Source organism: Salmo salar, chromosome ssa10 (assembly GCF_905237065.1).
Source record: "Salmo salar chromosome ssa10, Ssal_v3.1, whole genome shotgun sequence".
Classification (NCBI taxonomy): domain Eukaryota; kingdom Metazoa; phylum Chordata; class Actinopteri; order Salmoniformes; family Salmonidae; genus Salmo; species Salmo salar.
In genome coordinates, this window is record NC_059451.1 from 13,358,741 (window position 1) to 13,430,077 (window position 71,337).

At 42.7% G+C, this 71,337-nt stretch overlaps 4 protein-coding genes and 1 long non-coding RNA gene across 8 annotated transcripts in view; 4 read left to right on the forward strand and 1 right to left on the reverse strand.

The window, feature by feature from the left end:
• The first annotated feature begins 8,079 nt into the window (after nt 1-8,079).
• On the forward strand, nt 8,080-13,880 carry LOC106613544 (transcription factor BTF3 homolog 4). The gene is made up of 6 exons (XM_014215918.2): nt 8,080-8,362; nt 9,061-9,122; nt 10,043-10,156; nt 11,714-11,915; nt 13,344-13,403; nt 13,505-13,880. The coding sequence occupies exons 2-6, from the start codon at nt 9,069-9,071 to the stop codon at nt 13,549-13,551; spliced, it is 477 nt and encodes a 158-aa protein (XP_014071393.1). The 5' UTR covers nt 8,080-8,362; nt 9,061-9,068; the 3' UTR covers nt 13,552-13,880.
• A 511-nt stretch (nt 13,881-14,391) lies between these two features.
• Nucleotides 14,392-30,342, forward strand: LOC106613545 (zinc finger FYVE domain-containing protein 9). Of its 2 annotated transcripts, XM_014215919.2 has the most exons (16): nt 14,392-14,546; nt 15,902-16,767; nt 16,925-17,024; nt 22,191-22,402; nt 22,881-23,013; nt 23,559-23,681; nt 23,873-24,028; nt 24,243-24,467; nt 24,709-24,791; nt 24,960-25,064; nt 25,272-25,422; nt 25,892-25,972; nt 26,342-26,504; nt 28,829-28,934; nt 29,048-29,227; nt 29,487-30,342. In XM_014215919.2, exons 1-16 carry the CDS (start codon nt 14,483-14,485, stop codon nt 29,646-29,648), a joined length of 2,910 nt encoding a protein of 969 aa, XP_014071394.2. In that variant the 5' UTR covers nt 14,392-14,482; the 3' UTR covers nt 29,649-30,342. The 2 variants fall into 2 exon arrangements, with proteins under 2 accessions (XP_014071394.2, XP_045543309.1); XM_045687353.1 differs by lacking the exons at nt 26,342-26,504; nt 28,829-28,934; nt 29,048-29,227; nt 29,487-30,342 and adding an exon at nt 26,148-26,212.
• Nucleotides 30,343-41,942: 11,600 nt separating this feature from the next.
• On the reverse strand, nt 41,943-56,559 carry elov7 (Elongation of very long chain fatty acids protein 7). 2 transcript variants are annotated; one of them, XM_014215721.2, is made up of 8 exons: nt 56,265-56,559; nt 44,918-45,017; nt 44,591-44,781; nt 44,118-44,198; nt 43,868-43,924; nt 43,665-43,770; nt 43,085-43,221; nt 41,943-42,805 (listed from the first exon to the last, which is right to left on the reverse strand). In XM_014215721.2, exons 2-8 carry the CDS (start codon nt 44,976-44,978, stop codon nt 42,479-42,481), a joined length of 960 nt encoding a protein of 319 aa, XP_014071196.1. In that variant the 5' UTR covers nt 44,979-45,017; nt 56,265-56,559; the 3' UTR covers nt 41,943-42,478. The 2 variants fall into 2 exon arrangements, with proteins under 2 accessions (XP_014071196.1, NP_001133862.1); NM_001140390.1 differs by having other exon boundaries at nt 43,085-43,924; nt 56,265-56,526.
• Nucleotides 53,131-55,440, forward strand: LOC106613546 (uncharacterized). Its single transcript, XR_001330516.2, has 2 exons — nt 53,131-54,104; nt 54,465-55,440. It is a non-coding gene; the product is annotated as an uncharacterized lncRNA (long non-coding RNA).
• Nucleotides 56,560-66,708: 10,149 nt separating the features above from the next.
• LOC106613547 (MOB kinase activator 3C) overlaps nt 66,709-71,337 on the forward strand; it is a 7,195-nt gene continuing 2,566 nt past the window's right edge. Inside the window, exons 1-2 of one of the 2 annotated variants that reach the window (XR_001330517.2) lie at nt 66,709-67,023; nt 69,918-70,520. Coding sequence is in view for 1 of the 2 variants with exons in the window: in XM_014215920.2 (XP_014071395.1) it covers nt 70,107-70,524 (418 nt within the window). In the remaining variant the exon portion in view is untranslated. Of the gene's footprint in view, nt 67,024-69,917; nt 70,525-71,337 lie in introns of both variants that reach the window. The other variant, XM_014215920.2, reaches the window with a different exon arrangement.

Consider the following 71,337-nt stretch of genomic DNA (forward strand, 5'->3'; position numbering starts at 1 on the left):
GACAGCAGAGGCCCTGCCCATCTTTCGAAAACATCTGAAACCCTACCACTTCAAACAGTATCTTAAATAATCCTCCTATGCCTGTGTTATGTGGATGTCCCACCTAGCTATCTTAAGACGAATACATTAACTGTAAGTCGCCTGGATAAGAGCGTCTGCTAAATTACTAAAATGTATATATATTTTTGAATAAAATGTTGTACTTTTTGTACAACAAATATTCTGTATTAAGACATTTTTAGAAGTGATTCTCTCACCATGGGTGCTCAGCCTGCTTACCACTTACAGCCCAGTCAGTTTAGCTCATCTGATGATGAGTTGATCACCTCTCTCCTTTCCGTAGTTTTAAAAGGATTTAAGAGGATCATTTTAATTTTAAAGTGTTTACTTAAACCGTGTTGACGTCACATTATGTATATTTATGGACTATGTATACAGCTGAAACAGAATGCACAAAAGTTTCCAATGAAAGTCACATCAGTGCAGTGTGACATATATCAAGTCACTGCAGTATAACTTGACTGTAAATGCCTCATCTGTGTTGAAACATGGCCTGGAATTGTTTTCCGATCCCAAGGCTCAAGTGGTTTGAGATTTGTGATTAATAAATTAATGATGTGTTCTTGAGTAAAAAATAAAATGTGCAGATCTTGTGTTTGTGTTAACCATCATGCCAACAATAAGCATGCCAAAGATCGGCATTGGTGAAAAACGTACGTAAATGAAAACACATTCATTGTATTGTTGAAACTTTGTATTGCTATATCTACTCTTTCCTACTTGAAAAACAATATAGGCTACAAGTTCAATGATCCCTTTAGTATAAACTAAATTATATACATTTTTCTACAAATTGCCTTTTATGTTCAAACTGTGAATTTGAAGTCTTTTGGAAGTAGGCCTAGACTATGTTGACAGGTAATAAAAATTAAGTTCAAATTAATTTGCAGTTATGAGGAAGTGATTTATAGAGACTTGTTAGAATAGTTCTGTTTGATTGCGTTTTAACACACAAAGCTTTTCAAAATGTTTTTTCTGACAGACCCCCCCCCCCTGTATATCACTCCCATACGGTAGGAGGGTTCATGACTTTCCCCATTTCTCTTTTCCCTTTTTTTGTGAACATATGTGAAATGCACTTTTCAAACTGTGAAAGGCAGCAATACCAAAAAATAGTATAAAGATAGGCTAAAACTGCTTTTCCAATAGAAATCCCCGATCACACTTGTAGGCAATGTCTTGGAGACATTGGCTGCATTCCAAACTCAAAGTTGACAGACCTTGGCCCTAAACCCTCAGCCCTTGGGGGAATCCCCGCAGCCGTCGGTCCAAATGATTAGGCAAGCAAGGGAAGTTTGCAACGTAAGCCCTCAGTCCTCGTTTTTAATGGAGTTTGTGAGTGTACAATTACGTTCACTTCGGGGCCTGAAACGCCCCATAATTCAATTCGCGGCTTTTGTGGAGCGATGGGTAACGATGCTTCGAGGGTGGCTGTTGTCAATGTGTGCAGAGGGTCCCTGGTTCGAGCCCAGGTAGGGGCGAGGAGAGGGACGGAAGCTAAACTGTTACATTGATGCTGTTGACCCGGATCACTGGTTGCTGCGGAAAAGGAGGTCAAAGGTGGGGGGTGAGTGTAACCAATGTGAAATGGCTAGCTAGTTAGCGGGGTGCGCGCTAATAGCGTTTCAATCGGTGACGTCACTTACTCTGAGCGAGAGAGAGCAGAGAGCCTGCAGGGAGAGAGCAGGAAGACTTGTCCATTGGAGAGACTGAGAGTGAAGGCATAGTACAGCAGGAAAGTGAGACAGATGGGGAGACTGAGAGTGAGACACCAACGGAGGAGCCTCGTGCGTCCACAAGCAGTGGACCATTGGGTTTGTGATGTTGAATAAATCTGTGGTTACTTGTAAAGCAGTGCAATTAGTCAGTTTATATGGTGTATAGAAATGAGTCGGTTTGTGATTGAAATGAATTCTTATTCAACATGCTATTCGGCTTGTGATATAGACATCAGATGGATTTCAGAAGTTGCCTGATGGCAATGGTATATCTAAAATTACCCAAATAGATACTTTTAATTATAGATTTTTTTCTTTGGCAGATATCAGCAAATCCCGGGAGGAACTACCAGTGCAGCCAATGATGATCATATACCCAAGAACTCTGATGGGGGACCGGAGGAGGAGCTTCAAGGCGGCCTGGTACCATATCCACCCCTGGCTTGAATATTCAAAAAAATCTGTCTCTGTGTTTTGTTACGCCTGCAGGCATTTTAGCCCTCCCAAAGTCTCAGAGTCTGTATTTGATTCACAATTGGGTTTTAACAACTGGAAGAAGGCAACTTACATACAGGGGATGATTTGCAATTCATGCAAGGTCTGAGCGACACAAACAAGCAATGATTACATGGAGAGTCTATCAGAAAGCTGTAAAAAGTAATGCAGCACTGGTAAATGCCCTAAACAAGGAACACAACAAACAGGTTCAAGAAAATCAGGACTATATTAAAACAATAGGAGAAGTACTACTACTTACAGCCACACAAAATATTGCACAAAGAGGACACGATGAGTCTGCAGAGTCAGATAATAAAGGGAACTTCATGGCAATCCTAGAAACAATAGCTAAGCATGACACAACTGTGAAAAAAAGGTTGACTTCCATTCATAATGCAAAATATGCAAGCTAAGAGATTCAGAATGAGGTTCTGAGTTGTTTGGCAGACATGGTTCGAATAAAAATTATAGAAGTGAAAGACAGTGAGGTCTTTAGCATGATGGCAGACGAAACAAAATATGTAAAAATAAAGGAGCAGATATCTCTAGTACTCAGGTACTATTTCAGAGGAGCTGTCCATGAGAGCTTTCTCCACTTTGAATCGGCTGATCGACTAGATGCAGCAGGGCTTACTGACAAAATCATACACATATTAGAAAGTCATGGTCTTGAACACAAAAACAACCTAGTAGGCCAAGCATATGACGGCGCTTCCGTTATGAGTGGCAAGCATTCAGGCATCCAGGCACGCATTAAAGAACAAGCAAAGCATGCCTTTTACATCCACTGCAGTGCACACTGTCTAAACTTAGTTTTAGTGGATACATTCAAAGCTGTCCCTGAGGTAGGACAGTTCTTCTCCTTACTAGAAAGACTTTACGTCTTCACATCTGGGTCATATGTGCATCAAAAATGGCTTAGCATACAAAAAGAGATGTACCCAGGTGCACCTAGAGAGCTTCAGAGACTAAGTGACACTCGCTGGGCATGTCGATATATGGCTCTACATACTATTATGGATAGATTACCTGCCATTAAGCGAGTCCTGCAAGACATAGTCCAAGAACACATTGGGGACAGATCTGTTGAGGCACGAGGTCTGCTTGCACAGATAGATTCACAATTCATTGTGTGCCTTGTTACACTCCATAAAGTGTTCGGAGAAGCAAAATTCCTATCAGATATGCTACAGTCTTCATCACTTGACCTGTCAAAGGCTGTTGATTTAGTTGAAGCTTTAGTTCAAACTTTGAATGACTACAGGGATGAGTCATTTTTTGGTGACCTATGGAATGAAGTGTTGAACACAGCTGAGCAATGTGATACTGCAATACACCCCCCTGCAAAACAACCAAAAAAAACTAAGCTCTCAATTTAATGGAGACTGTGTACTCAGTACAGTGTGTCAGAGGTCCGATTCAGAACAAGAAAAAGGCAGTTTTCGTACAACCCTTTTCTATCCTGTTTTAGATCATATGCTCAATGAGCTTAACAGAAGGTTCCCTAGCAAAAACTGTGACATAATGAATGGCATCCAAACTCTAAACCCTACAAGTGTTGTGTTTCTCAAAGAGAAGTCCCTGTTTCCATTTGCTAGAATGTATGAATCAAATATTGAGGACTTGGGGCATGAACTACATCAGTTCAGAAGAATTTTAGAAAGGAAAATACAGAGTGGCATGCAGAGACCCTCCAGTGTAGTAGAGCTGGCATTATTCATTGAGTCTTATAAAGAAGTTTTCTTTGAGCTCTTTAAACTGTGCAAGATGGCTGTTTCAATCCCTGTTAGTACTGCTTCTTGTGAACGGAGTTTTTCTGCACTAAAGCTGGTGAAAATGCATCTCAGGTCCACAATGTCAGATGACAGATTAAGAAATTTAGGTGTATTAAGTATTGAGTCAAGGAGGGCAAAGTCCTTGAGTCTAGATGAATTTGCTGAAAACCGGAGAATACAGTTGATGCGCCGACACAATGATGAAAATAATCATGGCCTCTAAACCTTCAAGCTGCATACTGGACCTTATTCCAACTAAACTACTGAAAGAGCTGCTTTCTGTGCTTGGCCCTCCTATGTTGAACATAATAAACGGCTCTCTATCCACCGGATGTGTACCAAACTCACTAAAAGTGGCAGTAATAAAGCCTCTCTTGAAAAAGCCAAATCTTGACCCAGAAATTATAAAAAACTATTGGCCTATATCGAATCTTCCATTCCTCTCAAAAAAATTTGAAAAAGCTGTTGCGCATCAACTCACTGCCTTCCTGAAGACAAACAATGTACACGAAACGCTTCAGTCTGGTTTTAGACCCCATCATAGCACTGAGACTGCACTTGTGAAGGTGGTAAATGACCTTTTAATGACGTCAGACCGAGGTTCTGCGTCTGTCCTCGTGCTCCTAGATCTTAGTGCTGCTTTTGATACCATCGATCACCACATTCTTTTGGAGAGATTGGAAACCCACATTGGTCTACATGGACAAGTTCTGGCCTGGTTTAGGTCTTATCTGTCGGAAAGATATCAGTTTGTCTCTGTGAATGGTTTGTCCTCTGACAAATCAACTGTAAATTTCGGTGTTCCTCAAGGTTCCGTTTTAGGACCACTATTGTTTTCACTATATATTTTACCTCTTGGGGATGTCATTCAAAAACATAATGTTAAATGTCACTGCTATGCGGATGACACACAGCTGTACATTTCAATGAAACATGGTGAAGCCCCAAAATTGCCCTAGCTAGAAGCCTGTGTCTCAGACATAAGGAAGTGGATGGCTGCAAACTTTCTACTCTCAAACTCGGACAAAACAGAGATGCTTGTTCTAGGTCCCAAGAAACAAAGAGATCTTCTGTTGAATCTGACAATTAATCTGGATGGTTGTACAGTCGTCTCAAATAAAACTGTGAAGGACCTCGGCGTTACTCTGGACCCTGATCTCTCTTTTGAAGAACATATCAAGACTGTTTCAAGGACAGCTTTTTTCCATCTACGTAACATTGCAAAAATCAGAAACTTTCTGTCCAAAAATGACGCAGAAAAATTAATCCATGCCTTTGTTACTTCTAGGTTGGACTACTGCAATGCTCTACTTTCCGGCTACCCGGATAAAGCACTAAATAAACTTCAGTTAGTGCTAAACACGGCTACTAGAATCCTGACTAGAACCAACAAATTTGATCATATTACTTCAGTGCTAGCCTCCCTACACTGGCTTCCTGTTAAGGCAAGGGCTGGTTTCAAGGTTTTACTGCTAACCTACAAAGCATTACATGGGCTTGCTCCTACCTATCTTTCCGATTTGGTCCTGCCGTACATACCTACACGTACGCTACGGTCACAAGACGCGGGCCTCCTAATTGTTCCTAGAATTTCTAAGCAAACAGCTGGAGGCTTTCTCCTATAGAGCTCCGTTTTTATGGAATAGTCTGCCTACCCATGTGAGAGACGCAGACTCAGTCTCAACCTTTAAGTCTTTACTGAAGACACATCTCTTCAGTAGGTCCTATGATTAAGTGTAGTCTGGCCCAGGAGGGTGAAGGTGAACGGAAAGGCTGGAGCAACGAACCGCCCTTGCTGTCTCTGCCTGGCCGGTTTCCCCTCTTTCCACTGGGATTCTCTGCCTCTACCCCTATTACGGGGGCTGAGTCACTGGCTTACTGGTGTTCTTCCATGCCGTCCCTGGGAGGGGTGCGTCACTTGAGTGGGTTGAGTCACTGACGTGGTCTTCCTGTCTGGGTTGGCGCCCCCCCCTTGGGCTGTGCCGTGGCAGAGATCTTTGTGGGCTATACTCGGCCTTGTCCCGGGATGGTATGTTGGTGGTTGGAGATATCCCTCCAGTGGTGTGGAGGCTGTGCTTTGGCAAAGTGGGTGGGGTTATATCCTACCTGTTTGGCCCTGTCCGGGTGTTTCATCGGATGGGGCCACAGTGTCTCCTGACCCCTCCTGTCTCAGCCTCCAGTATTTATGCTGCAGTAGTTTATGTGTCAGCGGGCTAGGGTCAGTCTGTCACATCTGGAGTATTTCTCTTGTCTTTTCCGGTGTCCTGTGTGAATTTAAATATGCTCTCTCTAATTCTCTCTTTCTCTTTCTTTCTTTCTCTCTCTCGGAGGACCTGAGCCCTAGGACCATGCCTCAGGACTACCTGGCTTGATGACTCCTTGCTGTCCCCAGTTCACCTGGCCGTGCTGCTGCTCCAGTTCCAACTGTTCTGCCTGCAGCAATGGAACCCTGACCTGTTCACCGGACGTGCTACCTGTCCCAGACCTGTTGTCCCAGACCTGCTGGAACCCTGACCTATTCACCTGTCCCAGACCTGCTGTTTTCAACTCTCTAGAGACAGCAGGAGCGGTAGAGATACTCTCAAAGATCGGCTATGAAAAAGCCAACTGACACTTACTCTTGTGTTACTGACTTGTTGCATCCTCGACAACTACTATGATTATTATTATTTGACAATGCTGGACATTTATGAACATTTGAACATCTAGGCCATGTGCTGTTATAATCTCCACCCGGCACAGCCAGAAGAGGACTGGCCAACCCTCATAGCCTGGTTCCACTCTAGGTTTCTTCCTAGGTTTTGGCCTTTCTAGGCTTTCTCTGCATTTCTTGCTGTTTGGGGTTTTAGGCTGGGTTTCTGTACAGCACTTTGAGATATCAGCTGATGTAAGAAGGGCTATATAAATAAATTTGATTTGATGTGACCTGATACTGAATATGTAATGCAAATGATTATTATAATGGAAATGCAAATAAATTGTTGAATGATTATGAACATGGTCTTTTGCCTGCTAATGCCTGCTATGCAGTGAAGAAAACGATATGACAACAATAACGTCTAATGTAACTGGCCCCTCTAACAGTACAACTGGCCCCAGCTTGGCCCCCGCAGTTGAAATGGTCTAGAACTGCCACTGGCTCTGAGACCTTGAAGTAATTGTTCCCCTTGCTCTGCAAGGGCCGCGGCTTTTGTGGAGCGATGGGTAACAATGCTAGTAGGCGTATATTAATAATTATATAGTTAATGTAAGTAGACATGCAATCATAATTGACTGTAGCGCATATAAAGCACCCACAAGCTACCGATGGCTGAAAACACAATCGTCGCGGGATTAACGAATTTCTGCCCTGCAAGCTAAACTCGTCAGAAGTGTCCACTTAATTTGAGGGGAGAGGGTGTGTCTTTTCAGTGTTTGGAATGCAGCCATTGGCTAGCTAAACTGTTGCGTAGCAACATGTCATCGGCTCTAACGGTCGTCCTGCCCCGAATTGCGCATTTGCAAGCCGTCCAACCAAAGGCACTCTTTCAATATAAAGTTATTTTTGAGGAAAATGAAAACGTGTCAGTTTGTCAATTTCACAAGGTTGGAGTAATAACATGTTCAATTACTTAAGCCGTTTGCTCGAATCTAGGTTGTGCCTTCAGATTTCGAGAAAAATATTTGTTCACTTCTCTCATTTACTTCTTAAACCCCAAACACCGGCTTGGATGTTTGGTCTGTTTTCGCAAGCTTTTTCCCTGAAGTCTTGCAATGTTGCGCATCTGGGTTTAGAAACTCTATGGCAATACGCAACAAAACGTCCAGACGGCTGAAAAACCACTCGAAGAAGAAGAAATGGGTTTGTCGAAGACGGAGGATTGGATGATGATTTCGAATCAAGCAGCGCGTCGGACAAAATTTGTGAAGATGAATGTTATGAATGGACAACAGTAGTATCGAAAACTGGAACAAAAAAAGAACAAATTATTGCGCCGGAAGACTCGCCCTGCTAGGTTCCCCTTGAGCCTGTGTAGGGATCCGATATGTAAAAAAATTTTACAGAAAAGTTTTTGGATTTAGTTCAGTTTATTTATTTATTTTAGTTTGCTCGTTTATTTTTGTATTTTGTTACATTTTGGGGAATCCTGTTTCCATCCCGCACAGTAGGTGGCGGAATGCACATTCAATTGTGCGATCCCCAATATACCATAGAAGAAGAAGATCAGGTTTCACCACCGAATAATATGTCAGTCACATGGTGACGTAGTTTCTTCGTCATATCCTCCCATCGTTCGTTGCCGCATGTTTCCTCGGATATTTGTGGATCAGGTCTGGTATATTGTTTTTACGTCAATTTTAGAGTGGTTTTATGGTAAACAATTACGTTTGTGTTTGATATTTGACTGGGATCGATGTACCTTAGATGAAAAGAGGCAATGACACTTCATAGGATACCCAGCAAATCCACTGTTTTAATTTTGTTCACTGGCTAGCGTTAGCGTGCTAGTCTGTCTGGTTAGCCTGGCTATATCTGGCTATTTGTTTGCGTCTTCAACAGACCGCATCCCTTTTGTGAAAGATGTCGCATGTCGATTAGGCTCGTTTTTGAAATTGTAACTATGTTCTTGTTTCACTGTTCTCCGTAGGTAGTTATAGTTAGATGGCTAGTAACAATGCCCCCTTGTCAAATGTGGTTAGTTAGCTCGCTTATTGAGGTTCACATAATAAGTTCCCTAGTGTGTACAGTTGTTAGCTGGCTATCATAGCTAGCAGCTAGTTAAGTGAGGAATGCTGAACTCCATTCTCTGAGCGTTTCTCGGATAGTTAGCTTGGCAGCAGATGTATGTTGATGCAATCCCTAATACTTCCAGTCAAATTATGGATGAAACTGGTCATCTGGACCAAATTGTTCTGATACTAGTGTAGATAATTGACAAGATAAAAACCCATATGCCTCCACTTGAAAACAGTTCAGTTGCTAGTTTAAATGTTAAACTATAACTCCTACTCATCTGTCATTTTTCCAGGTAGAAACATGAACCAAGAAAAATTAGCAAAACTTCAAGCCCAGGTCCGGATAGGAGGAAAGGTAAGCTAATTTCCATATTTAGAGATTCAGCTCAGCAGGACAGAATGGTGTGCAATGTTTAAAGGTAGTCAGTGATATGACGTAGATGCGCTAAGTAAACAGCATAGTGGGTCAATTTCCGCAACAACTAAGTGCATTGGAGCGCAAGGATAAAGTTCTCCACTGTTTTGGTCCCGTGCCTACCTATAGAAGTTTGACTCTACCTTTATTTCAATAGAAACTACTGTTTTGAATGAAAAGTTGAAAAACGTTGTGATTATAGGGTGTGCTGCACAATTCTCTCATGGTCTCAACTTACTCTTGGGTTCAATTTCGAGGTTTGGTTATGCATCAGCAGTTTTTCTCTTGTCAGTCACAACCAGTCACTCAATTAGCCCAAGGCGGCAACTCAATTTAGCTTAGTGCCCCCAAAAGGCTAGAGCCGGCTCTGCCTGCATGTGTGGGTATGGATGTGGGTACACAGACACATGAGCCACTCTGGCCCCTCATGATATGTTCTGATTTTTTTAATTTTTTTATTGTCCCCCATCAAAGTTGCCCATCCCTTTTTTACATGTTTGAGGCATGTTTGTTATACATTAACGTGTCTATCTGAACATTCCAAAACATTGCGTCCTGTTGAACGTGCCTCTGTTGAAATGTGTATTAAATCAAGTCAATCTTGATGAGTTAGACCTATATAATCATTTTTATCAAATGACAAGTCTCAAATTTGTTTAAAATATAACATTATTTGTCATTTAAGGTGACTTGTTTAAATGAAATATAGGCCTACTACTTATATTTTCAAATGTTTTATTTTTAATCATCAGCCTTATGGTTTCGGATACTCCTGATAGGTTGGTAGAGCACTGGGCACACCACTGCTTTATTTAACCTCTATTGATGTACATTCTTAAATCTCCCTGTGTTGTTTTCAGGGCTCGGCACGTAGGAAGAAGAAGGTCGTACACAGAACGGCAACAGCCGACGACAAAAAACTTCAGAGTTCGTTAAAGAAATTAGCTGTCAACAACATTGCTGGTATTGAAGAGGTAAACACAGCTACCATTATACATTTTGTGTAATCTTAAGTTCTTGAATGTTGTATTTTGTTTGTTTAATGCCGCCCTTATACGTTGCCGTCAGAAAGTATTCATACCCCTTATTCCACATTTTGATGTTACAACCTGAATTCAGTATGGATTGAATTAGGGGGGGTTCTCACCCATCTACACACAATGGCCCATAATGACAAAGTGAAAACCATGCTTTTTGTAATGTATTGAAAATGAAGTAAAAAAATATTTAATTTACATAAGTATTCACACCCCTGAGTCAATACTTTGTAGAAGCACCTTTTGCAGTAAGTCTAAGAGCTTTCCACTCCTGGATTGAGTAACATTTGCATACTATTATTTTCAAAATTCTTAAAGCTCTGTCAAATTGGTTGTTGATCATTGCTAGACAACCATTTTCAGGTCTTGCCATATGTTTTCATGTAGAGTTAAGTCAACTGTAACTTGGCCACTCATGAACATTCACTGTCTTCTTGGTAAGCAACTACAGTGTAGATTTAGCCTTGTGATTTAGGTTATTGTCCTGTGGAAAGCAGACTGAACCAGGTTTTCCTCTAGGATTTTGTCTGTGCTTAGCGCTATTGTTTTTTGTGGGGTTTCTTCGTCCTGAACGATCATACCCATAACATGATGCAGTCACCACTATATGGAGAGTGGTACTCAGTAATCTATTGGAATACTTTATATTCAGGATAAAAAGTGAATTGCTTTGCCATGTTCTTTTAAGTATTACTTTAGTGTTTCGGAATATAAAAAAAAAAAAATCTGTACAGGCTTCCTTTTCACGCTGTCAATTAGGTTAGTATTGTGGAGTAACTACAATGTTGATCCATCCTCAGTTCTCCCCTATCACAGCCATTAAACTCTGTAACTGTTTTAAAGACACCATTGTCCTCATAGTGAAATCCCTGAACGCTTTTCTTCCTTGCCGGCAACCGAGTTAGGAAGGACGCCTGTATCTTTGTAGTGACTGGGTGTATTGATACATCCTCCAAAGTGAACTTCACCATGCTCAAAGGGATAGTCAATGTCTTTGTGATTGAATCTGTGTTTGAAACTCACTGCTCGACTGAGGGACCTTACAGATAATTGTATGTGTGGGGTACAGAGATGAAGTAGTAATTCAGAAATCATGTTTAACACTTTTATTGCACACAGTGAGTCCATGCAACTTATGTGATTTGTTAAGCAAATCGTTACACCTTAACCTATTTAGGCTTGCTATAACAGAGGTTGAATACTTATTGACTCAAGACATTTCAGCTTTTCGTTTTTAATACATTTGTAAACGTTTCTAAAAACACAGTTCCACTTTGACATTATGCCGTATTGTGTGTAGACCAGTGACGCAGTCTCAATTGAATCCAAACTATAACACCCCAAAATCTGGAGAAGGTCAAGGGGTGTGAATACTTTTTGAAGGCACTGTAGATGTTGAAGTCTCTTGCGTGGACTGCAGCCTACTATGGCTTTGTGGACCAAACTTGGAGTAGAATGTTGAAGTGAGCAAACCCCCCCCCTTACTGTCGCCAGGTAAACATGATCAAGGATGACGGCTCAGTGATCCACTTCAACAACCCCAAAGTGCAGGCATCTCTGTCGGCCAACACTTTCGCTATCACTGGCCATGCTGAGACCAAGCAGCTCACGGAGATGCTGCCGGGCATCCTCAGCCAGCTGGGCGCCGACAGCCTCACCAGCCTGCGCAAACTAGCAGAGCAGTTCCCTCGACAAGGTGGGTTGGCCCTCATGTAAAATCATTAGGTTAGAGCTGAGGTATAATCACAAGGAACCAAACGTTCTCCGTTGCAAAGGGAGATTCTGTTACGGTATGCACTGGGGATTATTTTGAGGCCTGTACAATTTAAGTCGGAAGTTTACATACACTTAGGTTGGAGTCATTAAAACTCATTTTTCAACCACTCCACAAATTTCTTGTTAACAAACTATAGTTTTGGCAAGTCGGTTAAGACATTTACTTTGTGCGTGACACAAGTAAGCTTTCTAGCAACTGTTTACAGACAGATTATTTCACTTATAATTCACTGTCACAATTCCAGTGGGTTAGAATTTTACATACACTAAATTGACTGTGCATTTAAACAGCTTGGAAAATTCCAGAACATGATCTCATGGCTTTAGAAGCTTCTGTTAGGCTAATTGACATCATTTGGATCAATTGGAGGTGTACCTGTGGATGTATTTCAAGGCCTACCTTCAAACTCAGTTCCTCTTTGCTTGACATCATGGGAAAATCAAAAGAAATCAGCCAAGACCTCAAATGTATCTATATCTACAGTAAAACGAGGAAGAAGTCACTGCTCCAAAACCACCATTAAAAACACAGACTACGGTTTGCAACTGCACATGGGGACAAAGATTGTACTTTTTGGAGAAATATCCTCTGGTCTGATGAAACAAAAATGACCATAATGTTTGGAGGAAAAAGGTGGAGGCTTGCATGCCGAAGAACACCATCCCAACTGTGAAGTACGGGGGTGGCAGCATCATGTTGTGGGGGTGCACGTCACAAAATGGATGGCATCATGAGGAATTAAATTTGGTGGATATATTGAAGCAACATCTCAAGACATCAGTCAGGAAGTTAAAGCTTGGTCGCAAATGGGTCTTCCAAATGGACAATGACCCCAAGCATACTTCCAAAGTTGTGGCAAAATGGCTTAAGGACAACAAAGTCAAGGTATTGGAGTGGCCATCACAAAGCCCTGACCTCAATCCCATAGACAATTTGTGGGCAGAACTGAAAATGCATGTGTGAGCAAGGAGGCCTACAAACCTGACTCAGTTACACCAGCTCTGTCAGGAGGAATGGGCCAAAATTCACCCAACTTATTGTGGAAGGCTACCAGAAACGTTTGATCCAAGATAAACAATTTAAAGGCAATGCTACCAAATACTAATTGAGTGTATGTGGACTTCTGACCCACTGGAAATGTGATGAAAGAAATAAAAGCTGGAATAAATCATTATCTACTATTATTCTGACATTTCACATTCTTAAAATAAAGTGATCCTAAACTGACCTAAGGCAGGGAATTCTTACTAGGATTAAATGTCAGGAATTGTGAAAAACTGAGTTTAAATGTATTTGGCTAAGGTGTATGTAAACTTCCGACTTCAACTGTATATTTTTTTATTGCAGTGCTTGACAGCAAAACCCCTAAAGCAGAAGATATTGAAGAAGAAGACGATGATGTCCCAGGTAAGGATTCGTTTGCCAGGGGAAGTATATCAGACGCTTCAGAGGAAACATTACATCATTTCAACCTGTGAAACCATCCTTTGTTTTCCTCTTCTCTTCAGACCTGGTGGAGAATTTTGACGAAGCATCAAAAAATGAGGCAAACTGATTGATCTTCCCCTTGAGACCCCATACAAGGATTGGAACTGCAATTAAGAAACTACGGCGGCTTCTCCACTGTTTTAACCTCTAGCTACGAAGACATATCATTTCAAACACTATCCCGTCAACCAGAGACTTGTGTATTTTGAGATGTCCCGAGGATGCAGTCCTTATCAGACTTGCTTGCTCACTTAAACTCCCAACACATTGGTCGACGGTTCAGTACTTTTCACCACATTGTTAGTCTCGATCAGGATTGCGGTGGTCATTAATTAAAGCTAGTCTTAATAATTTTGTTTGTTTTTTTACAAATCAAAATAAAGGTGATTAACGTTTTCTACATGGTGCTGTGGTCTTTCTGGCTGTTGAAAGGGGGCATTTTCGTTTTTGAAGACTGTTGTCACAATGGCTGCCACCCTGGCCATCATTTGTATCAAGATGCATAACTATTTAGTCACTATTTAATTTCAAGGCACTGTAGCCTCATGCTCAAAAGTAATCAGGCCTTGCAGAGATTACATCCAATGTGATATTAGACTGACTTGGATGATATCGAAGATGGTTGTAAGGCCTTTTGTGGTATTTTTAGACCCATGTTTTCTGAGGTTTCATGTACACATGACTTGGGTATTATGACCTAACACTTAAACCACAAAGACATGAAAATGTCATATGCCCTATGTGCAGTAGACACATTTCTGGCAAGAAATAAGAGCACATTTTCTGTAATAGAATGATCTCATTAGGTAAACATATTCTAATACAGTGTACACTGCTTTAGAAAAGGACATTTAAGGACATCCTTGAGTTTACTTAAGACCTGCAGTGGGGGGGGGGGCTGGGGACGCAGAAGGAGAGGGGAATAGTGGGAGGGAAATCGTCCCTTTGCTAGTGAGCAGGACTGCTTTTCTTGTCTTCTTCGCCACTAATGTTGCAATATGTTGAAGTTCTTCAGTGCCCGGGACGATGAGAATGAAAGCCTATTGGGTTCATTGACAGAAGGTACGTTTTTAATTCTATTCCAAAATAAAATCATACAGATAGTGCGAGATGATGTAGTTCTATCATAGGGGAAATTGTAGCTGGTCTGTGCAATCATGCGTCCTGCCGCGTGCGACACATTCATAGAAAGGCAGAAGCACACGAGAATATTCCTTCAGCCTTTATGAATTAATGGGAAAATACGACTTGAATTATATGGAAATAACGTGATAAAGGGAATAATGCTGCGATATTAACCTGCAACGATCAATGAATCGGGATGGGGAGCAAATGTCGCATTGCCGTGTTCACTGGTTGAGAGGGGATTTAAACTGTTGCACGTGTGCTGGATGCGTCACCGTCCCGCGAAACAAACGCTCAGTCAGCTGTACTGGTTGAGCCCTATTGTAGTTTATATGCGCCGTTAAAAAGCTGATATATTTACTGGTAATCTGTAATCGTCAGCATGAATGGTTGGATTGGGGTGCAATAACCGGGGGGGGGTTAAAGCTGCAATGCAGTTTTACCCCGACAAGAATTCACCAACGCTAAAGGGTAGGCCTACCTGAAATTGTGCAATGGGCAATAACCATTGTGCAATCACAGCACAATGTAACCCCAAATCTGAATTATGAATTTTTCTTCCTCACAGTCATAACATTTTGTCTTATTTCAGTCGATAGGGAAGTAGTATATTTCAACAAAATAGAATGACATTTATATTATCTTTATTTGTGTTATTGACATTATCCATCCATTCTCGAAAATGTCAAACTAATTGTATGCACCTTTATTAATAATGTAACGTTATAATAATAATGTACATAATCTAACATCCAATTTTGCCACTGTAGCCTGTATTTTTTTTTATGCTGGTGTTTCACTACAGCCCTATTCCCCAGAGAATGAGTCAGCTTTACCTGGCTCTCTGGATCTGTCTCCCTCTGAAATGGCACCCTATTTCCAAAATAGAGCATTACTTTTGACCAGACCACTATGGGCCTGTAGTGCACTAAATAAGGAATAGGCTGCCAAAAGAAGTGCACTACATAGGGAAAAGGCTACCATTTGGGACGTATCCTAGCTCTCTCAAGGATGACAGTGCACATATGTTGGCCTCAGTGGATGATTTAACTTACTCAAAGCAATGAGATAAATGGCCTCCCATTTATTGGACCCATTACCACCTAGGAACACAGACTGTCCCATCTGGGATCATGGGCATGAGTGAGTGCTTAGGTGCTCTTGTGGACTAAATGTTATGTTCTTCATATATGCCTGTTTGTTCTCTTTGTGAAGTAGAATGTCTGTGTCAGGTTCATTTGACATATACCTTCACATAGTTTTGATCTGTTCCCGCGTCCTTGTATGAACAGATGAATCGGATGCTCCGTCTCTGATGGATGCTAAGCACCACTGGCTCCACAGACCCTGTCTGCTGATGCTCAAAGATGGGGATGTCACAAAGCCAGGACAGCTGGGCTGTGGACACATCGGATCAGATTCCCCTGCAAAACCCAAAGTCCATTCAGAGGGGGTCCTGAGCCCAGGGGTGGCTCCTGTTTCCCAACTGGAGACCCCCGCTCAGAGACTGATGAGACAGCTGGAGGAGGGAAACTGCACTGTGACCACTCTTTCAACATGGGGAGAGAGGAATTTTGGGGAGGCTTCTACCCCCCTAATGCTCAGCCCCTCCAAAGCTGCTGGGCCAGAAGTGGAGGTGGAGGTAGAAGAGGAAGTGAAGAACAGGCCCCAGCCATCCTCCTCCAAGGAGGACTCTGTGGTTGAGGAAAAGGAGCTGGAGGAGAGTGGACTTGAGCTGCAGGACCACCCCAGTGGCTCAGATGCCCTAGGCCCTTACATTGACGACCCGTCTGGTCCCCCTGTGGAGGAGCCCTATGGAGGTGGCCATGATGCCCAGATCCAAGGGCCTAGACTGGGGCTTCAGAGCCAGACCAAAGCCAACGGACTAGCTAATGATGAGACCAACGCCAACGGAGTTCAAGCAGATAGTGAAGAAGGAGCTGTGGGGGACTGCACACCTTCCCCTATGTCTCCATTAGTGGATCCAGACAATGAGCTACAGGCCGGCCCCGCGGGCATTCTGTCCAGGGAGCGAGGCACTATCCTGGGGGAGGTGGCCCCCGTGTGGGTCCCTGACGCCCAGGCGCTGGTCTGTATGATGTGTGAAGTCAGGTTCACCTTCACCAAGAGAAGGCACCACTGTCGCGCCTGTGGCAAGGTGAGGGTCTTGCACCACTATTTTGCGTGTGTGTGTGTGTGTGTGTGTGTGTGTGTGTAGGTTGTATTTAAAGTAAGAAGGGATTGGATGTTTGTCTCTGGTATGTTATCCCTGAGAAATTAGGCTGACCATTAGTGATCGTGTGTCTGTGCTACAGGTATTCTGTTCAGTGTGCTCCGGTCTGAAGTTCCGACTAACACACCTGGATGGGAAGGAGGGGCGTGTCTGTGTCTCCTGTCACTCAACTCTAGTGAAACGTGAGTATCACATGACAACACTGTTACCATGACACTACAGGGTAAATCCATTTAAATTCAATAACTTTTTGACAGGACCCCTTTTGATTTAAATGAAACCTTCCATACGTATTTACCCATTGTAGAAGTGCTCATAAAGTGATTATTTGGAGCCGAATGCCAAAACATGAGATTGATATAATTTAAAAGCTTACAAGCAGGGTTGTCAAACTATTTAATAATTTCTGTGAATAAAAAATAAGTAATAAGATGTCGCTTTTTAACCTTTAACGTAAATGACCTAAAAAAAAAAACTGAACTCCGATTTTTTTCATATTTGCATATGTTGTTGCTTATACCCTATTTTACATTGTCTGAGGTTTTTCTGTTGTTCCCGCTATCGGTTGAGACACATGTTCCTGAATACAGGGTAGGTGTCATGTTCTGCTGATGAATGCACTAAATGGGAATAAAATACAGATTTCTACTTTCAAATGGTACCACAAACATGGTTGGAGATCCAAACATCAGAGAATGTTGACTTGAATGATCTGTTGTTTGAAATTACAGTGCGTTTGGAAAGTATTCAGACCCCTTTACTTTTTCCACATTTTGTTACGTTACAGCCATATTCTAAAATTGATTAAATCGGTTTTTTTCCTTCATCAATCTACACATAATACCCCATAATGACAAAGCAAAAATATGTTTTTAGACATTTTAGAAAAAACTGAAATATCACATTTACATAAGTATTCAGACCCTTTACTCGGTACTTTGTTGAAACAATTTTGGCAGCGATTACAGCCTTGAGTGTTCTTGGGTGTGATGCTACAAGCTTGGCACACCTGTATTTGGGGAGTTTCTCCCATTCTTCGCTGCAGATCCTCTCAAGCTCTGTCAGGTTGGATGGGGAGTGTCGCTTCACAGCTATTTTCAGGTCTCTCCAGAGATGTTTGATCGGGTTCAAGTCTGGGCTCTGGCTGGGCCACTCAAGGACATTCAGAGACTTGTCCCGAAGCCACTCTTGCGTTGTCTTGACTGTGTGCTTAGGGTCATATTCCTGTTGGAAGGTGAACCTTCGCCCCAGTCTGAGGTCCTGAGCGCTCTGGAGCAGATTTTCATCAAGGATCTCTCTGTACTTTGCTCCCTTCATCTTTCCCTCGATCCTGACTAGTCTCCCAGTCCCTGCCTCTGAAAAACATCCCCACGGCACAATGCTGCCACCACCATGCTTCACCGTAGGGATGGTGCCAGGTTTCTTCCAGATGTGACGCTTGGCATTCAGGCCAATGTGTTCAATCTTTGTTTCATCAGACCAGAGAATCTTGTTTCTCATGGTCTGAGAGTCCTTTAGGTGCATTTTGGCAAACTCCAAGCGGGCTGTCATGTGCCTTTTATTGAGGAGTGGCTTCCGGATCTCTACGGACAATTCCTTCGACCGCATGGCTTGGTTTTTGCTCTGACATGCACTGTCAACTGTGGGACCTTATATAGGCAGGTGTGTTCCTTTCCAAATCATGTCCAATCAATTGAATTTACCACAGGTGGAGTCCAATCAAGTTGTAGAAACGTCTCAAGGATGATCAATGGAAACCGGATTGATCTGAGCTCAATTTCGTATCTCATAGCAAAAAGTCTGAATACTTATTTAAATAAGGTATTTCTGTCTTCTATTTTGTATGCATTTGCAAAAAAAATTAGAATAACAAGATGTGGAAAACGTCAATGAGTCTGAAAACTTTCCGAATGCTCTGTACCTATGGAAATCTTATAAATATAGATAATAGAATAAACATGTCAATTTAAGTTGATAGTCGACAGTGGGTGTACCGGCGGTAATCTTTGTAGTAGTAATTAGAAGTTACAATTTCAATTCAAATTTCAGTGGTGTACCAGCTAATTTACAGTCTTCTGAAGGAATAGGTCCATTCTATGAGTTATATTTCTATGATTGAAATGATGCCCACCCTGTATTCAAGAGCATGTTGCAGAGGTGGGACCAAGTCATTGTTTTACAAGTCTTAGCAGTCAAGTCCCAAGTCAAGTCCCATGTCAAGACAGGCAAGTCCGAGTCAAGTCTCAAGTCAAGACCGTCAAGTATCAAGTCAAGTCTCAAGTCCTAAACTTTGAGTTTCGAGTCCTAAACAAGTCATAATGTGCTCTTCACCAAATGTACTACCCTTTCATATTTTTAACAAGAGTAATAGTATAGTTACATTTACACAAATCATGAATGCTTTTGAAAAATATCTATATATTTATTACTTTCCAAATAAACGTTATATTTCCATGGAAATACACTGCTCAAAAAAATAAAGGGAACACTAAAATAACACATCCTAGATCTGAATGAATGAAATAATCTTATTAAATACTTTTTTCTTTACATAGTTGAATGTGCTGACAACAAAATCAGACAAAAATAATCAATGGAAATCCAATTTATCAACCCATGGAGGTTCTGGATTTGGAGTCACACTCAAAATTAAAGTGGAAAACCACACTACAGGCTGATCCAACTTTGATGTAATGTCCTTAAAACAAGTCAAAATGAGGCTCAGTAGTGTGTGTGGCCTCCACGTCCCTGTATGACCTCCCTACAACGCCTGGGCATGCTCCTGATGAGGTGGCGGATGGTCTCCTGAGGGATGTCCTGGACTAAAGCATCCGCCAACTCCTGGACAGTCTGTGGTGCAACGTGGCGTTGGTGGATGGAGTGAGACATGATGTCCCAGATGTGCTCAATTGGATTCAGGTCTGGGGAACGGGCAGGTCAGTCCATAGCATCAATGCCTTCCTCTTGCAGGAACTGCTGACACACTCCAGCCACATGAGGTCTAGCATTGTCTTGCATTAGGAGGAACCCAGGGCCAACCGCACCAGCATATGGTCTCACAAGGGGTCTGAGGATCTCATCTCGGTACCTAATGGCAGTCAGGCTACCTCTGGCGAGCACATGGAGGGCAGTGCGGCCCCCCAAAGAAATGCCACCCCACACCATGACTGACCCACCTCCAAACCGGTCATGCTGGAGGATGTTGCAGGCAGCAGAACGTTCTCCACGGCATCTCCAGACTCTGTCACATCTGTCACATGTGCTCAGTGTGAACCTGCTTTCATCTGTGAAGAGCACAGGGCGCCAGTGGCGAATTTGCCAATCTTGGTGTTCTCTGGCAAATGCCAAACGTCCTGCACGGTGTTGGGCTGTAAGCACAACCCCCACCTGTGGACGTCGGGCCCTCATACCACCCTCATGGAGTCTGTTTCTGACCGTTTGAGCAGACACATGCACATTTGTGGCCTGCTGGAGGTCATTTTGCAGGGCTCTGGCAGTGCTCCTCCTGCTCCTCCTTGCACAAAGGCGGAGGTAGCGGTCCTGCTGCTGGGTTGTTGCCCTCCTACGGCCTCCTCCATGTCTCCTGATGTATTGGCCTGTCTCCTGGTAGCGCCTCCATGCTCTGGACACTACGCTGACAGACACAGCAAACCTTCTTGCCACAGCTCGCATTGATGTGCCATCCTGGATGAGCTGCATTACCTGAGCCACTTGTGTGGGTTGTAGACTCCGTCTCATGCTACCACTAGAGTGAAAGCACCGCCAGCATTCAAAAGTGACCAAAACATCAGCCAGGAAGCATAGGAACTGAGAAGTGGTCTGTGGTCACCACCTGCAGAACCACTCCTTTATTGGGGGTGTCTTGCTAATTGCCTATAATTTCCACCTGTTGTCTATTCCATTTGCACAACAGCATGTGAAATTTGTTGTCAATCAGTGTTGCTTCCTAAGTGGACAGTTTGATTTCACAGAAGTGTGATTGACTTGGAGTTACATTGTGTTGTTTAAGTGTTCCCTTTATTTTTTTGAGCAGTGTACATGGGTAGCCATGAGAAAGACACAACCCCCCCAATAGTGATCGACTATTGAGGATCGCTATGGGGCGTAATCGGGCAATGTAGGCTTGTACAGACACACACACACACACACACACTCTCTCTGTGTGGTTACAATAGGCTAACGTATGTCAATGGTTTTAGGAACAGCAGTAACATCAGGCAGGATTTAGGCTACCACCTGCCTAGCCAGTTTAGCTCAATCTTGTGTGCAATGATCACGTTCCCTCACTGACTGACTGTGTGGAGGCTCATTGATTTAACGTTACGTTAGCCTACATGATACACTAGTAAAGTAATCAAATATATAGCTGTCGGCTATATTAGCCACGACTTACCGTTCTTTGTGCAGCTTCAAATGTCGAACTTGTTGCGCCTCCGTCTGTAATTTTCTTCCCGCATGATTTTCAAGTTGCAATCCGTTTTTTTTATTGATACAGCGTCGTCTTTATATCCGAAAATAATAATTTGGGGTATCATCTTTCCAAGGCCTCCATCTGAATTCACCTGCCGACGTTCCTCTGCACTGCCACGCACAACTTTTTCTCAGCTGACACAATTTAATTGGCTGCTGTCCGATTCAAACTGTAATCCGTTAAATGAAGAGTTGATGCGCTGCACACTTTTTTTAATAGCATCATTTTTAATATTTGGGCTTGGGGAGTGTATCACGTCAGGTTGAGTCATAAGGCTCAAGACCAAGTCAAGTCACGAGTCATTGGTGTTAAAGTCAAAGTCGTGTTGCAAGTCATCATATTTGTTACTCTTGTCTGACTCGAGTCCAAGTCATGTGACTCGAGTCCACACCTCTGGCATGTTGTGTCTCAACCAATGGTGGGTACAACACAAAAACCTCAAATTATGTTAAATAGGTTCTAAGCTTCAACATATGCAAATATGAGTTTACACATTTTTCTATAATTGATGTTAAAGGTTTAATAAGGACGAGAATTCAAAGAACATTTATTTGACAACACTGTTTGTAAGTTTTTAAATTGATCAAACTCAACCGTTAATCTTTTCCAGTGATGAAGACATGGATGTCTCATGGTGGTGTATGCAAAACGTTTAGCACATTTATCTCCTGAATGTTTGGCATTCATTGTCCAAAAAATACATTTCTGACCACTTCTTCCATGGGCGAACATGTATGGAAAGTTTTGTTTAAATCAAAAGGGATGCTGTCAAAAAGTGATTGAGGCCATAAATGTCTTATAAAGTTAATTGGTGCAATATGTAGACATTTCTTCCTGTCTATATTATTGACTTTCTCTCATGTATGTTTTTCTTCAGGAACCCCTCCAAGGGGGAGGAGGAAGGTGTGGTTTGCTGATGAGATCCTATCCAATGAGAAATCAGACTCTGCACCTTGTACCCCAATCAGAGGCCCCACCTTTTCACCGCTATTATTGAGGAGAAGTATAGCTGCTACGATCAGAAACGCCACTGGCTCACCACAGACCAGCAGGAGGGCCCCAATAGCACAGGAGATGCCCCTGCTCAATGTATGTAAAAAAATAATAATAATAATTATCAAACCAGACTGATTTGCTACAATTTCTACAATTCAAATAAAGTAAAAGTTCCAAGGATGTGGTAACATGCTTTCTGTTGGTATCTTTGATATCCATAACCCCACAGTATTCCATAAGCTCTCTCTTTTTGACTATCTTTCTGCCTCACTATCTCCCCTCCTCCTTCTCCTTCCCCTCCTCCCTCCACCTAGGGGCAGTAGGTAGCAGAGAGGCTAGAGAAGCAGGTCAGCAACCGGAAGGTTGCTGGTTGGAATCCCATGTCTGGTGGGAAAATCTGTCTGGGACTATCCTCGATGCTATCACCTGCCGTTGGGCCCTTGAGCAAGGCACTTAACCCCTAAACTGCTCACCCGGCGGCCTGTGTGTGTGTCAGAGCGGGCCAATTTATGTCTTGTATGGATTAACAAAGTATTCTATTTCTCATCCTTCTTCTCCCTTCTCTGTACAGCCTCTGCAGGAGGCGTGTGGACCCTGTGGCTGGGGTACAGCAGCCTTGGTCAGCAGCCACATCAGCAGCTCTGCCAACCTCATCCCGCTGGAGGGCCTCCCTCCCATCCTCACCTCCACCGGAGTCAAAGGAGGTACGACCAGGCTACTATCACTGGACATGCTAACGGCTAGCTTACTGCAAAGCCAAGTTTGGGGAAACCCTGGCTTACTGTACTGGGATTGTCATACAGTTAGGTAGATAGCTGCTGGAGATTCTAAAGGCTATCTCACTGTACTGATTGTCATAGGGTTATCTACTGGAGATGCTAAATGCTAGCCCACTGGTCATAGGCTTAGACATTTACATTTTAGTCATTTAGCAGACGCTCTTATCCAGAGCGACTTACAGTAGTGAATGCATACATTTTCATAGATTTCATGAAAAAAAATGTGTTTTGTACTTAGTTGCTTAGCTACTTAATGATCAGAGGGTTAGCGTTAGAGGTGTTACTCTGATTGATTATCAGGCTTTATGTCTTCATGTTGGGCAATTTAATAGGATGTAAACACTAGAGTCCAGCTTACAAATCTTATTTAGTCATATTTAGACACAGAAGTTAAACTGTGGCTGACCGTTTTTAAAGGCGGTATTTGCGTCTAGGGATGTCTAGCTCACAGTTTCCTCTGTCTCGCCCAGACTACACAGTCGAGGAGAGGCCCTCTGAGATGGTTCTCATCCAGGAACTGGAGAGCGGCAGGCCCAACTCCCTGGTCTTTGTCCTCAATGCCAACCTACTGGCCATGGTCAAGCTGGTCAACTGTATGTGACCTTTCCTCTCAACCTTCAACCTTTTTCAGTCATTGACAGTGTGTATACACACGGACACACTGTTTACATGTATTCTTAGCTCACCATTGACTCAAGTCACATGTATATTTTCTAAGAGTGTCAGACCGTGTCACCGACAGTGACCTCATATTGAAGCGCTGCCTCTCATTGGCTCTCCCCAGATGTAAACAGGAAGTGCTGGTGTGTGACGTCCAAGGGCATGCATGCGGTAGGCCAGGTGGAGGTGGTGGTGCTTCTGCAGTGTCTGCCTGAGGAGAAGAGCTTCCCCAAGGACATCTTCAGCCACTTCATACAGCTCTACAGGGATGCCCTCACAGGTGAGACTGGTGTTGACGTGGTCTGGCAACTTAGCTGCCGTTGATCAGCACTGGATAAAGCTCTGAAGCAGGTCTTGAAAAGACTTCCAAGTCTGTTTAATGGTGTACTAGTCCCTCTATATATATCTCTCATTATCTCCCTCCCTCTGTCTCTCTTTCCTTTTCCCTCCATCTCACTCTCTCTCCTTCCATCCTCTTTCCCTCCATCTACCAGGCAAGGTGCTAAGCCACCTGGGTCTCTCCCAGTTCTCCAGTAGTTTCCTGAGCAGTGAGGAGCATGCAGGGTTCCTCTGGGTACGCTCCACTCTCCAGTCCCTGCAGGGCCTGCCTATGCCCAACCAGCCCTTCCTCTTTGGCCTACTCGTCCACCGGGCTGAAGTGCCCTGGGCCAAGGCCTTCCCCCTGCGCCTCATGCTCAGACTGGGGGCTGAGTACAGATGTGAGTCAGGGCTGTGGAAGCGGGAGAGAGATGTAACTGGGTAGAGAGATAGTGTGTGTACGAGTGCATGTGCATGCAAGCAATACCCACATGAAGGCAGCGTAGCAGTTGGTTTGTGGTATCTGTTACATGTGTTGCATTGGAGACGCACTGTGTGGCTTTTCTCTTCTCTGTATGCGTTTCACTACCACATCCACTCAGTGTCATCCCCATTAAGGCATTCCTCTCCCTTCCTTTCCAGTTTACCCCTGTCCTCTGTACAGTGTGCGCTTCAGAAAGGCTCTTTTTGGGGAAACTGGCCACACCATCATGAGGCTGCTAGTGGTAAGTAGCTTGCCTCTCATTACAATAACAGCAATCAACACCAAGGTTGTATTCATTCGGGCACAACGTACCAAAATGATTCTTACTGGACAAATTCCGATAGTCCCTGCCTGTTGTTTCCATTTGGTGCCTAATGAATCACACATTTTTTCCCTCATTGCTTCCCAGGACTTCAGGAATTACCGGTACACTCTGCCAGTGGTGCCTGGGCTCACTGTAGATCTGGAGGCTCAGAGGACCTGCATTAAAATCCCCACCAATGGCTATGAGGAGGTACAGCTAAACCATGAAACAACATGGTTGGTTAACTGTAACCAATAAGCTGTTATAAATGCTTATAAATACTTTATAAATGATTAAAAACACTCCTTTATAAACAACTCTTTCATCAATAGATCAAGGGTTGACATCAATACATTCTCTCTCTCTCTCTCTCTCTCTCTCTCTCTCTCTCTCTCTCTCTCTCTCCCTCTCCCTCAGCTGATGAGGGCTTTGAATAAGTCCAATGAGCATGTGCTGGCCATGGGGGCATGCTTCAACGTGGCGGCAGACTCCCACCTCATCTGTGTTCAGGGGGACGATGGCCAGTACCAGACCCAGGCCATCAGCATCCACAATCAGCCTCGCAAAGGTGAGAAGCCCCTGGAATCAACAGAGGGTGATGGGGACTATGGGAGACTGCAGACTGCCTGTCCTGTAATCAAAGATAAATACAAGTAGAGGGGAATGCTACACGGGTGTAAGTAGCACATCACCTACCATCAGAGAGAGGGAGAGGGAGGGAGAGACATTACAGTACAGAGAGGTAATATTTACTGCCACATAACACAGCCAGTGTATCTGGATTTTGGCAGCCTAGGGAAAATCGTAGGCATGATTTGTCATGTTTTTATATGCTCACTGCCATAACTGTGCCTTTGCTGTCACTTTTTCACCACTGGAGGGCAATGTCGTGTCATGTGAGAGGGTGAACCATCCTGAGAAAGTTACTGGTGTAGAAAGCGTACCTCTGTCATTAGTTTTGGTTAGTCCAAGTGTAATGTTTAGATGTTTATATCTACAAGTCAAGTGGTTATATATGGTGCTGTGTTTTGTTTCAGTCACCGGTTCCTGCTTTTTTGTGTTCAGTGGAGCTCTGAAAGCAGCATCAGGATATCTTGCCAAATCCAGCATCGTGGAAGGTAGTATCATACTTGTGTATCTTCACTTAAAACTGGAGAGTTACCTTACTAATCATATTTAAATAAAATACAGAAATATTATGATTACTTGACTACTAACTTTCATCCTAAATAAGATTTCCTTATTTAGTCTGTCAATGTTTGTCTGTATGTGTGTGTCCATGTGTACTCAAAGTTGTGTGTGTGGCTGTATGTATGTGCATGTGAGTGTGTGTGTGTCCTTGTTGGTGTCTGTCTCTCTCTCTCTCTGTGTGTGTGTGTGTGTGTGTGTGTGTGTGTGTGTGTGTGTGTGTGTGTGTGTGTGTGTGTGTGTGTGTGTGTGTGTGCGTGTGCGTGTGTGTTTTTTGCTTTTGCTGTCCCCCTCTCCAGATGGGCTGATGGTGCAGATCACCGTGGAGACCATGGTGGAGCTTCGCCGATCGCTACGGGAGATGAAAGACTACACTATCACCTGTGGGTGGATTGACCAGTCAGACAGCCAGGAGCAGGTCCAGGTCCAATGGCTGGATAAGGAATGCACTTTGAATAAGGGGTGAGTGTTAGGTCATTAAACTTCTGATCAGTGTCCCATGATTCGTTTTTTTAGCCTATCATTATCCTACATTTATTCTACAACGTTGTTGAGTACTTGTTTCTGATTGGCTAGAAGGGCATTCTAGAATAGACATTAAAACCAGATAACGGGCCGGTTGGAAAAGATATCGAGACGTTGGAATAGATATCAGAACACCTTGCGATCATGACTCAATAAGCACCTACACATGCAGACCGTACTTGCTACAAAGTTACAGAAAGCTAAACCAGCAACCACACAAACTGAACTTGGATACATTGTAAATGCAGGTCCAACAAGAACCTGATGGTCACTCTGAAAGAGCTCCAGAGTTCCTCTGTGGAGATGGGAGAACCTTTCAGAAGGACAACCATCCCTGCAACACTCCACCAATCAGCCCTTTATGGTAGTGTGGCCAGATGGAAGCCACTCCTCAATAAAAATCACATGACAGCCCGCTTGGAGTTTGCCAAAAGGCACCTGAAGGACTCTCAGACCATGAGAAACAAAATTCTCTGGTCTGATGAAACCAAGATTGAACTCTTTGCTCTGTATGCCAAGCGTCACGTCTGGAGGAAACCCGGCACCATCCCTACAGTGAAGCATGGTAGGGGCAGCATCATGCTGTGGGGATGTTTTTCAGCTGCAGGGACTGGGAGACTAGTCAGGATCGAGGGAAAGATGAAGGGAGCAAAGTACAGAGATCCTTGATGAAAACCTGCTCCAAAGCGCACAGGACCTCAGTCTGGTGCGAAGGTTCACCTTCCAACAGGACAGTGACCCTAAGCACACAGCCAAGACAACGCAGGATTGGCTTTGGGACAAGTCTCTGAATGTCCTTGAGTGGTCTAGCCAGAGCCCAGAATAAAACCCGATCGAACATCTCTGGAGAGACCTGAAAATAGCTGTGCAGCGACGCTCCCCATCCAACCTGACAGAGCTTGAGAGGATCTGCAGAGAAGAATGGAAGAAACTCCCCACATAAAGGTGTGCCAAGCTTGTAGCGTCATACCCAAGAAGACTCGACGCTGTAATTGCTGCCAAAGGTGCTTCAACAAAGTACTAAGTAAAGGGTCTGAATACTTATATAAATGTGATATTTACCGTTTTTTTTTGGTTTTTAATACATTTGCAAAAATGTTGATAAACCTGTTTTTGTTTTTTCGTTATGAGGTATTATGTGTAGATTGATGAGTGGAAAAAAACAATTACCGTAAATTCCGGACTATAAGCCGCAACTTTTTTCCCAGGCTTTGAACCTCGCGGCTTAAATATATGGATTTTTCCCGCTTTCAAATTTTTTATCTTCAAAAAAACACATTCTGTGACATATGGTTTTTGGCGGCATGAAGCTTTCATTAGACCAATGAAATTGCCGAACGGGTTAAGGTCAAACAACTTTTTTGTTTACTGTTTAGATTAAATCGAGCGCTCTCAAACTTCCCATCATTCTGATTACTGTAGTCATTTTGTCCCCCTCATCATGGCAAAGACACGGAGAAATGCATATGATGCAGTTTTCAAGTTGAAGGCGATTGATCTGGCTGTTGGAAAAGGAAATAGAGCTGCTGCACGGGAGCTTGGTCTTAATGAGTCGATGATAAGACGTTGGAAACAGCAGCGTGAGGAATTGACTCACTGCAAAAAGACAACTAAAGCTTACTGCAAATTTTGTATTTTTTGTTACAAGCCGTGTTTCGTTAAAGCCTATTTATTTTTGTTACAAGCCGTGTTTCGTTAAAGCCTGTGTAAAGTTCATTTGTTTCAATGTACCGGTAGGCACCTGCGGCTTATAGACATGTGCGGCTTATTTATGTTCTAAATAAATAAAAAAATTAAATCCAGTGGGTGCGGCTTATATTCAGGTGCGCTTAATAGTCCGGAAATTACGGTAAATGAATTATAGAATAATGCTGTAACATAACAAAATGTGGAAAAAGTCAAGAGGTCTGAATACTTTCCAAATGGACTGTATTGGCACGGTTTGCCGGCCCTCGACGTGCCAATATATCCTCCAAACACCGGCTTTCGGGCATTATCACTTCAGTCTCAACGAGTGTCCCAACACCGCGTCGTCAATTATTTCCAAGGTAATGTAAAGAACGTTGGCGTTTTATATCTTACTTAAGGGATGGGGTTCTCTCTCACGAACCCCATCCCATTGTCGCTTCATCCATTTTTCAAGTCTGCCTCAGACTGTCGGACCCTCTTGTCCATTGCTGTAGAATACCCTTTATCGTCGCTTGCCTTCTTTGTATGGCTGTGTGTGTGTGTGCGTGCGTGCGTGCATGTGTGTCTTGCAGTGTTATCAGCCCCATTGATGGAAAGTCCATGGAGTCCGTCAATAGTGTGAAGATGTTCCAAAAGTCAGAATACAAGTCCAATGGAAAGGTCATCCGCTGGACAGAGGTACGCACATCCAACTTTGCACCACTAGTCTTGACTCTTGTGTACCATTTATCTCTGTATTGTATTCCCTAAGTACATGCTTATGTCTTGTGAGTCTCTTGTGTGTTTCCCAGGTGTTCTTTGTACAGAGTGGGGATCATCCTAAGAGCCAGAGTGACCACCATACAGAACACAGCCGGCTGACAGAGAGAATGGCCCGGGCATTCTGCCTGGCACTGTGCCCACACCTCAAGCTGCTGAAGGAAGATGGCATGGCCAAGCTGGGGCTGCGTGTCACACTGGACTCCCAACAGGTGACGGTGCCATTGAATGAACATACTGGACTTGAACCATTTAAATGTCAAGAAATAAAACCTTCTGGAAGCGGAATCTTTCAAATTGTGCATCATCTTACTTTAATAGTTGTAGTAATTCTTGAATGCCTAAAATGTGAGTTATTAGAAGAAGTTATTAGTCATGTAAACAGTGACAGGATATAGGCCTTCGTGATGTTACCAAAGCTATAAAAGCTATAGATGTGTGGCGGGTTAACATCGCTGTTTCATGTTCCAGGTGGGGTTTGTGGCCGGCAGTAATGGCCTGCCACTCCCAGCCCCGTACCTCAACACCCTGGACACCGTGCTGACGCCCATCATCCACAGCAGGGGGCGCAAGAGGAGCGAGGGACCCGTAGTCATAGAGCTCATCTTCTATATCCTGGAAAACATCTCCTAGGGGAGGGGGTCAAAGTGCACACACTCATCTCCACATCGCGCCATCCACTCACCCTCCTCTCTCCTGGCTCTCCATCTGTGCTGCTGTGAGTTCGAAAGAGCTACAAAACAGCATTGGTTGAAGGAGTAAGCTCATTCAATGGACATAAAAGCTCACCTCCAGGCTCTATATGTCTCAGCCAGCCTGTGGCAAGGGGTGGCTGGGTGGTAAGTGGTCTGACTCACCAAAGCTGTTCCATAGGTCACCCTGCCTTGGCCTCTAACTCAGCAGCAGAAAGAAATGCCAACCTCATGTTGTTTTTCCACTGTCAGGCTTTGTACCAGGGTTACTGTGGAATAACACCAAAACACACACATGAAACCCAAAAGTGGCCATGAGATCAGGGTATAGTAATCTGCTTCATTTTGTGGCTTGAGACCAGTACGTCTGTATATTTTCAATAGAAATGCCCATATTTTGAGAATGCCTTTAAACTGGGGGACTGGATTCAGCCCCTGACCTTAAAAAGCAATGGGAAAAAGAGAATGACTTCAAAAGAAATATATCAGCAGATCTGTAGCTAGCCGTTTGATGCATACTGACTGAATGAATGTTTAAGAATGTTTTCATATTTGAATGTATTTGAATTCCTCTCGATTGCCCCTGAAATGCATTACTGTCAACCTAGGATTCATTAAACATGATATTAACACAAGGAAATCATACAAGGTTTTGATTTTTAAACCAAATCACATTTTTATTGGCTGCATGCACATATTTTTCCGATGTTATCTCAGGTGCAGCGAAATGCTTATGTTTCTTATGCTCCAACAGTGCAGTAATTCAGAACAATACAAAACAATACACACAAATCCCCCAAAAATAAAAATCAAGAAATATCAGAACGAGCAATGTCAGTCCGGAATATAAATATATATGTATATGAAGGTGTATAGACAGTATATGAAAAGAATGTGTGTACAACAGTAGTTATATAGGATGAGCCTTGACTAGAATACAGTATATATAGTATAAATATGAAATGGGTAAAACAGTATGTCAACATAGTTAAAGTGACCAGAGTTCAATGACCATGTACATCGGGCATCAGTCTCTAAGGTGCAGGGTAGAGTAACGGGTGGTAGCCGGCTAGTAACAGTGACGAAGTTCAGAGCAGGGTACTGGGCAGAGGCCGGCTAGTGGTGGCTATTTAACAGTCTGATGGTCTGGAGATAGAAGCTGTTCTTCAGTCTCTCGGTCCCAGCTTTGATGCACTTGTACTGCCCTTGCCTTCTAGATAGTAGCGGGAAGAACAGGCCGTGGCTCGGGTGGCTGAGGTCGTTGATGATCTTCTTGGCCTTCCTGTGACACCGGGTGCTGTAGATGTCCTGGAGGGCAGGCAGTGTGCCCCAGGTTATGTGTTGGGCTGACCGCACCACCCTCTGGAGAGCCCTGCGGTTGCGGACTGTGCAATTGCTGTACCAGGCGGTGATACAGCCCGATACGATCCTCTCAATGGTGCATCTATAGAAGTTTGTGAGGATCTTAGGGGCCAAGCCGAATTTCTTCATCCGCCCGAGAATGTCTTTGTGAATGGACCATTTCAGGTTGTCAGTGATATGCACGCCGAGGAACTTGAAGCTTTTCACCCTCTCCACTGGTCACTGTCGATTTGGATGCAGTTGTGCTCTCTCTGCTGTCTCCTGAATTCCACAATCATCTCCATAGTTTTGTTGAGGGAAAGGTTGTTTTCCTAGCACCACTCAGCCAGGGCCCGCACCTCCTGCCTGTAGGCTGTCTCGTCGTTTTTGGTAATCAGGCCTACCATTGTTGTATCGTCTGCAAACTTGATGATTAAGTTGGAGACGTCCGTGGCCATGCTGTCATGGGTGAACAGGGAGTACAGAAGGAGGCTGAGCACGCACCCTTGTGTTGAAGGTCAATGTAGAGGAGGAGTTGTTGCTTACCTTCACCACCTGGGGTCCAGGACCAGTTGCACAGGGCAGGGTTCAGACCCAGCACTCCAAGCTTAGTAATGAGCTTGGTGGGCACTATGGTGTTGAAGGCTGAGCTGTAGTCGATAAACAGCATTCTTACAGTACATTCAGGAAGTATTCAGACCACTTGATTTTTCCACATTTTGTTACATTACAGTCTTATTCTAAAATGTATTAATAAGTTTATTTTCCTTCATCAATCTACACACAATACCCCATAATTTATAAAAACAAAATAACTGAAATATCACATTCAGACCCTTTACTCTGTAATTTGTTGAAGCACCTTTGGCAGCGATTACAGCATCAAGTCTTCTTGGGTATGACACTATAAGCTTGGCACACCTGTATTTGGGGAGTTTCTTCCATTCTTCTCTGCAGATCCTCTGAAGCTCTGTCAGGTTGAATGGGGAGCGTCACTGCACAGCTATTTTCAGGTCTCTCCAGAGATGTTTGATCAGGTTCAAGTCCGGGCCCTGGCTGGGCCACTCAAGGATATTCAGAGACTTGTCCCTAAGCTACTTCTGTGTTGTCTGTGTGCTTACGGTCGTTGACCTGTTGGAAGGTGAACCTTCACTCCAGTCTGAGGTCCTGAGCACTCTGGAACAGGTTTTCATCAAGGATCTCTCTGTACATTTCTCCGTTAATCTTTCCCTCCATCCTGACTAGTCTCCCAGTCCCTGCCTCTGAAAAACATCCCCACAGCCTGATGCTGCCACCACCGTGCTTCACCATAGGGAGGGTGCCAGATTTCCTCCAGATGTGATGATTGGCATTCAGGCCAAAGAGTTCAATCTTTGTTTCATCAGACCAGAGAATCTTGTTTCTCATGGTCTGAGAGTCTTTCAGGTGCCTTTTGGCAAACTCCAAGTGGACTGTCATGTGCCTTTTACTGAGGAGTGGCTTCCGTCTGGCCACAATACCATAAAGGCCTGATTGGTGGAGTGTTGCAGAGATGTTTGTCCTTCTGGAAGGTTCTCACATCTCCACAGATGAACTCTAGAGCTCTTTCAGAGTGACCATCGGGTTCTTGGTCACCTCCCTGATGAAGGCCCTTCTCCCCCGATTGCTCAGTTTGGCTGGGCAACCAGCTCTACGAAGAGTCTCGATGGTTCCAAACTTCTTCTATTTGAGAATGATGGAGGCAGAATTTATTTGGTACCCTTCCCCAGATCTGTGCCTCAACACAATCCTGTCTTGGAGCTTTACGGACAATTCCTTCGACATCATGGCTTGGTTTTTGCTCTGACATGCACTGTCAACATTGGGACCTTATATAGAGAGATGAGAGAACCTCCCCAAATACAGGTGTGCAAGTTTGTAGCGTCATACCCAAGAAGACTCGAGGCTGTAATTACTGCGAATGGTACTTCAACAAAGTACTGAGTAAAGAGCTTGAATACTTATGTAAATGTGATATTTCATTTTTTTTATTTGCAAACATTTCTAAAAACCTGTTTTTGCTTTGTCATTATGGGGTATTGTGTGTAGATTGATGAGGAAACAATTTAATCAATTTTAGAATAAGGCTTTAACGTAACAAAATGTGGAAAAAGTGAAGGGTTATGAATACTTTCCGAATGCACTGTATATAAAAGTCTGCTTATCACGATATACCACAAACAAAAGTTCAAAAAATGCTTTTGACCAAGAAGACAGGTTCAATGGCACGAAATGTCGCGGCTTTCTGTCACCACCATGGACAGCGCCCTACACACTAAAGCAAGATTCTGATAAAAACCAACCAGCAATATTGTTTCAATCTTACCTTTTCATAAAAGTTGCAGCTTCCTTGATGCTCTGTGGAACTTCCTGAATAATCGATCATTCCATTTTCCCCAAAATCTTCTTGTTAGATCCCCCTCAAATGGCAGTTGGATTAGATGAGCTTTCCTTAGGTGCAGAATGCTTCTTCTGTGCTGACTGAACACGTTTGTCAAAGTGGAAAATGAGTTCTCGCATCTAGCTGTGGCCGCCCCAAGAGTCAGTCCATGTTTTATTGCAGTAAGCATGGTCGGCATAGCGGAGAGAGGCCTGGAGAATTGTTGCAAGATAGATATCAAGTGGGGTAAGTTTGTCCTCATTGGAGCAAGAGCGACACTAAACTCAGATTCCAGCAAATCTGTTTTGCGTAGATCCAACAGAGGCTTCACCACTGTCTCTTGACTCGATCGCGTCCAATGTCCCTCTCAGTGATTACTGGTTTGAAATAAGGAACTCAATAAAGTCCACAATCGCTGACAAATACGTGCGATTTCTTGCCAGCTGCCCATCAAAAAGAAGTGTTGACAGTGACACTGATGTTCTCAATAACACATCAAACTAGTTTTTCTTTCCACAGTGCAGTGCATTACAAATGCTCTTTGCTTGATGTGTGCCTAGCAAATCCTTTGGTACGATCAATAGCATTCTTCTAGTTAGAATACCCAGCTTAGGTGAAGGCCTTGTCTGCGTTAGCATTGGACCCAACACAGATCTTTCGACATGGGAAACAAAATGCAGCCTCTGCAGTAACCGAGTATTCCAGTCACTCTCTTCCTATGAAACAGTTGCTATTAAATTCATGTTTTTTACAGAAAACCTGTTGGCTAGGATAGGATTTCTAGGCTAACCTAGGCTGGCTCCTCTGTTCCAAGATCATCAGGAACAGTCAGAAGTGGAGGCGGCTGTGGAGCCTTCATGGCGGCGCTTGTGGAAAGTTGGGTAGGTGGGTAGGCTCTGTACACGGCGCTAGCTGGAGCTCAGGAGCATCATTGCTGTTGGTCTTGGCAGCGGCCTCGGTGGTTTGACGCTGCTTCTGCTGTTCATCACTCTTCTCCTTTGTTTGGGTACTTTGGGGAAGCCAATTTCTGATATCGTGGCAGATTAGCTGGTTCGAGCTAGCTAAATAGGATAAGTCTAATAACACAAACGCTTTTTACAGCTAAGAATGAAATAGCTTCAACTGTAAACTTGACCCCGCCCTTTTAATCAAAATCAAATATTACAGGCAGAGGCGTATCACGTTATTTATTTAGAGTACAACAGGGATGAGGTTTTTCACGCTTTTTATGGATACCCAAAGGAGTCATACCTAAACACCCAGTAGCTTTCCATAGCCCTTGTGCTGGAACCTGGTCTCAGAGCATTTCGTATTATTGTCTACGTAAATCTGAGATACTCCATTTAGTATGATATATTCATTTGAGAATGTCCATCATCCATTTTCATATGATATGTTACGAATTTGCTAAACGTACATTATGTTACAAATTTGCAAAGCATATGATATGTTTTTGCCTTAACACTGCAATATATAACGTTTTGGGCGACCCAACCAAATTAAATAGAAAAGTTGAGTTGTAGATTTGTTATTCTCATTGAATGCAAGTCTAAGAAGCAGCAGATATGTTCTATGTAAACTATTTCTATGTTCCCCTTCCTAAGTTTGTTTTTTGTACACCAGCTGAAAATACAATATTTTTGGTTATGAAAAATATATTTCACAGCGGTTTAGATGGTACAATGATTCTCTACACAATGACTGCTTGTTTTGTCACATAAACTGAAATTAGGCGAACTATAAACATTTTCGCAACCAGGAAATGGCAGCACGATTTCTGCATTTTGTGACGACCGCCTCAATTTGGTCTTATGTAGCGAAATTTGAAATTGGGTTAAAGTTGAGACTCACAGCTAGATAATGGTATATTATGCACTGTAGTTGAGGAACAAATGGGAAAGTAATTATGCTTTGAAAGTTGATAAACTTGTAACCCCCTTTTGAGAAAATGGCCCTCGAATATTTTTGGGACACCTACTGGAGAGCTCTTCTTTGTCTACAGACATTCAGCATCAGTCACACCCTCTTAATCCTTAACCCCACCCATCTCTTTAAGGATTCATGTGAGGCCATGTGCTAAACAGTGAGTACGGTAGTGTACAACCAAAGATTTCAAGACTAAAGTCTGGTTTATACTACTTCTATTGACATGTCTATGTACTGTTGTCCTAGTGACATGAACATTCTATTGTAGTCCGACATCAAACTTGTTATTGTCGTTATGAAAAAGTATAAACACAAAAACGACAGCATGCGTGACATCAGCAACCTAGGGGTCCAAAATAGCATAACTGTTGCTTTTTAACACCAATAAACCTATCTGTTTAAAAATGGATTTAGTATATGTCAATCTAGCAAACCAGACAACTAAAAGCAACTTTCTAAATAATGTTTTTGGTTAGTTTCAAGCTTGTTAGAAGGTGTAAACGGTACAATAAAATGGTTACTTGCATATTGGACTCTTTTGTTTAGACACGTAGCTAACCATAATCCCAACTCATAACATTACTACCCTGCATGAATCTACAGGTACCTAAAGCTAAACATCAAGCTAGGTTCAATGTTAGCTAGCTAGCTAACATTAGGCTATAACTAGCCACGCAAATGGCTCTGAGATACAAATAACATTACTACACAGATCATACACGGATCATACAGCCAGCTAGCTAACAGTACACTTTAACTTGTAATGAAAACGACTTCTTGACAAAATTAAAAATGCATAATATCTGAAAGTGTAGCTAGCTACATTCTCTTACCTGTATACATGGATGAACACTTCTCCCTCTCTTTCACTGATGCCGTGGTTGCCCTTAGTTTGAAGATGTAATCCAGACAGGTGTTTTATACAACAGCCTATACAACAGCCTTCGGTGTTCTCTTTTCGACTCCCTCCGCATTTGCAATCAAACGTCTGAATTTTCTCCTTCTCCTTAGCTATCATACTCTGCTTCCACCAGGCATTCCACTGATTTCAGAACCTTAGCAACACTTCTTTTAAAAAAGCCACTTTAGAAAGCATACTAAGCTCATGTTATAGACAGAAGCGTGCTACATGGCAGATCGATCCAAACTCAGATCAATCTGAACTCATCTTTCAGCCTTTCCAGCCCATCCATTATCAGCCAATCATGGCTAGTGGAAGGTTCCTTGCTTTTTCCATGGCTAAATCAACTGGGTTCATCATTTAACAATTGTATTCGTATTTACAGACGGCATACAAGTTTGTTTTTAAGGCACATTAAAGTTTATATGTTCTAGAAAGCATTTTTGATCAAATAACAGTTTTACATTCAAATGTCTGTCCTGTAATGTAGTGACGAGTGACATATGCCTAGTTTCCTGACACAAGTCACATATTGCAGCTTTAACTAACCTTCTGTCTTATGTAACCATACCAAATGTAACATATCATACTAATTTGAGTGTCCCGGATTTACATTTACTATGTTACGTCTAGTTTATCGGACCAGGCTGCCTACACACACTTCAGCAGTGCGCCCTGTCCATTGTGCTGACACTGCAGCAGAGGTACAGATTTTTTGGGAGCCAACCTGTCATTCAATCTTTTAACTTTTTGGCTATTTTTATATAGGGACATAAAACTAAAACTGAGGTGGCTAAGGTTTGAACTGAGGGGGCCAAGCCTTCTTTAGCCCCCTCGTGGTGCCTGGCTCGCACCGAATGCAATTGGTTTAGAGTTTACTGTAAAATGCTTGCTTATGAGCCCTTCCCAACAATGCAGAGATTAAAAAGAATAATACAAATGAAATAGTAACACAAGAGGAATAAATAAAATACACAAGAATGGAGCTATATACTGAAAGTACCAGTACCAGATCAATGTGGAGCTATATACAGGAAGTACCAGTACCAGATCAATGTGCAGAGGTACAAGGTATTTCAGGTAGATACTGCATGTACATGAAGGCAGGGTAAAGTGACTAGGCATCAGGATAGATAATATGAGTAAAATAAAGAACAGAGTAGCAGCAGTAAATTAGTGTAAAAGTGAGTGTAATGTGTATGTGTGTTTGTGTTGTGTCGGTATGCGTGTGTGTGCGTTTGTAGTGTATGTGAATGTGTGTGGGTGAGTTTGTATACAGTGTGTATACTGTATATAGTCTAGTGAGTGTGCATAGGGTCAGTGTAAGATAGAGTTAGTGCAGATCCTTCAGTACCAATAATTGACTATTTAGCAGTCTGCCTATTTAGCAGTCTTGTGGCTTGGGAGTAGAAGCTGACTCAGAGCCTGTTGGTCTGAGCCGATGCTCCGGTACCGTTTGCCAGACGGTAGCAGATTGAACAGTTCATGGCTTGGGTGGCTGGAGTCTTTGGCAATTTTTTGGGCCTTCCTCTGACACCGCCTGATATAGAGGTCCTGGATGGCAGGGAACTCGGCTCCAATGAGGTACTGGGCTGTCCGCACCACCCTCTGTAGCACTTTGAGGTCAAAGGCGGTGCATTTGCCATACCATCGGTGAGGCAGCCAGTCAAGATGCTCTTGATGGTGCAGCTGTATAACTTTTTGAGGATCCCATGCCAAATCTTGTCAGCCTCCTGAGCGGGACTGTGCAGGTGTGTGTGAAACATGTTAAGTCCTTTGTGATGTGTACGCCAAGGAACTTAAAGCTCTCGACACATTCCACAACAGCCCCGGCCTTATGGATGGGGGTGTGCTCTCCCCTCTTTCTCCTATAGTTTCAAGATCAGCTCCTCGTCTTACTGACGTTGAGATAAAGGTTGTTGTCTTGGCACCAGATTACAGATACTTTTCAAAAACGATATGAATACTTTTTGGATTACTTTTAATCCCCTAAAGTCAATGTTCACATCTCTGTGGAAATCTAATTAGCATAATACAAAAATCCACATAACAAAAAGTTTAAACCAGAGCTAGTTTTTTTGCGTTGGATGCGTCTCAATCCACCGCATCTGCCTATGTCGCACTTCCGCATCTGCTGTGAAAGGTGACAGACCATGAGACCATGAGACATCCCGAAAATCTGTCTTCTCACAAAATCGTCTGTAGCTTCAGAGCAGTTTGGCTGACAAAAACTATTATGACCCCTCAATGCAAAGATGAGACTCTCACGAACACGATGGTGTTCTCTCTCTCTCTACGACCCTCACAAGCATCTTGGGACTTGTTTGGGACTTGTCTGAAGTTGGTACAGACGATCTGCCAACTTCTGTCTGTAAAATCCGGACAGTTTGGGCTACACACTAATGTGACCTCTATGCGGAAAGGTGAGACTCCCACAAATACATACATCTCGGTTGTTTTCCTCTAGAATGCCCACAGACCTCACAAGACTCGTATGAAGGTCCCCCGTTACCAGTTGAAAAAATGAATTTAAGTATACTTTATGTATGTAGAGACTGTTCAGTTCCAAAATTAACGGGTTAAATACATGTAAACAAACTGTTTCCTGATCTTTCTTATATCTCTCAGATATAGGACAGATACTTCAGAACAAACTTCCTTTCGATTTTTTTGGGAGGGACTATTTGTTGTTTGTATGGGCTAATAGCACTAAGGCCAAAGATATTGTAATATTTTTGTTGATACTTCAAAGGGTCTTAAAATTCTAAATCAAACAGAAAAAGGAGACTTGGTATGACGTTCTTAAAACAATTCCATATAACTTAGTATAAACCCCCCCTTCCCTTTTTAGACAGGGCTTAGACTCTTTGCGGAAAAATACGTTATGACACCCTTCTGTTTCTCAATTACGTTAAATTCAGATTGTAAAAAAAAGCGCAAGTTTAAGTTTGTTCCACCTTGAGCGAGTCTGACCAGAATGTCATATACCACTATTATGAAACAACAAATGACATTAAATTCCGATTAGAAAAAACCTGCAAGTTTAAGTTCCACCTGAGCGAATCAGAGACCACTATTATGACACACCAAATGCATCCGATGGATTATTTTTGTCTTCTTCTAATGCCTGTTAAGGGGAAAGTAATCCAAAAGAAAAGGAAAGTAATCAGAATACATTACTGAGTTTAGGTAATCCAAAAGTTATGTTACTGATTAACATTTTGGACAGGTAACTAGCAACTGTAACAGATTACATTTAGAAAGTAACCTACCAAACCCTGTGTACAGTGCACTTGTCACCAGCTCCAAGTCAAACTCATATATCATGTGTTTGACCTTATCCAACCCTGAACCAGGCCCCCTCCCCCACACGGAGAAAGCTGTGGGCTGGGTGCTGACACTGAGCGGTCGGCAAGGCGCTCTGCTCCCTGGGTCTTCCGATGCATCTCATCAAACAAAGCAGAATGGGCCTCTTGTTTACCTCCTACATGCTTGACGTAGTTTAGATGGCTGAGATAACACTACAAGGCAGGCATGCTACTGGAAATGCATTCATACCCATGTGAAACAAAACACTGTTTTATTCACTTTGAGCCTAGGCACAAAGAAATTCAGCTAACCGTTTAGACAATAAGCATTATGTAAAACCATGTGTGCCTACATGACCGGAACATTAGCTAGTTTCATGAGAAAGTATGTCAAGGTTCAATCTCATAAGTATGGGACTATAATGCAAAGATGTCAATTAACATTTCTCAAATAGTTTAACTTATGAATTGAATCCCTTAGCAGCCTCCAGCTACCAAGTAATTAACAGGACACATTTATAAGACCTGACACTGTACAGGTAAAATTATGTGTGAAATGCTTGATAATGTATGTGATATCAACATAGAACTCTATTTTTTGGGTGATTTAAATATTGACATGCTGTCATCAAGCTGCCCACTCAAGAAAAAACTTCAAACTGTAACCAGTGCCTGCAACCTGGTTCAGGTTATCAGTCAACCTACCAGGGTATTTAAAAACAGCACAGGAATGAAATCATCAACATGTATTGATCACATCTTTGCTAATGCTGCAGAAATTTGCTTTAAAGCAGTATCCAAATCCATAGGATGTAGTGATCACAATATAATAGCCATATCTAGGAAAACCAAAGTTCCAAAGGCTGGGCCTAATATAGTGTATAAGAGGTCATACAATAAGTTTTGTAGTGATTCCTATGTTGATGATGTAAAGAATATTTGCTTTGAGTAAGGCCAGTGTGTCTACGTATGCGGATAACTCAACACTATACACGTCAGCTACTACAACAACTGAAATTACCGAAACACTTAACAAAGAGCTGCATTTAATTTTGGAATGGGTAGCAAGGAATAAGTTAGTCCTAAATATTTATAAATCTAAAAGCATTGTATTTGGGACAAATCATTCACTAAACCCCAAACCTCAAACCTTGTAATGAATAATGTGGAAATTGAGCAAGGTGAGGTGACTAAACTGCTTGGACTAACCCTGGACTGTAAACTGTCATGGTCAAAACATATTGATACAACAGTAGCTAAGATGGGTAGAAGTCTGTCCATAATAAAGCGCTGCTCTGCCTTCTTAAAAACACTATCAATAAGGCAGGTCCTACAGGCCCTGGTTTTGTCTCACCTGGACTACTGTTCAGCTGTGTGCCACAAAGAGGGACTTGGGAAAATTGCAGTTGGCTCAGAACAGGGCAGCACGTCTGCCCCTTAAAAGTACATGGAGAGCTAACATTAATGTCAAACTCTCATGGCTAAAAGTGGAAGAGAGACTGACTTCCTCCTTACTTGTTTTTGTAAGAGTTGTTGACAAGCTGAAGTTACCGAGCTGTCTGTTTAAAATACTGGCACCCAGCTCGGACACCCATGCATACCCCACAAGACATGCCACCAGAGGTCTCTTCACAGTCCCCAAGTCCAGAACAGACTATGGGAGGCGCGCAGTACTACATAGAGCCATTACTAGATGGAAGTCTATTCCACATCAGGTAACTGATGCAAGCAGAGGAATCAGATTTAAAAAGCAGGTAAAAATACACCTTATGGAACAGCAGTGAGTGTGAAGTAATACATTGAAACACATGATAACATACGCACTATACTCATACGTACACATGGATTTTGCATTGTAGATATGTGGTAGTGGAGTATTCGTCTGAGGGCACACACTTAGTGTATTGTGAATTCTGTAATGAATGTATTGTAATGTTTTTAAAATTGTATAACTGCCTTAATTTTGCCGGACACCCTAGCTTGGCAGCAGCAAATGGGGAACCATTATAAATATTAATACAAAATACGTAAGAAAACAAATGAGTTGTACAAATATATTCCTGGGCAAAAGTTGCACTATTAAACTTTTTCTGAGGACAGAAGGGAAGAGAGACCCACTACAGAGACGAGGCCATTGGTTAACCATTATTCAAAGTACTTGGACATTGTCAATCACTGATCTTCAGGGAAGGCTTTCACAGCTCTCATAGCCATAATGCGTTTTTAATGCAGACTGAAATGTGTCAACTAAACTTGCGTGTAATAGGTTTTTGGAACGCTGTCAACCTTTGGGTCTGTTTAAGAGCTACACTATTCAACGAAGGTTCAAATTGTCATTAACATTTCCACCAGTAAGACCAGTTACTTAAAATGTAATTTATTGGTATTTAATTTAACATAGATAAAGTAACAAAATTCTAAAGCATACCAATATCATTAGTTGTTTTTGACAGTAAAACTATTTACAAAGGTGTGTTCAGGTTTGATGATAGAAACTGTACAGTGTCATCTGTCCACAGGGGGTCAGAGGGACATGATCGGATGGCGACAGGTGAGTAGTGGGTGTAGGAGTGTTTGTGCGCACATGTACGTACAGTATGTAACCTTTCATGGGAACTGTCTTCATTGGCAACATCAGTGAAGATAACATTAGGTCATAATAACATGTCTTCTCTTCATACATTGTGTTCCATAGTTAGTTTCCCAGTATAAAGAAAAAAACGGTTAATGTGGGGCCCCAACTGAGGAAATCATTGACCACGTCATTTCCCCGGGTTGTTGTGCGGAATAAAACTTAACGATCAGAAAATAAACATAACCAAAACATTCTTTGGAATCCATGGTAGTTTGTGCGGGATCTCATGTTCATGCGTCTTGGGTGTTCTTTTCCGAAGATCCTAGGACTTCTTCATCTTGCCCGCATGGGCACTGCCATTTTTGTGGTGACTGGAACTGTTGCTGGTGCCATTGCTGGTACTGTTCTCATGGTATTTACCATTGGCGACCAAGGTGGTCCCGTTGGCCTTGCCATTGAGGCTGGGCTTGGTATCCTGCTTGGGCAACCTCTTGCCCTTTACGTAAGCCTGGTACCAGAAGTTGGAGAAGAGCACAAAGAAGAAGGTGCCATACATCCAGATGAGGTGGATGAACAGGGGGACCTGGTAGTCACAGCTCTTCATGAAGTAATACTGGGTGGCGTGAAGGGACACCATCACAAACTGAACCTGTTGGATAGAGTTGGTGGAATGATGAGGAACAATACATATATGGGGATGGATGTTCTGAAGTGGCACAGTGCTTGCACTGATGAACAATGGTATTTACTACTTTAGTATTCTGCATCTACAACAGTCCCCACAAAAATCTAGTAAAGATAAACTTTTAGAGAAACAACTAAAAACAAAATGGCCACGAAGACCTGGCAATAGCAAACTACTGATAGTACAAATCCATACTGGAAATGACAAAGCCATATACATCTGTTCAAACGAACAAAAACATACCAGCTGGATGGCGGTCATGTACTTCTTCCACCAGAGGAACTTCTGGAATTGTGGTCCAGCCGCAGACAGGCCGTAGTAGGAGTACATGATGATGTGGACGATGGAATTCACCATGGCATGGAAAGAGCCCATTCCCCCTGGGGTAAAACACACAGAACACTTCAAACCAACCCTGCCCACATTCCACTGGATCCACCAACAAAATACCTTTCTACTAAGAGTTTCTTTAAATTCATGAATGAATGGGTGATGAGCAGTTTGTGGTCTGTATTAACAGCTAATACATGACAGTCATTTATTTTGTTTCGGGATTCCTTCTGGGGTAAGCATGTCATCACGGGTAACACAAACACAATTTTAGAAGGCATGAACCTTTGGACTACTACACTTTAATTGAAAAGGCTCAATTTCCTCCAATAGTTTGTCTACTTCAAGTGGAATTGTCTTCCCAACATTTCACACACCCAGTATTACAATACCAGGCGGTAACATGACGATAAATGTTTTCTTTTTTAAATGTCAAAAGTTGAACTAGTATTCCAGTTGACTCGTAGAAGGCCAGGCAGTAGTGTGGACTGACCGGGAGCGAAGCTGACGCCCCACCACCAGGTCCAGGGCATGAAGGAGTGGTGGAAGACGTGCAGGAAGGTGATCTGGCCATGTTTCTTCCTCAGAACGAAGAACACCTGACCCAAAGAGTGGAAGGTCAAATACAGCGATGATCACCTCAATGTGAACAGAGGGAGAGACACCAAATCTAAGGGAAATAATCTGAAGTCTTACCGTGTCCAAGAGCTCAATGAATTTGGAGAACAAGAATAACCAGGCCACTCGAACCATCTAGTGAGGGGAACAAAACATGAAAAGGTGAGAATTTGGACAAAACAGCCTAGTCTAAAGATAGTATTGATACAATGGATCAGTAGGAATATTGTAAGAATGTTGACCTTGTCATGCATACTTTCTTTCAAAGAAGATGCATCTCATGACCATCACGGGGAACCCATGTGTGAGGCGAAGATTCAACACTTACTCTAAGGCCTTGGGGGCTGTCTGAGTAATCAATTGCGTCACATCTCCATGTGTATGTTGTGGCCCAGCCAGACATCAAGAACTAAGAACACAAGAGGACAAAGTCAGTTTAGACATACTGTAGCTACCGGTAGTCAAACTGGATTGGTAGATTGGAAAGAACCCATACTGTTATTGACATAAGCTTTGTGAATATTGATTATATGGAAGTATATCGGTCGTCTTTATGTAAATCTCAAATCTTATTTACCTCTTTGCCTCATCTTGGCAATAGTAATTTAGCTAGTGTTCTAATTATCCAACATAATCTGGCCAAGGAGGCGAATGACCCATTTAGATAGAGCTGCCACATACCAAACACCCAATATACTGCCAGAGAAAGACTAGCTCCAAGTGCTGTTGCGATGCCTCTCAAAAGAACCAATCAAGAACCTGATCTTGGAGAGACAAGAGCTTTGCTTCACAGTGTCTCACCTCATAGACAATAAAGGTTGACATCGCCACCATGGTAAAGTTGTAGGCGATCATGGCCTCCTTGAGCTGGAAGGGCTTGCGGTTGGCCATGAAGCGAGGCCCAGCGACTAGCACGAAGAAGATGTAGGTCAGCAAGATGGCCGTCATGTTCACCGGACTCTGCATGAGTGGGTAGCCCCACAATCGCGGGTCTGAGAAACAGAATATTCTCAGAGTTGTGAAAATACACTACAAAACAGGTCTATGAGCAATATGTCAGTTAGCGCTTTCAAAGTACACAAAGCAGGGGTACAGTCAGGTAATTAACTATGTCGAAAAATACCTCACCTGTTCCCTTCAAGAGGAATTCGTAGACCTCCATGGCTCTAGCACCAATGTCCTGAAGCATTTTGACTAGCTTCCCCCTGTGGTACCACTACACAATCACCTGTGGAAAAGCAAATAGATAAGTCATTATGTCATTTTAATAATAGCTACTACACTTAGCAAATACGTTATACTGTATATAGAGGTAAGTGTAATATGCTACTGCAATACGCTTATGTATTGATTTACAGGGCATTCCGAAAGTATTCAGACTCCTTGACCTTTTCCACATTTTGTTATGTTACAGCCTTATTCTAAAATGTATTAAATAAATAAAAATGTCCTCATCAATCTACACACAGTACCCCATATGTCATTATGGGGTATTGTGTGTAGATTGATGAGGACATTTGTATTTATTTAATACATTTTAGAATAAGGCTTTAATACATTTTTGCAAATGTATTACAAATAAAAATCAAAAATAACTTATTTACATAAGTTTTCAGTCCCTTTGCTATGAGACTCAAAAATTGAGCTCAGGTGCATCCTGTTTCCATTGATCGTCCTTGAGATGTGTTTACAACTTGATTGGAGACCACCTGTGGTCAATTCTATTGATTGGACATGATTTAGAAAGGCACACACCAGTCTATATAATGACCCACAGTTGACAGTGCATGTATGAACAAAAACCAAGCCATGAGGTCGAAGGAGCGCTGAGATAGGATTGTATCGAGGCACAGATCTGGGGAAGGGTACCAACACATGTTTACAGCATTGAAGGTCCCCAAGAACACAGTGGCCTCTATCATTCTTAAATGGAAGAAGTTTGGAACCACCAAGACTCTTCCTAGAGGTGGCCGCCTGGCCAAACTGTGCAATCGGGGGAGAAAGGCCTTGGTCAGGGAGGTAACCAAGAACCCAATGGTCAGTCTGATAGAGCTCCAGAGTTCCTCTGTGGAGATGGGAGAACATTCCAGAAGGACAACCATCTCTGCAGCACTCCACCAATCAGGCCTTTATGGTAGAGTGGACAGACGGAAGCCACTCCTCAGTAAAGGCACATGACAGCCCGCTTGGAGTTAGCCAAAAGGCACCTGAAGTACTCTCAGACCATGAGAAACAAGATTCTCTGGTCTGATGAAACCAAGACTGAACTCTTTGGCCTGAATGCCAAGCATCACGTCTGGTGGAAACATGGCACAATCCCTACAGTGAAGCATGGTGGTGGCAGCATCATGCTGCGGGGATGTTTTTCAGCAGCAGGGACTGGGAGACTAGTCAGGATCGAGGGGAGGATGAACAGAGCAAAGTACAGAGAAATCCTTGATGAAAACCTGCTCCAGAGTGCTCAGGACCTCAGACTGTGGCAAAGGTTTACCTTCCAACAGGACAGTGACCCTAAGCACACAGCCAAGACAACACAGGAGTGGCTTTGGGACAAGTTTCTAAATGTCCTTGAGTGGCCCAGCCAGAGCCCAGACTTGAACCCGATCGAACATCTCTGGAGAGACCTGAAAATAATTGTGCAGCGACATTCACCGTCCAACCTGACAGAGCTTGAGATCTGCAGAGAAGAATGGGAGAAACTCCCCAAATACAGGTGTGCCAAGCTTGTAGCGTCATACCCAAGAAGACTCGAGGCTGTAATTTCTCCCAAAGGTGCTTCAACAAAGTACTGAGTAAAGGGTCTGAATACTTATGTAAATGTGATATTTCTGTTTTTTATTTTAAATACATTTGCAAAAATTACTAAAAAACTGCTTTTGCTTTGTCATTATGGGTTATTGTTGAGACGAAAAAAACAATTTCTTCCATTTTAGAATAAGGCTGTAAAAGTCAAGGTGTCTGAAAACTTTCCAAATGCACTGTATATGCTATGCTATTGCAATACCTTAATTTACTGACTTTACAATGTCATTACAGTGTCCTTACCCAAACATCATTTACGGTATTAAACATATCTGAGCGCCTGCATCAAATTAATAATTTTGTAATTACCCAAAACCATCAATCCTTGTTACTCCCCAAAACATAAAATACAATAGAACGTCATAGCATAGCATTACTATGGCATCCCTTTACAGCTGGTATTTTATTTGGCTTCATGACATGAGAGAATTAGAAAGGAAATGTGTGTGCTGCAGTTGATAGTCCTTGTTCAGCAGCAGAGTGCTCTGCTTCTGAACCAGCATCACTGACCCAAACGGGTTGTCGTCAATGACCCAGCATTCCACACTCTGCCCCTCACATCCCAGCATGCCTTTCCCCTGTCCCTGCCCCTCGGCAGACATGGCCTGACAGTAGAGGGGAGGGGCTACAGGAGACAGACGAGCATCCCACAGCACAGAGGCAGCCCTCGCCTCAGTTTGGGACTGCCAAGTACAGGAACCAGGCCAGAACACAGAACACAGAACAACGGCAAAACACAAACTCTCCCTCTCTGCTCTCTGCTCTCCCCAAATGACCCCCGGCCGTGAGAGAGAGAGAAGGCAAAGGCGACAGTCTTTGATGTTTCAATTTGTTCTAGACCGGTCTCAAGAGATCAAGGTGCAGACATAACTACACTGACTGAAGAAGGGAGATCAAACAGGCTTATTTGAAGACATGTTATCTCTGGAAACAAGCAGCATAACACAGGTGTGATGGTTTTACCTCAGGTTTATAAGGAAAATTCGATTGAACTAAGTGACCTGCAACTTTTATAATCTACCAAACTACAAGTATTTTAATCAAACAAACAGTAAACATCTGATATTTGGATGAAAATGAAATATGTAGATAAAGTGAAAAAAGTAAAACTGTAAACATTTGTTTTAATCATTTATTTTGTTGAAAACAAGGAATGTTTTTTGAAATATGAAGAGGTTTGTGCGTGTGTGCATGTGCGTGTGTGTGTGTGAATGTTGCTGACTTTCAGACAGAGTTTCATGTCTCAGTTTTGTCAAGCAGGTCTGAACCAATCATAGACATCGATGTTTCACAAGTTTGGACAGCACAGTATATAGTGAGTACAGTACAGTACAGAACAGTAAAGAAAAGTAGAGTGTATTCAGTACAGTAAAGTAGACTTTAGTTCAGTACTGTAGAATATGGTTCAGTGCAGTAGAGTAGAGTAGAGTATAGCACAGCAGGGTAGAGCAGGGTTTCCAAACTGTTTCACTTGGGGCCCCCCTTCCAGCATTGGGGAAGATCTCGTGTTCACATTTTGTCATGTGATGCAAAGAAATTTCAGCAGTTTTTACGCTAATTTTCTTGCAATTCTTTACATTTTGTCATGTCAGAGACCTGGCCGGGTGGTGCCAGAATAACAACCTATCCCTCAACGTAACCAAGCTAAGGAGATGATTGTGGACTACAGGGGCTGTAGTGGAGCAGGTTGAGAGCTTCAAGTTCCTTGGTGTCCACATCAACAACAAACTAGAATGGTCTAAACACATCAAGACAGTCGTGAAGAGGGCACGACAAAGCCTATTCCCCCTCAGGAAACTAAAAAGATTTGGCATGGGTCCTGAGATCCTCAAACGGTTCTACAGCTGCAACATCGAGAGCATCCTGACTGGTTGCATCACTCCCTGGGATGGCAATTGCTCGGCCTCTGACCGCAAGGCACTACAGAAGGTAGTGCGTACAGCCCAGTACATCACTGGGGCAAAGCTGCCTGCCATCCAGGACCTCTACACCAGGCGGTGTCAGAGAAAGGCCCTAAAAATGTTCAAAGACCCCAGCCACCCCAGTCATAGACTGTTCTCTCTACTACCGCATGGCAAGCGGTACCGGAGTGCCAAGTCTAGGACAGAAAGGCTTCTCAGCAGTTTTTACCCCCAAGCCATAAGACTTCTGAACAGGTAATCAAATGGCTACTCGGACTATTTGCATTGTGTTCCCCCCCCATGTAACTATTCATGTACATACTACCTCAATTGGACCGACCAACCAGTGCTCCCGCACATTGGCTAACCGGGCTATCTGCATTGTGTCCCACCACCCACCACCCGCCAACCCCTCTTTTACGCTACTGCTACTCTCTATTCATCATATATGCATAGTCACTTTAACCATATCTACATGTACATACTACCTCAAATCAGCCTGACTAACCGGTGTCTGTATGTAGCCTCGCTACTTTTATAGCCTTGCTACTGTATATAGCCTGCCTATTTACTGTTGTTTTATTTCTTTACCTACCTATTGTTCATCTAATACCTTTCTTGCACTATTGGTTAGAGCCTGTAAGTAAGCATTTCACTGTAAGATCTACATGTGTTGTATTCGGCGCGCGTGACAAATAAACTTTGATTTGATTTGATGTCTAATGTGTATACATGTAACATTTGAGCGACTCATTGGAAAGTTGATCTGGATATTTCTGACAAGTTGTAAATAGCTCTTTAAGGTATGTAATGACTGACATGACAAGAGGAAAACTGATGATGCACTACCCAATTTACAAATGTCACCTTGTGCATTCTACTATTACAACTTTCAAGACAGTTTAAAGCTGGACTGAATTCCTTTAAAAATATATTAATACTTTTTTGGTGGGGACCCCCGCGCCACCCATGCTGACTGTATTGTATACTTAATTAAACTCTACTGTACAGTACTCTAATGTACTGTACTCTACTATACTGAATTAAACTGCACTTTACTCTAATATACTGTACTCTACTTTGCGCTACTGTACTGTACTCTACTGAATTAAACTGTGCTGTACTGTGCTGTCCAAACTTGTGAAACATAGACGACTTTTCATTGTCATTTAGCTTACTGGGTACATTGTTACAATGGGGATGATTGTCAGATTGTGACAAGCAACCCTGACATCAATGCTAATTAAGATGCTAGTTACCACATGGCTTGACCTAGGAACTCACAAATAAGCTTGAAATAAAGCTCTCCCTTTCCACCTTTCAATAAAAGTAATTGTTCATGGATACCCCCATCGTACAACGATTTATGAAAGAAATAACAAGCATATGAATATATACTTTCGCCGATGAAAAATACAAATATTACTCTCACCTCAATGTTTTGTGATCCTGACCTTAATTGGCCACATGGATGACCTCTGCTATAGAGGACACATTTTTATATTGGAAATTATTACACAGCCCCCCCCAGGATTTTAAGTAATAAGCACTGTGACAACCAACCCATGAGACAACCAAACCTGGTCTACCCTATTTCTGTTCTTGACAAAAGCTCTCTAGGCCTATTCCATATAGGGTGAGCAGTCAATGTTATTGGTCAACAGCTGGGATGTGTGGGTGCGGTCCCATCTCACTACACTATTGAGAAATAGGGATCCATTGTTCAGAGCAACCTACACTGCCCTCTCCCTGCACTTGGAGTACAGTCTAGTCCACGCTCAAACAACACCATTAAAGGTAATGATACACTACGTCTACTAGAGTGTGCAGTGGGAGAGTTTGAGGCCAAATGAGAGGGATATCAGGACCAAAAAAAGACATTGCGGAGAGTATAGAAAAGTGTCTTACCATACAGCAAAAATACACAGTACAGAATCATCATGGACTGAATCAAACAGTAATGTCTGAGCATACAGAGAACAGTATAGAAAACATTGTCAAAGTGTACACAGTTGAATCAGAGGGACCCTACATAAATACAACAATAGTCCAAGTGGAAGGTCTTCTCGCTCAGCTCCCATCCGCTGGTATGCTCACGGAAAGCCCTTTCAATAAACCAAACACTAGGCTGGAGGTCTTTAATACAGCAAGAATGTCAAACAACACTGGTTTTCAAGGGGGACAACTTAAGGTAAGTGCTTTGTTGAGGGTGGCAAACACACAAACTTTTTTTGCGTGTACATGTCAACAGTTACCCGTTCATGCACTTCCACACCGTTTGAAACTTTGCCCGACATGATTCAGATTTATTCAAGTGGTGTAAATGACGACCTGTGACCTACTTAAATTGAACCTATGACAAACAAAAGTTTGTCAACACTAGGTTAAGGGAACTAGCTTAAGTATGCACTATTCTGAAAGGTGTTGAATAGCAAGCCATTCCCTTTAATCTGTTTCAGCATCTGTACTCTATCATGAGGAAAATCCAGTGTCTTGTTCTTTTCCTTTTGACAGTGACAACCCACTGGGCAAAAACTGGTTGAATCAACGTTGTTTACACGGCGTTCCAACTTTTTTAAAACACGCGATGACGTTGAATCAACATGGAAAACCGATTGGATTTCAAAAAAGTCATTGGCGTAAGGGAATTGTCTTTTTTTCACCCAACTTTTGACCTAAATCCAATGACATGGTGACATTTGTTTATTTCAGGTTGAATTCAAGTTTGTTGACAACTCAACCAAATGTAAATCAAAACTAGACGTTGAACTGATATCTGTACGCAGTGGGAAAGAACTTGATGTCAGCAGCCAGCCATTTTCAGACCAACAGAGCTTTCTGTAAAAGGTATGGACTTTAATCATCTGAACTGCAAACAAACCTGTATGCAAAGGTCACTGGCATTAGGTTATCTGTACTGTACATCTCTTGAACCCTGGTAAAGGTGAGGAGTACCAGTAACTGTAGCCACAAGGCATAGCAAATGCACACAGCGAAGAGGCAAAGGAATGCCCCGTTTGCGAGATCCAATCTAGTGGCCAATGGCATCTGCACATTTTGTTCACCTGGATACCTTCAAGGACACCGATTAAAACGGCACGGCAGGGGATATCAGGTTAAACTCCTACTGTCTTGATTCCGTGTGTGATCATGACAACATTCCTGAGCAATGTGAGTGGAAATCTGACACGTAGGCTTCTAAATGTTAATGCACGTGTCACATTATGGATACACCACCTGGAAATGTCAAGAAAAAGCCTGCAACTAAAGTAGAGGTTAGCATTTACGCAACCACATTTTATTATGAGTTTCAGGCAGAAAAGCAGAGCGTCATGGACGCCGACAGGTGAATAGGGCAAAGTTCACAGTATGCAGGTCCACAGTGCATCGGCAGGCCTCGGATCTTCCTGGCTGTTGAATGAATGCGCACGTGTCGGTGTGATTGTTGTTTCCATTCCGATTCATATCAGAGACCAAACATTTCAGGAAGCTCTTACACGAATAACTGTGGAGAACGAGTTGAGTCGGCATGAGCAACATATCTGTGGTGCCGGCACACATCGCGGTGCCTCTAACTCATCTATCGTCTGTCTTGTTCTGAGGAGAAACACTTTCATATTAAGTAATCACGTGAACATTCTGACAACTGTTGGAAATCTATTGTAATAATCTATTGTTCCTTCAAACTCTAGACAGACTTGTGAGTTGTTAAAAATCTCACTGAGTAATTGGATCTAACTGAATGGAATTTACTGCCAGAGATCTGAGTATGGTGGACAGAGGAGCAGTTTGTAGTGAGAGGCTTTCTAATAAGGATGTAACATTCTTCGATACGCATCGGTCCCCGATTCAAATGTTTAAGGTACAAGTGAATCGCCGTTTCACTCAATTATTTTGCTCATGTTACATTCTTTCTACCTGTTAACCACACCCCTTTACTTTTTCCACATTTTGTTGTGTTACAAAGTGGGATTAAAATTGATTAAATTGTCAGCGATCTACACAAAAAACTCTGTAATGTCAAAGTGGAAGAAAATGTCTAACATTTGTAATAAAAAAAAAAGAAAGAAAGAAAAAACATGAATGATTAGATAAGTATTCAACCACCTGAGTCAATACATGTTAGAATCACCTTTTGCATCGATTAAAGCTGTGAGTCTTTCTGGGTAAGTTGGTTGTTGATCATTGCTAGACAGTCATTTTAAAGTCTTGCCATAGATTTTTAAGCCGATTTAAAGGAAAACTCCACCCAAAAATGATATTTTAGTATTTGTTTAATTTGCACATTGTTGACCTAGCTCAAAATGTTTTGCTTGTCAGCAATCAAGTTTTCAAGATATGTAACTTTCAAAATACAGAAATCCTCCCTGTAAGATGCATTTTGCATCATATGATGCAAAACACAGCATCATATGAGGCAAAATGCATCATACGGGATGATTTCTGTACATTTCTACTCCTGAACTTATTTAGGCTTGCCATAACAAAGGGGTTGAACACCTGTTTACTATAGATATTTCAGCTTTTCATTTTTAATTGATTTGTAAACATTTCTAAAAACATTATTCCCCTTTGACATTATGGGGTATTGTGGGTAGGCCAGTGACAAAAAAAATCACATAATCCATTTGAAATGAATGCTGTAACATAACTAAATGCGGAAATATTCAGGGGTTTGAACACTTTCTGAAGGCACTGTACCTGCTGAATGAATTTTATTTCGATTGTTCAGATTCACAATCAGCAATCATTTTGGTTTTGCTTTAAACAATCAGTGTATATGGTCCTTTTTAGACACACAGGGTAAAGTTTATAATTTCACAACAAGGACAGCAGTCACTTTTGCGAGAAGCACTGCATGGCCAAAGCAAGAGGAGATTGGGGTGAAGTTGGTTTTGAGATTGGGGTGAAATCCAAAGTTGCGTTTATACATTCATTGGCTATGTCATAGCTAATTTATAAATGCTAAATACTGATACATTTCTGGCTCAAACACTTCATCTGCAAAAATGACAAGTTAATTAGTGGGTGATGGTTAGGCTTGGGCGATATATACCGTTTATACCGTATACCGAGGTATTTCGAAATACAGACGGCAGGATTAACTATAAATAAAGTATAACTATAAGAAAACGAAGATGTGTCAAATAAATGATATCCAGCTCAGGGCTCCAGCTATGCATTTGGTTTGCTAACACACACACGCGCGCACACACACACACACACACACACACACACCTCAGACAGATCCAGCTCAGAGACGCCCAGCTCAGGAGCTCCACCAGCAGCAGGTTTTAATTTAGAACGGAAAATGAATGAGTTTATGAGCATCGAATCGTATCGCAGCAGTTGAGCCGAGATAACTGAGACGCTGATCACATTTGTTCGATTCATTATAAAACGATGTTGCGGGATAACAGTAGTCCTTGAGTTCTTATCTGACATCATCATCACTTCAATCTGGCCATCTCTAACGAATGCCTCAAGATGTACCAATCACATGAGCTCACTACAAACTCTTGAGCTTTGAAACGCCACTTAAGGCTACATATTGCAAGACAGAAGGGCGCTGTTTCAGTCGATTGGATGCAATTTTGGACTAAGATGTGAAGGTAATCTACTTTTTGAAGTTATTATTATTATTTTTTTACAATCAGATGAAAACATCATGACTGGTTGTGTTCATGCCACATTGAAAGATAGGCTAATACATATTTACAGTTAAATTGCATGTCGTTACTATAAAATCCACAATAGAACTGCTAAAGCAGTCATTTGTACGGCTCAAGAATTACATTTTTTTAATAACTTCCATTTTTAAAGTCATGCCACCCTCTGTCCTTGACTTTTCCTAAATACATGTAAGTCTATAATACACACTGACGTTGTTCTAATTTTAATATGACAAACAGAACTGTTGTTGTAGACATTTTTTATATGGTTTTCCCCGTTGCTCCTCCTTCTCTCGACAGTCGGGCCTGCTCCCCCTCTTCTCCCAATAGTTGAAGAGGCCGTGCCCAGTTGAAAATCACCCCGATATTTGCCTCGAAAGTGAACCGGAACTATACCAAAACTAATATCACACATATAATAAGAGATTAAAATAAATGAAGTAGCCTCAAGTATGATGGGGAAGAATGGATGAGTTGATGAACGAGTGGAAGCGAACGATGCATAATTACGTGTTCACCAATTTTGAATGAAGAACAGGGCGGGCCATTCTAATGTATTGATCTATTCTTAGAATCTCAAAATGTTATGTCCTCTATCATTCTACTCCGGCCTCCTTGGAGTACACAAGAGAGCGTATGTAATTTACAACGGCAAGAAGACCAAGACTAATGCATGCACGAGTTAGCATTGCTACAACATCTGAAGGAAAACAACTCCGATGGTGGGGAAGAAAAAAAATCATTATGACATCTCTGATGAGAATTCTTCTGATTCTGAACCTCAACCTGAACCTGAGGGCTAAACGCAAAAAAAATGTGCAGAATTGTGCGCACTGAGCAGGTGCCCACGCCACCACCAAATGAAACGGTGCGACTGGAGAGAGGACGGCACCGTTTGGAATAGAACACGCCGGTGAGAATTCTACTGGCTACTATCAGCACATCATGTCGTCACTGCGGGAGTAGGCCCTACACATCAAGCAAGAAATAAAATCATCAATGCACTCAACAGCTTTTGTTGTTTAGGCTATGTGAAATGGACATTCTCCAAGTGATAATGGACTTTTTGACTGCTGTCTTATCTACACTTATATTCATAATGGCATTATTGCTTTTGTGACGATTTTTACTATTATCTAGCAGACTTGGCGCTTGTAATGATGTTTAGGCTACTGATGTTTTCATCTTTTCACCATGCATCTTGCTGACCGTGCATTTTGGTGGTTGGGGTATTCATTTTTATTTCGTTTAATAAGAATCTTATACCGGGTTCCAACACCAATGATTTCTGTTCCATAGCTGTAACAATGGCACTCCACGAATACAATTTATTGAACACTTATTTTTTTTAAATGTACATATATCCACATAAGAGGTGGAGTGAAAACAACATGCCCCCCTATGGAAATCAAATGACCATCCAACAGATTCAATCACCTTAACCAGAGGGTCACAAAGTCCATGTGCTACACTACCTCAATTCCATGAAGGAAACACCACATAGGAATAGCTAACCAGCTAACCTTACTGTAAACAAATAGACAAATGTAGCCAATTGATTTACCCCTTTTTGGTATTTAGAGACTGCCTGCTCCAGAATGGATGGAGGAGATACTTCCACGAAGGTATCAACCTCGACCCATCATGTGATGATAAGCCATCTCGAAACCTTGGCCAGACGCTATTCTCAGTGACTTCACTATTGACATTGAAAACCCAGAGGAGAGGCAGAGGAGAGGAGGAAAAAAAACGTCCACAGGGAGAGGGAGTCAAGGAGGAGCCCATTAGAACGAACACACAGTGCAGCATCTGTTTAACAGGAGTGTCTGCAGGGCTGCTATACCTACTGTACCCACACACACTGGGTTTTCTACCGCCGCACACACACACAACGTCCAAACAATGTCTATGTGTTTACCCCAGCCTGTTAAGACACAGCCATTCCCTGAGGTGATTACAAGACCGAAAACCAACTTAGGGACACAAACCCGACCGGTAAAAACCATTGGCTCAACAAGTGGGCCAGAATTAGAGAAAGGGAGAGAGGGGTTAGGGTTAGTTTCCTGGGTACTCCATCTTGTGCTAAGTGGGTGGACTTACCTCGTCGTTGCTGTGGTAAATGTCCTGTTCTCCTCAGAGCGGGCTAATGGATGCCAGTGTGGACGCCAAGTCCCGTTCACCGCAGAGGACAGCTTGCTAGCTCTCCCTGTCCTGATGGAGAGAAGGGCCAGGACAGCAGTCGAGGGAGAGATATGGAGAGAGAGGGAGGGACAAAGAGAAAGAGAGGAGGGAGAGGGGGAGTGAGTTAGAGAGAGAGAGAGCAAACTGACAAAGTGTGACTGGTACTGCTGCCCTCCAAGTCCCCACCCTCCCTGACTCATAAACACAGTGGATGAATAACTATTTCAGAAAAAGAGAGCAAGGCATAAAGAGAGGGAGGGAGCGGAAGGGAGGGAGAGAGAGAGAGAGGGTTGAGGGAGCAGTGGATATGTGTCAGTGAGAGTGCAAGCCAGACAAGTGAGAAAGTAAAAGCAAGAGGGAGCTGGCCTTCTATTTCAACCGGCGGTGTGAAAATTAGTTTAAAAAAGGGTCCACTGGTCTGGCTGGAGTTGCCCCATCCCCCTCCTCTCTCCCCCCATTCCTCTCACAGAGGTAAACACAGCAGAATATGGCATCCTCCTGCGGCTGGTTTCTCTCCCAGGGGGCGGGCTGATAATATAATTCTCAGGCACAGCAGCAGAGAAATCACTGGCAACTCTGTTATCATGAAGGGGACCATTGTTGCGCCGCTTGCGTCTCTGTCCCCCAGCCAACACAAAGAAAGCGAAGCTAACATCCATTTCACCCTTCATCTGGACTGGAAGTCGAAGTCTTTACTAAAATAAACATGTACAACCCCACAATGACACCTACAAAAACAATCATGAGATTTCTAAATGTAATTTCAAAAATGTGTTTCTCATCTAACAACATGGAACCCTTCCCCTAGTCTAGAGACTGTGACATTCAGAACACATGAGAGAAAGAGACCAGTTGGTGGATGCAATAAAACATGTCATTTTCCTGTTTACTCAGGGCTGGTTGTTGAATCTAATAACATAGACACAGTCATGATGGTTCCTACTACATGACGACAGTGACTCACTGACTAATACTACGTTGTAAGTGCTGCTTGCTCTCACTCGTATGAAATCACTTAGTCTGAACTCCCCACCACGCCCCAGTTTCAAAAGGAGGAACAGATGTTCAGATAATCTTTAACGCTGCATAGTTATGACATAGCTATGACGCTCACTCACTTTCCCTCTAGAAGAAACGTGTGCGACACAGACACGAACACACACTGCCTTTATTCACCAGCTCAAATTGAATTCCTGATGTGTTATCACTATGTTTTCAACCATCTAAAAGCACAGTCAAATTCCATTGTAAAAACATGGGTGGAATGTTATTAATATTTTTCATCATTTCATAATTAATAAAGATTATTAAAAAAATATATCTATTTCAGATTTTGGTGATGTACATAAAGTGTAATATTAGGATGCAAACTAAAAATGGAATACATTTCAACTCTATATCTGACATGGTACAGGTGTCTAAGCCATAAATAACCATGTGTGTGAGGTCTATACTTTTGTTTCAATGTCCATGTGTTTCAGACTACCAATAATGCGTGACCTTGATTTAACCCACTGCAGTAAAAGGTTATTCAGTAGCCTACTAATTTCTCCCTAATTTCAGCAAGCTCTTAGATTCTTTGTGACGTAAAAGACTTGGCAAACAAGCCATCACTAATTAAGAGTGAATCTACTGTAACGAGGTACTTAGCCAGGACTAAGACCTTCAAGTGTGCATCACAAATGGCACCCCATACATATTCCCATCAACTGTTAACAGTTGTGCAGATGTACTTTAATGGCCTCTTAGTTTCTCTGTAAGCCAACGCCGTGTTACCGTATTGCTCTGTCCCACAGGATAGAGTAGAGATGAGGGAGGCAGAGGGTTAGAGGGAGTTAGAGGCAGCTCTCTCCCCCCCTCTCAGTCAGTCCCTCCCCTGCTCTTATCCAGAGGAAGTAAGGTTAAGTGTCTTGCTCAAGGGAACATCAGCAGATTTTTTTCACCCAGTCACTCAGGGACTTGAACCACGAACCTTTCAGTCACTGGCCCAATGCTCAACCACCAGGCTACCTGCTGCCCTCAGATTTTTTACCACAATGCTATATGACTGCCAGCATAAACTGCAACATTAACCCATCTCGGCATGTAGCCTAGTATTGGGCCAGAAACCGAAAGGTCACTAGTTTGAATCGCTGAGCTGACAAGGTGAAAAATCTGTTGATGTACCATTGAGCAAGGCACTTAACCCTAATTACAGGGTCACTGTTGATAATGGCAGACCCTGGCAATGACCCCACTCTCTGAGGTTCTCTTAGAGAGAGTAGCATATGCAAAAAAACATATTTTCAATACACGCTTGTACATGTGTGAAATAGGACCAATATAAGCACCCACCAAATTATGAATCTGTGCCCTGCTGACCTGGTGTGTGAGAGTGTGTGTTCTAATACTTACAAAACAAGTAAGCATGTGTCTCCGAGACTTCTCTCTGTACCCTAGACTGTGCTGTACCAGGGCCTTCGCTACCCTCACATTCCACTGAATGGAATGAGGGCCCGGAAGTGTTTTGGGGTGAACTTCCCCTTTAATAAAGCCAGGCAAGTGTTATAAAGGGCCCAGAAGTGTTTTGGAGTGAATTTCCCCTTTAATAACGGTTTTCCAATCATATAAGAAAGAAATCTCAATGAGCATTACATACATATGCACACAACATTATGAACCAAGAGTAATCAAAGAGTGACCCAAGACTATAGCCTACTATAGATTTTGGCAAAAAAAAAATCCTCCCAATCTTTGCAATATGGCTGGACTCTCAATGACTGACACGTTTATGCCACCTCCACTAGTGTCTTTGGCCGAGGTAAGCGGCACCGTAGTAGTACAGCCTCTACCTGCAGGAGCAGACCAGACAGAGCATGCACACTCTACACTGGTCTCATTCTGTTGTCGTCGTCGTCCCCCACCCCCTCCTTGTTGCTCCCTCACTGAGTACTCAGGTTTCTGGAACTTTCCACAGATACACAAGGTCACTGCACGTTCAGGGGCAGGCTGAATGCATGTGAATGTGTTCCTATGCATATGAAACCTGGCTGTAAGACATTTACTACCCTCTAAAGGTGTGGGTGGGGAGGGTGGATAGTTTGAGTCAGAGGTGTCCACCCTTCAGAGGGATGTGAGGTGAAAGTGCTCCACCCTATACTGAAACACAAAGATCAATGAAACATTTCTGAAATGAAGGTCTGCAACTGAAATTGTAATATAGCCATTCCAGAACGTTGGTCAATGATCAGTCTTGAAATAGCTAAGATATACCAGATATGTACCCAATTGTGTAGGTTGTGTTTTATGTACCATGCCATGGCGGTCTTCTGCATGCTCGGCCACACAAGGTTTGAGACGTCTATCTCCACTTCCCTTCTGATCAGTAGCAAGGGATCTCAGCACTTTTAATTGGATTGATGTTCTATTTACGTTCTATTTGTGATATGTTTACTGTATTTGGGTATGAACTGTACTATGAGAGAGCTCCAACAAAAATGCCAATGAATGTATTACTTTTAATACCTGCAAATGGCAAATAAACTACTTGAACTTGAAAAAAGAAACTAGTTACTAGATCTTTCCTCAATTCCTCGCATCCTCTCTCCTCGAGGTACCTCACCTTGGACTTTCTTCTTCAATGCATTTTGAGAAGGGGGAGAGAGAGAATGCAAGGTAAGTTGCTTTCAAAATGTCAGCCCAGTTGATAGACATTGTTCAGTCTGTTTTAACTGCACTTGTGTTTTCCCAACGGATGAGCAACCTGATACATTTGTTCAGTTAGCGCTGAGATCCTAAGCCAAAATGAAGCTGTGGCTCCCTGCAACACGGTCATTGAGATCAAACTAAGCAGGTAAAAGATCATATCCTGAAGGTAGACTTGAACTATTAGTGTAGAGCAGGGCTGGCAGACAGCGTACTGTATGATTATGTAAGACTATGTATATATTGAATGAAATGACACTATCCATGATGAATGTGAGGAATGCCTTGCCTCTGGTATGAAAATAACTTCCACAAATCAAATGAATTCATCCATGAATTAATTAATTCACTCATTCAACACTTATGGTGAACCTGGGATGATGTATATGCTCGGGGAAACATACTGATGTTCGATCCAGGTGCAGTTCTCTTGGTCGTCTGAGGTGATTAAAAGGGAAAGTTTGTCTGCAAAAGTCTTATGAAAGAAATGATTATTTAGTGCCTTCTAACTACTCACTGTGTCACGACTTCCGCCGAGGTCGGTCCCTCTCCTTGTTCGGGCGGCGCTCGGCGGTCGACGTCACCGGTCTTCTAGCCATCGCCGATCCACCTTTCATTTTCCATTTGTTTTGTCTGTGGGTTTTTCACACCTGGTTTCAATTCCCCCCACTACCTGTTCATTATTTAACCCTCTGTTTCCCACATGCCATTGTGCGTGTTTGTTCTATGTTGATGGCTGTATCTGACAGCTGGTATTTTGTTGCCGGGTTTTGTACCATGCGCCCGTGTAATTTTTGTGGTACCGGTATATTTCACGCACCGTTGTATTGTTTCTATACTGGTGGTTTTCGTGTATTAAATACCTTGTCCACGCATCTCAGCTCTCCTGCGCCTGACTCCTTTTCACCAGTTACCCAAAGCCTTGACACACTGTGCTTAGACAAATTAAGCGATTGCATTTCTGCCATCGTGTGGCTCACGAGGCTCCTCTTCAGGACACAAGCAAATGTCTGCTTAATCTAATGGGAAAGTAGAGCACATAGCCAACTCTTATGAGTAACAAGTTAAGCCATTGTCCTCTCTGTGTTCCTGGATGACTGGGGGGAAATGACCCAGGAGAAAGCCAGCCCATTGCTTAGTGGCCAGTCAAACAATGAGCAAGGGGCATAAAATGATGACCCAAAGCATTTTATTCAGGCCGGTCTTGGTCGTCCTTCCCTTGAGAAGCTGTAGAGGACCGGTTTCCCAGACATACTGTACATTAACCCCAGTCCTGAACTAATAAGCATGCTCAATGGACAATCTCAGTTGAAATAGATTTCATTTCAAGCTTAATCTGTGACCGGGAAACTGGCTGAAAATGTTCGGACAGTTTCCAATTAGATTAAGAAGACATTTGCTTGTGTCCAATTAGCCTGGAGACAAGGCTATCCTTTAGGAAGCAGCCATTGACACTTGACACTGATTGGGCGATAGCAACATTCAAACTAAGTGTGTAAACCAGGGGTGGGAAACGTAAGGCCTGTGGGCCAGATCCTGCCTGCGAGCCCACTCAAACCGGCCCAAGGAAGGTTTGAGTAAACTTTTTTTTAAATCTGATGTCTCTGCCCCAAATTTTGTGGAAAATGTTCCACTGTCCCATAAATCCATATATGCAGATTTTTTGTTGTTGTTGTTGTTGTAAACAGCATCACTCAAGCATTGATTTATGGCACAGTGGAAAATTACATTGTGGTGAATTGCAAGTGATGACTCAGCAAAATCTGACAACCAATTTTCTCTGTAACGAAACAAAATATTGCAACAAAAAAATAGCTTAGGGGGGGGAATGAACTACAAGCACAGAGTAGGCCAGATGAAGTGAAGATTTTATCATGTAAATCTTGGTGGGGCAAACATTTTTTGTTGTTGATGCATACCAAAATTAAGCTGTGGCTCCCTGCAACACAGTCATTGAGATCAAACTAAGCAGGTAAAAGGTCATATCCTGAAGGTAGACTTGACCTATTAGTGGAGAGCAGGGCTGGCAGACAGCGTACTGTATGATTATGTAAGACTATGTATATATTGAATGAAATGACACTATCCATGATGAATGTGAGGAATGCCTTGCCTCTGGTATGAAAATAACTTCCACAAATCAAATGAATTCATCCAGGAATTAATTAATTCACTCATTCAACACTTATGATGAACCTGGGATGATGTATATGCTCGGGGAAACATACTGATGTTCGATCCAGGTGCAGTTCTCTTGGTCGTCTGAGGTGATTAAAAGGGAAAATTTGTCTGCAAAAGTCTTATGAAAGAAATGATTGTTTAGTACCTTCTAACTACTCACTGTGCTTAGACAAATTAAGCGATTGCATTTCTGCCATCGTGTGGCTCACGAGGCTCCTCTTCAGGACACAAGCAAATGTCTGCTTAATCTAATGGGAAAGTAGAGCACATAGCCAACTCTTACGAGTAACAAGTTAAGCCATTGTCCTCTCTGTATTCCTGGCTGACTGGGGGGAAATCTGTCTTTGTGCTTGTCTCCACCCCTCACCAGGTGTCTCCCATCTCCCCTCATTATCCCCTGTGTATTTATACCTGTGTTCTCTGTTTGTCAATTGTCAGTTCGTTTTGTTCGTCAAGCCTACCAGCGGTTTTCCCCTTGCTCCTGTCTTTTCTATAGTTCCTGTTTTCCCGGTTTTGAGCATTCTGCCTGCCCTGACCCTGAGACTGCCTGCCGTTCTGTGCCTTTTGGACTCTGATCTGGATTACTGACCTCTACCTGCCCTTGACCTGTCATTTTGCCTGCCCCCGTTTCTAGTAATAAACTTTTGTTACTTCGACACTGTCTGCATCTGGGTCTTCCATTAAACACGATACATACGGCCTGTGGGCCAGATCCGGCCTGCGAGCAAACTCAATCCGGCCCAGGTAAGGTTTGAGCAAACTTTTTTTTTTATCTAATGTTCCACTGTCCAATAAATCCATATTTTTGTTGTTGTAAACAGCATCACTCAAACATTGATTTATGGCACAGTGGAAAAATGCATTGTAGTCAATTGCAAGTGATGGCTCGGCACAATGTGACAACCAATTTTCTCTGTAATGAACCAAAATATATATTTTTTAAATATGGTTTGGGGGATCAACTACTAGCACAGAGTAGGCCAGATTCAGTGGCGATTTTTGCATGTAAATCTTGGTGGGGCAAACAATTATATATTTTTTTATGCATGCCAGCAAAGCCACTACACTACACAATATGGTGACAAACGGTGCCCCAAACTGTTAGGGCCTACATAAAGCTGTCCCAACAGCAGTCCCAACACCTTACCACTGCTACATCTGTCTGTCAGCGGAGCCTTTTCTGGCAGTGATCAGTTCATTCGGCCTCATTAACCGCCTTTAAAAAAAAACATAACTGATATGGCTGACTTGCTTAAACAAATGTGATTTCTACTGAGAATTGAGATGTACAAACTATGGCACAAGGAGAGGACGAGCGGATAAGAGGCAATCCGTAATTTTGATTAAGACATTAATGAGTGAGCTAGGACGGACGTAATAGTTCAGCACTTTTGAAATATACAGCGACAGAATTAGAAACATGGGCTTTTCTTACAGTATTCTCCCTGCACACCAAGTCAGAACCGTAGGATAAATAATGGGGGCATATAAGCAGACAATGAAAGCTCTTGCAATTTATGTTGCTTTCAAGACAACTTGGAACTCTGGAAAAAAACAGCTCTAAAAAGTGGTTTGAGTTCCTGACTTGCAATACAGAGTTGGATGACCTTTCAAAATGTTTTCCCAGTCGGAGCTTGTTTTTTCCTAGTTCCCAGTTGTCTTGAACTGAAGTCAGATTTCACAGTCCTTAGTTTCCAGTTGTTTGAGTGTGGCAGAAGTCTTGCTGAATTGACAGCATGGCCAATGTTGAAAGTTTATCCTTTTAAGCTTCGAAAAAGACCCTTAAACCCAGACTTGGACCACACATCCACTCCACTGAATAGCAGGCTAGTGATTGCTTTGCAAAGCTTACAGTTAGCCACTGATTCCTTCCAAACCGCTCATTTGCGATTTCCAACTTGTGTAATGTTTATGTCCAATGGCAACGATACATTTTGAGCACCGATACATTTTAACTATAATTTCTTTTCATTATTTCTCTTCATATGACAAGGATTTAAAAGGATTTGCCAGTAGATTGTTGACTTGATTCATGATGATGACTGCTAGCTTGCTAGCTAAGATTTTGAAAGTATGATGTTGACCAATCAAAGCTACTGTAGATATCGCCCAAAAAATGGTCGCCACCGGCCAGATGTAAAAATGACACAATGGTATTGCGATTGCACAATTGGTGGCCCACACACTTCCTGTTCATGTAGTAACGGTAGTGGCACGCGCATGATCTTGATTACAAATCTGACTGTAATTTGTAGGAATTAGGAATAGCATATTCACATAGCATGTACATAAAAAAAACTTGTTACTTCAGACTTTTACAAGTTTATCAAGTCAAGTGGTTTTGAAATCCCCTACCATGACTAATCATATGTATGCATGCAAGTATAACAGGCAACTGTTGTGACATTGTGACACCCTAGCCAACAGTATACCTTAGATCACCTGCAGCCACATACCTATAGGTTACCTGTTTTATAATTTTTATACTAGAAATACTTTTGATTCAAGTGGAACACAAAACAGCAAGTATCTAATAATCTGTCAAATAAAAGTATTACCCACCTGGAACAAAGTGGTGGAGAGCGTGAGAACCTTTAAATGTGTCATGTTTCAACTGAAAAGCTTGTCCCTCCCTCCTCCCTGCGTTTTTTGATAACTTTGATGGAGCAGGAAAGGGTGGGCGGTCGAAGGAAAAGGCGGTGTCGTTTCTCACTAGAACTAGACCGGTGAGAGCCTTCTTATTTATTTAACCAGGCAAGTCAGTTAAGAACAAATTCTTATTTACAATGACGGCCTACCCCGGCCAAAACCCTTAACCCGGATGACGCTGGGCCAATTGTGTGTCGCCCTATGGGACTCCCAATCACAGCCGGTTGTTATACAGCCTGGAATCGAACCTCTAGCACTGAGATGCAGTGCCGTAGACCGCCGTGTCACTCGGGAGCCCCGAGGATGCTGAGACATAAAATGGTTCCAGACTGTCAATAGTGTAATTGTAGCCATTTATGATTGTATTAGATAGCTTTAAAATGGGAGCCACTGTACTGTACGCACACGGGCTTATTTTATTAGTAATTTACAATACATTCTTGGTTAAACTTATTTGATTGAGTTCTGTTATAATCTGTTTTTATTATCTCTAATTAGTTTATACTGTCCTATTCAGCAGTGGTTTCATTTACAGATTACTTTGCTGTAATTTGTGTGGTAAGTTTCTAATCGTTCTCTTTTTTATTTCACTTAGTGTGAAAGGAGAAAAAAAGAAAGAAGCAACCCGAAACCCTGCTCTTGATAGCGTTACTGCTCTTCAATGAGCTTTACGTATCGGCCTCAAGGCCTCCGTCGGAGCTTGTACTTAGTGTGAAAGGGAAAGGCAGGGCAAGGCTTGACAATGCACAGCATCTTCGTAAATCTAACATTCATTTCATAATTGATTATTGGCAATGACTTATTGACCGCAGCTTCTGTTTAAGCTCTGGATTTCATGAGAAACCTTTCTCGTTTCTGAGCCCTCAAGACCAAGAGATATGGAGATGCTGACACCCAGTGGATGTTGTGGGTCACTGCATGAAGAGTTTTATCCGTAATTACATGCAAACCTCTTCATTGCAGCTGTGAGATACAGGATTCATGATTTTGAAATATGCACTTTGACGATCAATATTCAACATTTATTTGATTGAGTGGAGGTCTATTTTTGCTTAATAGGTTGCAAATCTGTTATAATCGTTGTGTAAAACACAGTACGTAACATGTTACGGACAATTACAATTGGACCGTTTATTCACAGTAACATACCAAGCGGGTCACCGGGTAAGTCTTCCCTACATGACATGCACTTCAGAGAGAAGGGCCTGCTCTCTCTCTCTCTCTCTCTCTCTCTCTCTCTGCCAGTCCCTCCCTTTCTCTCATCCTGCAGGCCTGGAGGCCACTGCTTTATCACGGCACTGCAGGAGGGTCCACTGAATGCAGCCAGTGTCTGACCAGGTAACTTTAAACTACAGAGAACTCTTCCTCTGGACGGCGTCCACAGCAACGTTAGACCATCAGGGAACAAACAAGCCTTACCGTTTTACTGTGGAAGGGAGCTGGTGAACAAGAACATTTCTGCGAAACATGTTGCATTTGATTACTCACGGCTGTTTTCTCTGTAATTCGTCTCCTTTGTAGATTTGTGACACTTGCTTGTGTACGTGTGGCACCACACAATACATTTCTGCGGGCCAAAATTGATGGATTTGGTTATGCCTTGGCAACGACAGTGAAATGATATGTTTTTGAGAAATGACAAAGAGAGAGCGAGAGACTAGACTGCACGCCAAGAGGCCTGCAGCACTTATGCGTAGTGTGTGTCCGCTCCCCCTGCTCTGGCTCTGTGGGATAATAAGAGGGTTTGTTTTCCCAGAGCTCCCACATGAGGGCTGGGCCTCGTTGGCTAAGGGGGACGGGCTGCCTTCCTACAGGATAAGTAGAAAGAGAGAGAGAAAGAGGAGTGGCAGAGAGGGAACCTCCTCTGTCGATTTATAGGTCTTCCATGCACACATACACACACGTAGATAGACACACGGAGACAGCAGGGGCCTCTCAGACAAAGTCAGGATGTGACATCACTCACAGGAAGAGAAGCCAAACAACTTTTCGACTTGTACTTTTTTTTGTCCGCGCTACTGTGTCGCTGGCTTCTCAGTGAAGTTGGAGCCTCAAGGTCTGTTGGTGGCTGGGAAGGAGGGAGTATCCGTAGGAACCGGAGAGGGACAGATCTGCCTGGATCTTTGTCCACATTCCAAGTCGTCCACATTGGGAGCCCAGCCAGGTACTGTGAGGAAACTTCTCCCCTTTTTGTATGTCTCTGTTGATCTCCTTGTATCTCTCTCACTCTTTCACTTTGATGCATATAACTGGATCCAACTGCGTTTGGTCCATTGCATTAGCGACTATTTTCTCTCCCACATATGTGTGTAGGATCTAGAAAGAGCTGCTGTTATTCTCCACTGTCAGAAGGAAATTCCATGGAAAACTCAGTAAAGTATGCAGTGTGCACAGTGGGTCTGGTCCGCCATCCCCCGTACGTGATCAGACATGCACCAGTCTGTAATTGGAGAGGCATGTGGAGACTGAGAAGCAGTGAAGTCAACAAAGCAAATGTACCCCAATCCCTTGGCCTGTATGGAAATGTATTCTCTGTGCACTGCGACTGTTAAATACAGTAGTACTCTGGGGTTTACGGTCCATGACTGTTATTCACATCTGTGGATCTGAAAGTTAGATACCATAACCAATGGAGGGTAGTAGACGTCACCAAATCAGCTGACTATCCAGTTGTAGACCAGCACATATTTTCTGGTCATTCTCAAAGGGACTACAAACTCAGTGCTTTCCCAATGTTGAATGCCTGTATGATCGACAATAGAAACTCACCAGTAGAGCTAATAGATGTAAAGTACTGAGGAAGAGGAGGATCCTGTTCACACCACACATACTGTGTACAAACACCATGCATATGTGGAGGAAGCTGTCAAGAAGATGGATGACATTCTCCTCCTGAACAGTCCAGGGCACCCTCATTCCTACACGTCTCGGAGTAGGAATGCTGATCTACAATCAGTTCTGCCTTTCGGATCAAAATGAAAAAGATTATATGGAGAGGGGGGACCTGATCCTAGGTCAGCACTCCTATTCTGAGATGCTTTATAAATACAGGCCACGAGGAGTGAAAGAGGAAGCTCTTTGTCAAAGGGCTGCTAAAGTCTAACGCCTCTATCAGACCGACAACGTCATTGCATCAATACTGCGTAATAAATTCTGCAGTCAAACTTGTTTCATTATGTAGTCAAACATTTTAGTGGATATGAATGCAACAAAAGTTCAACATTCACCTTTTGCTTAACTTGTTCAAGTCAAGTCGACGCACACAATTTTATGCATATCTTGTGTAAATCCAATCTATGCACCACCCAGAACACAGAACGCACTTCAACTGCCTCTGCAGCACAATACTGCAAGACAAAATGAGCTTTCCATTGAAAATGAATGTACTTCTGATGTACATAAACGCAATGACGCTATTGGTCTAATCGAGGCGTAATAGCAAAACGGCAGTAAAACTACACTAAACCAAGTGTAATTCAACATTTCTACTTGGACTCATTCTGCATGACTCTGTAGATTTCAGACTCAGAGCACATGAATAAGCTTGACTTATATAGAAATACAAATATTTCCCACCTTAACCACTCACGTTGCACCATAACAAAACCAGGAACTGTTGAGAGCAGCTGTGTGAAATGGAACGTGGGACACAAATGTGGATACAGTCACATATAGTCATAAAGGCACGAGACAGTGTCGTTTAGAATGAAAGAAGAAGCTATATTAAAAGAAGCTTCAGAAGCATTTTAGAACATCATACTGTTTCGAATTTATTCCGCGTATACTATTTGGAACAAATACCTGCATGACTTATTGACAGCTGTAAAGTTTGCCTTGGCTTTTCAGAGCACTCCACATGAAACTCATGGAAACTCAGTAAAGTTCAGATCCTTCTTAACCATAGAGCTGAGTAGCCAGTTGGCTACTAAACCTGCCCTGTACTGAACTATTTTGCTGGGGAGTTCTCAGTAAGATCTCATCCACCATGAGTTATTCTCTTCTCTCTGGTGCACTTGACTTGATTGACATACGAGTTGTTGTGATGTCTCATCCCTCTAAATGACTCCCCCCTACCCCTTCACCCCCCCTTTTTCATACGATATTCTGATACTTACAATCATTTGTTATTAACCCTTATGATAAAAAAAAAAGTAATTTAGTCTAATAGATTTTTTTCCTTCTGCAGCGTTCACTGTCTGAAAGGAAAATGTCAAACCCATTCAGGCTGTTTGATCCTTAATCAGTCCAGGACACTGCAAAATTATCTCCCCATTATCTGCCAGATGGTTAATGACTAATAATAACTTGATGCATGACGCTATTACAGTAATTATCTACTGTGCTATTGTCCATCCCTACAGGAGAGTAGATCTCTGTCAATATTGTATCAGGTCAATGGTGAAGGTGTTAGACGACTCATGGTGCTACAATTGAACTTGAGGCAGTGTAGCTGCGCTACTCAAGTGGATTTTCTCCAATGGACTTGTATGACCAGTTGGAGGTAGTGTTCTGCATAGTTAATGATGAGCGTGTGGGTGGCTGCTTTAGGTGGAAAGTTGAAAATGTCTCATGTACAGACGACGTAAAGAACCCTTTCACAACGCTTCCTCTTAGTGAAGTGCAGCATGCTCTACATTTACACAATTACCTTTGGCTATCCCCTCTGATCTGATTTCAGTATTAGATCACACTGGACCTATTTCAAGGGCACTATGGTTGTTAGTCTTGTGACTTTCAACGCATAGTGGCCGCCAGAAAATAGTGGTCATCAGAAATGAATTCCGCAAATGGATTCTTCTCACCTCATATTTGGGGTCATATTTTCTATTCCGAGCAGTTTCACAATCACTACATGCTTTGCTCATCAAGTCCTTCAAGATATTCCCTTTGTAAACAACCTTACAGTATTGTTTCTACTTTGCTGCTTTCGTTTCCTGATTTCTATCATGCTGCCTGATTCTGGTCTGTTGAACACTTTGTTTGCAGGCATGATAGCATTGTGAATGAGCTGAGCATCACTAACCTCTCATGACCTATTTTGTTTCCTCTATGTCTCAGAGAGGGGTCCCTCCATTCTCAATCATCCCCAATGTAGAGGTCACTGCCCTCTGAATAGAACAACTCTTCAGAGACCTGCAACCTAATCAAACGTATGTTAGTGAAACCTGTCCAATCCATGCTCAGGAACCCCCCCCCCAACACACACACTAACCATTAGGCCACACCATAGAGTCCACCATTAAGACAATGGCGCTCTGTCTCGGACAAGTCTTCAGCAAAGACAAAACGTTTAGGCCTCGGAAGCGCTTTGAGCCTGGGACACAGCGCTTTGAGCTGTACAAGAAGGCCCAGGCCTCTCTGAAGTCCGGCCTGGACCTGAGGAAAGTGGTCCAGCTTCCCGAAGGAGAGAACATCAACGACTGGATCGCCGTGCACGTGGTGGACTTCTTCAACCGCATCAACCTGATCTACGGCACGGTCAGCGAGTTCTGCACCGAGCGCACCTGCCCCATCATGTCCGGGGGCCTGCGCTACGAGTACCGGTGGCAGGACGGAGACGACTACAAGAAGCCCACCAAGCTGCCCGCCTTGAAATACATGAACCTTCTGATGGACTGGATAGAGACCAACATCAACAACGAGAACATCTTCCCCACGAGAGTAGGTGTGTAAGGCAGTGGTTCCAAACTAGGATAGTGAACGCACCTGCGATGTGGCTTCATGCCCACGCTCTCTGACAGTATCTTTAATGGATCTAGAAAGGTTCAAAGAAAGGTTAATTAGATAGGTTAGTTACACAATGAGGGTGGCAGAGTGTGAATTATGGGGGACCAGTGTGAGCTAAGCTCCCCATGAATGAAACATGAGCTCCTCTAAATGCAATAAAAGTCAAACTTTTGGGGGGGGTCCCTAAATATTGATAATTTGACCAAGACGGCCGACAGCGCTGACCGCAAAAAGCATCAATCTCACTGGAGAAAGCGTCCGAGTGAGTGAAACAGCGCCTCTCTGTCTCAGTATGTGTAGCCCATGTATCTGATGCTGTCTGGTCAAAAAGAGTATGATGCTTTCTCCGGTGAGATAGATTCAGACACTTGCGAATTGAAGGAAAATTATGAAATATAATTTCATGATTATTTTTATTTGTTTATAGTTTTTTGGGGAACCATAGATTCCCTTGGCATCCATGAATGCACACCACTATATTAGGCCTAATGACAATGGCCAAATGTCATTACATGTCTTTTTCCATTCATCAAATAGCAAGTGTACAGTGTGCACGGTTTGGATGCTGGAATTATTTTGGAGTAGACAAATGTGCGCAGCTGCGGTTAGCCTACTTCTTGAAGTGATTTATTTGACAATCAGATGAAAACATCATGACTGGCTGTGTTCATGCCACATTAAAATCGAATACATTTTTTTACTGTTAAATGACATCTTTACTGTTAGGCCCATAAGAAAATTCCTAAGTGAG

Bases quoted from the DNA above. Each gene is read 5' to 3' on its own strand.
- LOC106613544 (XM_014215918.2), top strand. From the start codon at position 9,069: ATGAACCAAGAAAAATTAGCAAAACTTCAAGCCCAGGTCCGGATAGGA. The intron at 10,157-11,713 runs GTAAACACAGCT...TACTGTCGCCAG, and splicing joins ACATTGCTGGTATTGAAGAG to GTAAACATGATCAAGGATGA. The intron at 13,404-13,504 runs GTAAGGATTCGT...TCTTCTCTTCAG, and splicing joins AGAAGACGATGATGTCCCAG to ACCTGGTGGAGAATTTTGAC.
- LOC106613545 (XM_014215919.2), top strand. From the start codon at position 14,483: ATGTTGAAGTTCTTCAGTGCCCGGGACGATGAGAATGAAAGCCTATTG. The intron at 16,768-16,924 runs GTGAGGGTCTTG...TCTGTGCTACAG, and splicing joins ACTGTCGCGCCTGTGGCAAG to GTATTCTGTTCAGTGTGCTC. The intron at 23,014-23,558 runs GTACGACCAGGC...TGTCTCGCCCAG, and splicing joins CTCCACCGGAGTCAAAGGAG to ACTACACAGTCGAGGAGAGG.
- elov7 (XM_014215721.2), bottom strand. From the start codon at position 44,978: ATGCTTCAGGACATTGGTGCTAGAGCCATGGAGGTCTACGAATTCCTC. The intron at 44,199-44,590 runs GTGAGACACTGT...TTGTGTTCTTAG, and splicing joins CAACCTTTATTGTCTATGAG to TTCTTGATGTCTGGCTGGGC. The intron at 43,925-44,117 runs GTAAGTGTTGAA...TCCCCTCACTAG, and splicing joins ACAGCCCCCAAGGCCTTAGA to ATGGTTCGAGTGGCCTGGTT.